This window comes from Metopolophium dirhodum, chromosome 1 (genome assembly GCF_019925205.1).
Source record: "Metopolophium dirhodum isolate CAU chromosome 1, ASM1992520v1, whole genome shotgun sequence".
NCBI lineage: Eukaryota > Metazoa > Arthropoda > Insecta > Hemiptera > Aphididae > Metopolophium > Metopolophium dirhodum.
Genome location: NC_083560.1, coordinates 92,973,275 through 93,045,363, shown reverse-complemented (window position 1 = coordinate 93,045,363; position 72,089 = coordinate 92,973,275). Strand labels below are relative to the sequence as shown.

At 29.5% G+C, this 72,089-nt stretch overlaps 6 protein-coding genes and 1 pseudogene across 6 annotated transcripts; 5 read left to right on the top strand and 2 right to left on the bottom strand.

Moving 5' to 3' along the window:
• Positions 1 to 6,138: 6,138 nt before the first annotated feature.
• LOC132934223 (uncharacterized) lies at positions 6,139 to 7,796 on the bottom strand. The gene has a single exon (XM_061000501.1). It carries the CDS (start codon positions 7,794 to 7,796, stop codon positions 6,213 to 6,215), a length of 1,584 nt encoding a protein of 527 aa, XP_060856484.1. The 3' UTR covers positions 6,139 to 6,212.
• A 13,067-nt stretch (positions 7,797 to 20,863) lies between these two features.
• Positions 20,864 to 28,810, top strand: LOC132936984 (uncharacterized). Its single transcript, XM_061003810.1, has 12 exons — positions 20,864 to 21,738; positions 22,485 to 22,652; positions 22,725 to 22,873; positions 25,504 to 25,708; positions 25,784 to 25,924; positions 26,019 to 26,108; positions 26,203 to 26,289; positions 26,388 to 26,477; positions 26,546 to 26,629; positions 26,690 to 26,958; positions 27,827 to 27,986; positions 28,612 to 28,810. Exons 4-12 carry the CDS (start codon positions 25,513 to 25,515, stop codon positions 28,731 to 28,733), a joined length of 1,239 nt encoding a protein of 412 aa, XP_060859793.1. The 5' UTR covers positions 20,864 to 21,738; positions 22,485 to 22,652; positions 22,725 to 22,873; positions 25,504 to 25,512; the 3' UTR covers positions 28,734 to 28,810.
• Positions 28,811 to 33,029: 4,219 nt separating this feature from the next.
• Positions 33,030 to 33,558, top strand: LOC132946027 (uncharacterized). The gene is made up of 2 exons (XM_061015856.1): positions 33,030 to 33,075; positions 33,128 to 33,558. The coding sequence occupies exons 1-2, from the start codon at positions 33,030 to 33,032 to the stop codon at positions 33,556 to 33,558; spliced, it is 477 nt and encodes a 158-aa protein (XP_060871839.1).
• A 12,936-nt stretch (positions 33,559 to 46,494) lies between these two features.
• On the bottom strand, positions 46,495 to 48,340 carry LOC132946011 (52 kDa repressor of the inhibitor of the protein kinase-like; annotated as a pseudogene).
• A 508-nt stretch (positions 48,341 to 48,848) lies between these two features.
• Positions 48,849 to 51,045, top strand: LOC132945995 (piggyBac transposable element-derived protein 4-like). The gene is made up of 3 exons (XM_061015854.1): positions 48,849 to 49,055; positions 49,201 to 49,278; positions 49,390 to 51,045. Exons 1-3 carry the CDS (start codon positions 48,849 to 48,851, stop codon positions 51,043 to 51,045), a joined length of 1,941 nt encoding a protein of 646 aa, XP_060871837.1.
• An 11,743-nt stretch (positions 51,046 to 62,788) lies between these two features.
• LOC132933866 (52 kDa repressor of the inhibitor of the protein kinase-like) lies at positions 62,789 to 63,179 on the top strand. The gene is made up of 2 exons (XM_061000139.1): positions 62,789 to 62,986; positions 63,066 to 63,179. Exons 1-2 carry the CDS (start codon positions 62,813 to 62,815, stop codon positions 63,177 to 63,179), a joined length of 288 nt encoding a protein of 95 aa, XP_060856122.1. The 5' UTR covers positions 62,789 to 62,812.
• Positions 63,180 to 67,641: 4,462 nt separating this feature from the next.
• LOC132945984 (KRAB-A domain-containing protein 2-like) lies at positions 67,642 to 68,813 on the top strand. Its single transcript, XM_061015850.1, has 3 exons — positions 67,642 to 68,394; positions 68,460 to 68,546; positions 68,613 to 68,813. Exons 1-3 carry the CDS (start codon positions 67,642 to 67,644, stop codon positions 68,811 to 68,813), a joined length of 1,041 nt encoding a protein of 346 aa, XP_060871833.1.
• The last annotated feature ends 3,276 nt before the right edge of the window (positions 68,814 to 72,089 follow it).

Genomic DNA, 72,089 nt, shown 5'->3' with positions numbered 1-72,089 from the left:
ATTTAGACACCAGAGTTCTAGTCTTAGTTACCGACATAAAGGGAAAATCTTTGTTAGACCACGTACTTAATAGTTTCTGTGTTTATTTTGTGTAAAAATATTTTTCTTTTAAAACATAATGCTTTATATAACTTATACTTACTCTACAACTCCTACATAACTTAAGTATCTATTGTTATTGTACCAAAATTTCTTTATTTATTTATTATCTTTTTACTGTTTACTAGTATCTTTGTGAAATTTGCCGTCAGGCGTTGATGTTATAAAATAAAAAAAAAAATTTTTAAAAAAATACCTGTTAATTTGTAGGTAATTTATAGTTCCTATTAAAGCAACTATACTATGTATATTTAAATTACCGTTAATAGTATAATATTAATATAGGTACCTATAACTTCAAATATTTAAATTAATTAAATATTTCTAACAATATTTGAATTTATATGGTCATTAACATTTTTTATTGAATGATAGTAATATTTTATAATTTTTCAAAAATATCATGTGTTATGTATTATCATTGCTAAATATTAAATTTATCATGGACAAACATTTTTATTTATATTTTCTTCCACTAAAACACTTTGAATAAAATGTAAGGAAATGCAGTCTCGAAAAGATCAAGCATTAAATGAAATAATAACTATCACGTGAAGACTGAAGAGTAAATATTTTGTTTCAAAATTCATTATGGTTACGGTTTTAGTGTATAGTGCATAATATATATAGTACCTACCTACAGTAGATTCTCATAATGTCGAATAGTGATATGTCGAATTTTTCTAGTTCAATTGAAATCCCTATTAAGTAATATTAACATTCCTCAATATATCGAACTTTTTTCTGTTTCCTTTGAGTGTCGACGCTCTAGACATAATGAGAGTTTACTGTACCTATTATAAAATATATTGTGCCAATAATATACTGTATTATCGTATATAGTGGGTATGTAACATGATGTAGCATACAGGTGTAATGTATATACTATAGGCACGATTTTTAAACTATAATTGGTATACCAAAATTATAATTATAAAAAAAAATTGGATTTAGATTTCTATTTATAATACCTTCCGGATACTTATATTTTGCAAATAAAATTAATACCTATTAATACCCTCATCGACAATTTTAAATACGTATATTTCAGAAAAAATATTGTTATTATAAGTGTAACAAATATTATATTTAATTAATAATATTTAGTTTTTAAGTATTGCAAAAAAATAATGAATTCAAAGTTACACGCAAGCTTAAGGATTTTTTTTATGTAAACTAGTTTGAATCAAATGTATTATATATAAAGTAATAATTAAATAATATGTATTATACCATGCGTACAGGGCCGTCCTGACAATTGGCGGGGCTCAGAGCAGAGTAAAATTGTAGGGCCTAAAATAGTAAAATGTCATTAAGTATGGTCTCTTGGCAGTTGCATATATTATGATATATAGGTATAAAGAAGCAAAGACACAAATAGACTTAAAAATATAGTACCTTGTATCACAACAATATGAATAAGTTAATAAGTGAATAAATTAATAACACAACACGTCAAAATGTCATATATACTTAAACTTAATATTAAAATAATATTGATAAATTAATAAATCAAAAATGTATATAGTAAGTATTAATACAATATAAAAAAGTATATTATAAATTAACCTTCCAACGTTTTAAAACAGCAAGTGTGTCAAAAATATCATTATATTTTAGTTGGGCAGCAATTTCTTTTTCTATAGATATTAAAGCTACGTCAGTGACTTTTTTTGGGACAGAGTGCTTCGATGATAGTTTTTTTTTATACTTTTCAGCTTTGAAAATTGAATATTAACCATTAACTCGTTTAAAATTCAATACATTTATTTTACGTCAACTAATATTGGTAGGAACTAGGAAGGTAGATAGGTAGTAAAAATTACTACAGTTGAATGTATAAGATATAAATGATACATTTTTTTTTGCTCATCAACTTGACCTTTTTATTGTATCTATAAAAGCGGGACCTGTCTTAGGGACGGCCCTGACCATGTATACATACCACAGAAAGCCAAAAGTGGAAGAATAACGATCGGTGTTCTCTATTTGTCGAAATAAAATATTAAACTTCAATCCTAGAACAATCTGTAAAAGAGCGCCTGTCTCCTATACAACTTAAGGGGGCGGCACTGCTGCACACGATGAAAAAAAGTGACTTTTAGCCCAATAAGCTAGACAAAACTTGAAGAATTTGGTTTGACAGATTTTAATTTTGAAAACGGATTATGACTGATCAACAAGTTTACTAGGGAATAATCGAGGAAATTTTGAATATTTTTTTTTTCAGCTGTGATATCTAAGAATAAAAATATTTAAAAAATATTATTTATATTATTCATTATTATGACACTAACAATAAATGGAATATTCAAAATCGATCATTCCCTAGTAAACTTGTTGATCAATCATAATCCGTCATAATATGTCATAGTCAACGGCCCAAATAAGCTGAGACAATAACCTAGGGATAAAATAAGTTAGTATTAAAAATAGCAAATAAGAAATTAAATGTAAAAAATAGCATAAAAAAATGAGGTAATTTACTATTGTATACTACCTCAGATAACCATACAAAATTATTATTATTGTAAATTATAATATAGCTAGTATTAATGTAGAATTAATATATTTTAGGGAATAAGTAAATAATAATTACTCAATCCAATGAAGCTAAAATGTGCTTTGGCGATTGCAACACTAACATTTGTGTATATACCTACCGGTACATGCGCAGGCATGAGGCAGACCCTCTGTCGCCATGGGTCAATAAAACGATGAAAAATTAAAAAAGTCTAGTTGATGAGCAAAAAAAATTCATCATTTATATTTTATACATTCAATTGTTGTGTTTTTTACAATAATTTTACTACATATCTACCTACCTACCAATGTTAGTTGACGTAAAATGAATGTATCGAACTCAACGAATGCGTAGTTGCGACGGTTATACAAGGGTAAGCGACGAGTGTAGCACGGGCTATGTATTTTATTTTGTTATATGTTTTATACTTGTATTATTTAAAGTGTTTCTGACCGAAAATTACGTTTTTATTTTATTTATTAATAAATATAACAAACTCGAGCAAGCTTGTGAAGAAATATTGCCCATTGCAGGTAGAAATCTGAAACAAAAACAAGTGTTAATAATTATTTAATATACTAGGTAGGACGTAGGTATATTATATATTATATTATATAGGTATAGGCACAAACTAAAATACTTGTTCCGGAAAATAATTATGTTTACAAAGTATTTAAAATATACATCAAGCACATCGGCGTAACTAAGCCTTAAAGTAAGGGGGACCTGCGTGTGACATGTATAAAAACAAATAATAAAAACAGTGGTATTGACTGTAAGGCAGTGCGATAGTATCGATTAATCGTTTTTAGTAATCGATACTATAGATTAATCGATATTTTTTATTAAACAGAATCATCCGATGAATCGAATACAATCGATAAATTAGGCAGGCAGCTTAACGTGTGCACTCCTCGTGAGTAGACGTACAGTGCCGTAACGACCTGCCTTATCTTTGTAATTAAGCTAATCAATTTCGTCGTTATCCAAGTAATACGAATATTTTAATTTACTTAATCTACCCACCAATTTAATTTAATCACCAGCAAATCGTTTTACAATGAATCCACCAGTTAAACATTCACTATCTCACAGTCATAATAAAAATACCAAAAATAACACAAACTCACCAATACACCCAATTAAAATTGTTAAAAGCAATGACAACTCAAATAATTGGCAAACGGTACCGCTTAGATCACCTACTTCGCCAACTTCTCCCAATCCAAAAATACAAAAAACCAACTCCTTTTCAAGCAAAAATCGGTTATCAGTCCTCGCCGATAATGAAAAATCATATGAAAATTCAAATGAAGTTGAAATGCGATCCCAAGAAATCTAAGCGTTCAACCCAAAATACCACCTATATACATAAAAGGCGACATCGATTTCTTCGATTTCTGCAAAAAAATTAAACCTTTCACTGACCCTGAAGGGTTAACACTAAGAGCTCATCATCTGGTTTAAAACTAACGACGTACTCAATAAACGCATATAGACAAATAATCAAATTTCTCGAAAACAAAAATATGAACTTCCACACCTTCCAAACAAACGAAGAAAAAGCTTTCCGACTAGTAATTCGCCACCTTCATCATACCACACCAACAGAATTTATATATCATATATATATATCGGCTAATCATCATGCTGCAACCAAGTACCAACTACAGTGATTACTGGTAACTGGTAAGTGGTTGACATTTAAAACTATAAAGTTACTATTACACCGTCACCGTAATCCGTGTAACCGTGTGGTCCGAGTTCAGAATTTTCTTATAATTCACCAAATTAAACAATATTGTTTGGGTAAAACGATTTCACTCGATAAACTTCTCGGAACAATTTTATTCTCGGAATCATTATTCTTATCTACACGACGACGATGACGAACAAAAAGGATAGGTTGCAGGTAGCTAGAAACCCGTAGGCCGCCGTGCCGCACAATACGTATTGGCAGTGAATAATTATAATCGTTAACTACTCCTCTAAAACGCAACATTTTTGAAAATCCTTTCTTATTGCATTGTAGTTTTTGAGATACAGCGATCAGTGAGTCAGTGGTCTTTGGATTTTATATGTATAGATAAGTAATTATTGACTAACATTATCGGACTTTATTTATGCCTATTACCTTTTTTTTTTTTTTATTTAATAAGAAAGTATACAACTATACAATTAAGCACAACAAGTAATAATGATGAAGATGATTACATAACATGAAAAATGGCACGATGTAGGAGGGCTCCCAATGGAGCTACCTACTTGGGTATTTTATTAATTAATGGAGGAGGTTTCTAACCCATTTTCGTTTGAGTCTTCGTGGGGGGTTGTCAGGGATGTGTTGAGAAGCAAGATAACTAATGTTAGGGTTACTATAGGAGCTAAATTTTTTTGGAGTTTTTGGTAAGCAGTTTTAGTGACTTGGTTTACGTAATTTATTCTCAGGTCAGAGTGAAGGGTTTTGTTACTTACATACCAGGGGGATTTTGTAATAGTGTGAAGGCAGATGGATTGGAATGATTGTATTTTTTGGATGTTACTTTGGCTGCCCCAAATTTGAATACCATAATACCATAGAGGAAAAATCAACATTTTGTAGATAAGGATTTTGAGTTTAAGGTTTAAATTTGATCGTAAGAGAGGACGTAGTAGATGTAATCTGGAGTTTAGTTTCTTTCTTTTGTCGAATATGTGGTCTTTCCAAGTTAACCTTTTGTCGAAAATGAGTCCTAAGTATTTAACTTGGTTGGTTTGGGGTAATAATTGGTTACAAAGTTTGACTGGTGGACAATTGTTTGGGCGAAGGGAGAAAGTAATGTGGCTGGATTTGTTTGTATTTATTTTTATTTTCCATAGTGTGAACCAGTTTTCGAGTAAGTTGAGGTGGTGTTGGAGTTTGAAGCTTGTTATTGAGGGATCAGAATCGGTGGCTAGGATACAAGTGTCGTCGGCAAAAGTATTGAGGGTGGTGCAAGAGGTTGTAGGTATATCTGCAGTATTAATTAGGTATAAAAGAGGAGAAAGGTCACTGCCTTGAGGTACCCGGCGTTAATCGTAATGTTATGGATTTTACGCACAACACAAAATAAACGTACGCACCAATTTAAGATTAAAATAATTAATGTATTTTTTATTAAAATTGGTAGTAAAAATCTTAAGTATAGCTACAAACTGTTAATCGAACACTCGTAATTCTACGACTGACTGACTCCCTGTGTGTTGTCGTGACGGTGCCCCGTCTCACATAAAAAACCCTTATTCAGCGGTTCCCACGGTAGCAGCGTCTTACGACACACACTCTGCATTATGATTGTCTATATATGTTGTTAACATATATAGATATATAAAAAATAAAATATGTACTAATCAGGGGTTCTTAACACCCCCCAGACTAAATGAGACACGGGGGTCCAATGACCACAGTGTTTCACTTAAATGTTTAAGTTTCTGCAAAGTTTCGAATTTTCTGTTATTTGGGGGTCAGTTCAGTTTGACAAAAAAATAATAAAATATTAAAAGGAAAAAAAATAATAAAAGTAAGAAAAATAAATTACACTGTGTGTCTTCCTGAATACCATTAGGTTTTTCATGCTTCTGGTATTTCAGGGTTGTATATTTTTGTGACATTTTTTCTTAAACTAAAACTTAATATACTAGTTGTTAATATTGTTAGTATTACAATAATATAAATGACAATAACGTGAATGTTAATGTTGAAAATTAATGAAGGTTCAGCTTGGGTATGTGAAAGTTCATTTAACTCAACTGCTTTATTAGTCAGTTGGTTCAAATTTTGAATTAGGATTTTATTAGTGAGGTTTTGAGGAATAATTGTTTTGACTATATCTGCCAATGTGTGTAACGGTTCATTCTTAGAATTTTCTGGTATAATATCTGAATGACTATCCCTACTAGCTTTGTTATTAGAAAATAATATAGAGTTTCTGAGATTAATTTTACAAAATGGGGGTATAGTTATTCTACCTACGCCCTCAATTTCTATCTTGGAATTTTCTGTTGGATTTGTGCAAGTGATGGTACCTACTTCCCGTTGGGTATAATAGATCCATGAATTAGTTTGCACTAACTGATGCCATATAGGGGCTTTTAATGAAACGAATTTGAATTTGCAATAGTCTGGATTAAATTGATTATTCACTAGTAATGAAACTACACATACATCTGATTCTGCACAATGCTGTACATGTTGATTACCTCTACAAACTTTATAGGGCTTTAATGTTGTACATTCTTCCCACTTTGCGTTATCTAAAGCAATAAAATTTTCGTTGTCTCTGCTTACACCTAAATAATCTATTTCAGGGTCGACTAAGAAAATGGTTTGTTCACTGTGGGGTATGGGTAAAGGTATAGGGTGGTATATACTATATTCCTCACTGGTAATTAGTGGGATTTCTATGACGTAGATAAGATAGTTGTCTTTTAAGAATATGTTTTTTTCAGAGATTCGGAGGATTTCATTAAGAGATTCTATATTAACTTCCAATGGAAAAGTATTTCCAATCGGCAAGTCTACCTTAATTTCGAGAAGTTCTTTAATAATGTGCTGTGGAGTAAAGACACTAGTGTGAATTTTTCCATCTAATGCTGTATTTATTATGGAGATAAGGTTCTGGGTTTCATAAGCGTACTTGTTTAAAACTAGTTCAAATAGTAATGATTGTTCTAATACTTTGGTTCGGAATGCCAATTTATTAAGGTTTTGGATAGTAAGATTTGTTTGTACTTGTAGGTACTGGAGGTTTTGTTCTACTTTTTGTTGTTGAAGTTCTAATTGTTGTGTAGAGTTATTTACTTCTGCTTGTAAGAATCTGATCTTTTCCGGAATATTGCTTTTGCTAGGTACTTTGCTTCGATTTAGTTCTGTTATTTGATTTATAATGAATTCAACATCAATCTTTGAGCATACACCATACAGAACGTTGGCCTTACGCCTGAATGTCTGCCCCAATCTCCGTCGAACTCTATTATCATCATTATTAATGGCTAACATAAGACTTCTGTGATTAGCTTTGATCTCGTTTAAATAGGGCAAAGTTGCTCTAGAAAATTGTTGTATAAACAGAGAGCAAATCTCCTCAATTTCCACATTACCAAGTCTATTCTTCATATTTTCACAAATGGTCGTGGTTGCTTGATAGTGAGCCATGATGACATGGTATTTTGAAATTAGTAATTGTACATCCAAGGAGATTAACAATTCCCAACTTACATGTGACAATCTGGCTACTCCATGTGACTCATAATAGATCCCTTGTTGGCTCTTGAATGACGTTAGATTAAATACTTGGTGGTGATTTCTTTGGTCCGAATCATTGATGGAAGGTTCCGTGACGCTTATTGAAATTATGCTGAGTCTGAAACATAGTTATGTTCTTTCATGAAATTGTTTTAGAAGGTTCCGGTGTACCTTTACAGGTTTGGTTTTCTTAAGTATCGTGACATTTGGTGAATCTGGTTGGATTTCTACGATGGGGTAAGGACCTAACCATTTTGGAGCTAGTTTTCCCTTACGGGCTTTGTCTTGTACTAGGACCCTATCTCCTTCTGCAAGGTTTAGAGGTGCTATTGATTTGTCATAACGCTCTTTAGATTTGTGTATGCTTTCTAATAGCTCTGCTCTCGCTAATTTATGAGCTTCCTGCATTTGTTTCTTCATCTCAAAGTAATAGTCCTCATAGTTGTATTGAGGTTCAGGATCTCGTGTGAATGAATGAGGAATTGTTATCTCATTACCATAAACTAATTGGTATGGCTGAAATTTGGTTGCAGTATGTACTGTTGAATTATGACAAAACATCGCGAATGGAACATAAGTGTCCCAGTTTTGAGGATCTTTGTCAACGAAACTGCGTAAGTAGTCTCCTAATGTTCTGTGGCTACGCTCTAAAGACCCATTACTCTGTGGATGGTATGGAGTGGTCGAAGTTTGTTTGATCTTAAGAAGTTGACATACTTCTTTGAATACATGACTCAGGAATTCCGTGCCACAGTCTGTGACAAGACTTTTCGGAAGTCCATGTAAGCACACAAATTGGGTTACAAAATGGTATGCTACAGTGTTTGCTTCATGGTTTATCATAGGTACTGCCCATGCGAATTTAGAAAGGTCATCTTGAAGAGTTAAGATGAATATATTCCCTTTATGAGATTTAGGAAATGGTCCTACAATATCCATAAAGATTTTCTCAAAGGGTCTGGAAGAGGTTGTGGTTATAACCATCGGTTCCTTTACTGATCGATTTGGTATTTTCTGACGTTGGCAAGTTTCACAGGAAAGGATATATGCTTTGATCATCTGTCTCATTCCCTTCCAATGATGCTGCTGCAATATTCTTTGGTATGTCCGATTTATTCCTTGATGTCCCCCCAAAGGAGTCTCGTGGAATTTTCTAATGATTCGTAACTGGTCTTCTTTCGATAACTGTTCTTGTGTTACGATTTTTATTTCTATTTCCGAATTTCGGAACGTGTAGTAGAACATGCTCCGGACGGTTTCCCATTTGATACCGTCTCGATCTATCACTAAACGCGGACAAGCGAGTCGAGTTACTTTCCGCTCGTGGCAAATTTTCTTGAGATTCTGTAGACTCTGAAAAATATCTTCGCAGGTCGGTTTTTGCCAGAACTTTTCTTTAGTAATGAGGTAGAATATGTTTCTGTCTGTTATCTCTAGGGATGCTACCTCGGTAACCTTTTTCTGTAGTCTACGTAGCTGTGCCAGGTTGCCAAATTTTCTTCTTATTTGTACAGCTATTCCGTGTGTCATCTCGAAATCCACCGAAACGCAACATGCCAGGGAAATGCTAGGATCCATTTCAAATATATTTCCTGATACTTCGCTAATTTTTTTAGTTGGTTTCTTAAGACTTGAATCTGCTTGCAGAAATTCCTGATAATTTTCGGTGATTTGTATTTCTATAGAAGAACTAGCTTGATGAGAGCTGTGATCGTTCTGAGGTTCTGAAGTTTTTAATGGTTCTGTATTGTCTGGATGTTTTGAGTTCTTTGCGGCCTTTGATGATCTGGTGACGATTTGATTTATCCGACTTAAAGCATCTGCATTTGTGTTATTAGTGCCAGGTTTGTAATGAATGGTGTATTGGTGTTCTTCCAATTTTAAACGCCACCGCGTTAGCCGTGAACCGGGGTCCTTTAGGTTAAACAGCCACATCAATGATCGATGGTCCGTTATAATATTAAACTGTTGACCAAATAGGTACGGGCGAAAAGTTTTAACTCCCCATACTATGCTGGCTAATTCCTTTTCAGTGGTATTATAGTTTATCTCAGCTTTATTTAATATTCTGGATGCATAAGCAGTGGCGCCGAACCATATTTTAAGAAGGTGGGCTGTTGGATTTTAAAAAGTTATATGGACTTACCAAACCTAACCTAACCTAACCTAACCCCCGTACACAAACCAAACTCGTGGGGGGCTTTGCCACCCACACCCCCCACACAACACTCTTAAATATGCCATACCGCGTTTGAGATTAATATTTTATTTTGAACTCTTATTACTCCTCTTATTTTTCACTTAATAAACTTTCACACCCCGTATTCCATACCATACCGCAAACTACGTGTTGGTACAGCCATCCAATCCAATGTATAAAGCGTTTGGAAAATATCAAGTACTCTTAGTTATAAGTTAACTAGCCAACTAGGTACACGAAATACATTTTTGTTGATTTTAGACCATGTCCTGTTTTATAGTAATATAAAGAAACAAATAAATCACTGAATAATAGTATGCAAACAAAATAAATAGTAATCAAATGCTATATATTTTAGGTTTTAATTAATTAAAGAATAACAAATAATATTAATAATTATAATGATAGTCGATAGATAACAAATTATATGTTATTGCCTATTATTAAATCATAAAATTAAATTAACAGTTTTGTTAAGACTGAACTGTATGATGCCATCTCATTTATAATGTTGTCTGGATCAACAGGAACATCCTTTTCACAAGACATTATCATCAGTCCTTCAAGCCTATCTTCGCACATAGTACTTCGAAGACGTGTTTTGATCAGCTTTAATTTTGAAAACGCTCTCTCTGGCGAAGCACTTGATATTGGTAGTGTTAGAGCTATGCTAAGAGCTATGTATAGTGCAGGAAATACATCATTTAATCCTGTCTTACAGCATACATTGTATAATGTGTGTATAGTTCCTACATTTTCACCGTGAAAATTATCATCGTCACTATCTTGTTCATTTTCTGTATCAGAATAGAGTACATCTGTAATGTCTTGATTTTGTTTGTGTAATTTGTTTGGTAGGGTTACAGATTTTTCTAATTCCATATAAACACTTGCAAATTGGATATAATCTCTTCTTAAATCTGCTGCAGTTATAAATTTCCCATATACTTGTTCGATACCATTAAATGCATCAGCAGGAATTTTTCCTGATTTTGTTATTTCTACCAATCGTTTCTTTTGAAAAAGAGCTAAATCTTTGATCAAAGGTATTGAACTTTCATTAAACCTCTCTGATAGTTGAGTATTAATAATGTCTATAATAGTGATGTAAGTGTTGATTTTAAAATTTTGAATTGGATTTTGACTTGGCTGTTCATCTAATGCCATATCTCCGGCCATAACTTAAATTGTATAGACAACTAAAGAAAAAAACATAAAACAATTGGAAACAGAAAATGTCCGTAAACAGCTCAAAATATATCAAAATATGTATTTTGAAAATCTTATGGTGTACTTACATAAAATACTAATATAAATATTCAGACAAAATTTCATATATCTACGGTCATTTCTTTTAGTTATACCAAAACCAAAATAATCCTATCAGAAAAAGTACTATTGAATAAAATAAAAGCATTTTTACTATCCTGAAATGTGATGACAGACTCAAAAAAAAAAATAATAAAAAAAACACATCATTGTAAAATCAATACATTTTTTCGTTACGCTCAGAATCTAAAATATTAATAATAACAACACTTAGGTACTTACCTAACTCAAAAGTTTCATCGATTTTTCTTTTCTTAGAAAAATAGTTTTGAAGAGAAGAAGAAGACGAAAAAGGCGTAATAATTTGAGTTTTTTTAATTTTTTTATTGCATGACTCGACGTGTCTCTGCCAATTTGTTTTATTTAAACTTCCTCTACTTCTCTTACAAATACCGCAAAACGCAGGCATTTTAAAATAAAACAAAAAATAATAAAAGCTCGAGTGTTAGGTTAGGTAGCAAAAGTTATTACACATCGAAAAACGTACGCTGCGTCGCAGGCGCTGCGGGACTGTCGACTCGAGACGCTACAAGCCTACAAATTACAATCGTCACAAATCGCAAAAATAAATATTATCCAAAGCGGCGAGGCTTCGAGTTAGATAAAAAAAAAAAATAGATTGTTTTTGTCAGTAATATTACTCGTGGTTTTTACACATAGACCTTATACTAGTATAAGGTCTATGTTTTTACATATTATTTCTACTGAATACTGATATTAAAACTGATTACACACGGAAGACGGAACAACAATTGTCCAAAGACCAAAATAGATCACATGAAACACGTATTGACGTATTCATAATACTATTAATACTCTTGAGGGACATACATACAGGCGATACAGCTGCTATTATAACAAGTAACAACACTGATACTGGTTTTGGGGGAATAATAGTCATTCGTATATATTGAGTATTGATTATGTTGTACGTTCATAGTTTTATACAATCATTATTTGTTATTCCTATTGGCTATCACCTTATATTAATATAAACATTATAAACCTAATGAGTAATCAACCTCATCCTTCAGAGGCTTAGACACCCACCATGGGACCCCCAACACCCACCCATTAAAAGAAGGGTGGCGGCTGCCACCCTTGACTTATGGTTTCGGCGCCACTGTGCATAAGCAATGGGTAGGTCCTTCCCAATTGGACCTTGAGAAAGTACACAACCAATTGCGTAGTTGCTAGCATCACAAGTGAGATTGAAGGGTCTGGTGAAGTCTGGATACTGAAGGATTGGATAATTTATTAGAAGGTTTTTCAGTTTTTCGAATGACTGTTGACATAGATCACTCCACTTGAATGGCACATCCCTCTTAAGTAACGAAGTTAGTGGTTTAGCGATCTGTTCATAATTTTGTATGAAACGCCTGTAATACCCAGAGAGTCCCAAGAACGATTTGATACCTTTTACGTTTTGGGGTACTGGAAAATTTTGAACACATTCAACTAATTTCGGGTCAGACTTAACGCCTTTGTCAGTAATTTGGTGTCCTAAATAAGTGACCTCTTTCCTCAAAAATTCACATTTCAAGGGCTGTAGTTTTAGATTGAATTGTCTGAACCTTTCCAAAATTTCTGTAAGTTTTTGTGAATGATCTGGGAGGTCCTTAGCATAAATAATGATGTCATCAAGGTATACGAACGCTTTTAACCCATTCAGGCCGGAAAGTACCTTGTTCATCATCCTTTGAAATGTTCCGGGAGCACCCTTTAGACCAAACGGCATCCGCAAAAATTCGAAATGGCCTTTATCCGTAGAGAAAGCTGTCTTCTCGCGATCGGCCGGGTTCATTGGCACCTGATGATATCCTTGGGCCAAATCGAGTGTACTGTAGTATTTGGACTTGCCTAACTGATCCAAGATGTCCGTGATATTGGGAAGTGGAAAAGCATCTCCCACTGTAACTTGATTTAGTCGTCGAAAGTCAACGCATACTCGATATTTCACTACTCCGTTAACATCCGGTTTCTTCGGAACCACCAAAAGAGGAGCATTCCATGGAGAGTCACTAGGGGCAATTACACCTTCTCGCTCTAAAGTCTCCATTTGTTCTGTTATTTCTTGTCGATGTCGCTGGGGTAGTCGGTATGGTTTTTCATGAATTGGGTGAACGGCTTCAGAAGTCTTGATTTCGTGAGTAATGGCGGTTGTTGCGGTAATTTTATCCCCTTCCAATTGAAACACATCAGAGTATTCCTCACAAACAGTAAGCAATGAGGATTTTTCTTCTGAGTTTAAATGGCAGGTTCGCAGGGCTGAATGTAAGCGAGATATTCTGGTCCCATCAACACAAGGTTCCGTATTTTCCGAAATTTGTGATAAGTGCACATTAGCTTCGTTGAAATCTTCGTGCTCGAGTTGCCCTAGTTGAGGGATTTGTAATTGAACTTCATTGTCTGTTGGATTAATAAAGGGAACGTATATAAGATGATTTCTCACTGTGGTAACACAATTTCCACAGGTGAGGGCATTGGTAATGCTTTGGCTTGAAATTAAAATGTTTGAACCCTCTGTTTTATTGGGAGCTGGAATGGCAACGAGAATTTCTGTTCTTGGTAGTATGGTTAAATTCACAAGAGGAGGGAGGATTAATTCCTTTGACTGGTAGTTGATTATAGTTCCATGTCCGATAATAAATGGTTTGCCTAAGATTCCTTCATTTGGTACTGGGAAATCAGATTTAACAACTTGGAATTCAACGCTTCTTTTTTCACTTCCAATTTGGAGTTCGATAGTGACGGATCCTAGAGTCGTCACAAAATTATCTGTTATTCCTTCGAGTTCGTACATGGTATGGTCGTATACTATTACTTCATCGCGCAATGATGAGAGTTTGATTAAATTTAAGTCACTGCCAGAGTCGATTAAAAATTTGCTGTTTGCTGGAATGGTCTGAGGGCTTTGAAACTGTACATGATCCTGTTCAATTTTCTGGCGAGCCGTATTATTTAAGATATATCTGCGAATGAGATTGCGGCTGTTTTCAGGCTTCCTGCCGGGCGCCCGCCGTCGGCACTCGACTGTGTAGAGTTTTTTGAATTGTGTGAGGTAGTAGCTGGAGATTCTGCGGATCGCTTTGAATTTACGTATTTTAGTTTCCTGCATTCCTCCTTGGTGTGACCTGGTTTCTTGCAGTAACGACAAGTAATTGTATTAACGATCGCCTTTTGGGCGTTTTGAGGTGTCTGACCATTATTTGGCTTCACTTGGAGAGACCTGCAGTCTCTGGCCCAATGTCCCATTTTTCCGCAATGGAAACAAGGGGTACTAGGTTTCTTTGTAAGTGTTTTCCCATTGTTTTGTTTAGCAGACGGTTCATAGAAACGCTTGGACTCGTCGTGCGATTTTCTCACCCTTTCTTCTTCTCTTGCAGCTTGAATCGCTTTGTCAAGAGTTGGCGGATTCCGAGCCTTTATGAAGTCTTTCAGTTTTCCCAATCCTTCTATAAAGACTTGAATGGTCTGTGCTTTCAAACTGTCCTCCAATGCTGTGGCGACTTCTACTGATTTTCCGTTTGTTTCCTGTTCTAATATGAGAGTCTGTAAGGCCTCAATACGCGATGAATATGTCATTACGTCCTCATCTCCTTTCTGTTTGATAGAATACAGTTCTAAATATAAATGTGGCGTAGTTCGCTGAGGTTCTAGTGACGTTTTTAGGGTATCCTTGAGCTCAGTCCAGGATTGAATCGAACGAAATTTTACTGCGGCCCGGGCCTTTCCCGTAAGCCGAATAATAATGCCTTGGAGCAGTCGCTGCTTAGCTTTCTCATTGGCACACATAATCGCGAACTCACATGTTTCTAGGAACAGCTCGAGATCTTCTTGATTTTCCCCACTGAATGTCGATGGTAATAACTTCAAGGCTGCTTCTAGTCCGATGGTGTCCACGGATTTCCCAGATTGTGATAGGAGTTCTTGTGGGTTGTTCTGTGTTGAAGTGTTTGTCAGTGGATTTTCGGTCTGTCGGGAATTTCCTGTTTCGAGGTTGTTTGGTTGTAGAAGGGATCCGTCATCGGTCATCGTAATGGTCTGATCTAAAATATTTGTATGCAAGGTATGGTTCGTATGAACAAGCACGCTATCTACGGCAGCTAAGGTTTGGTTAACGTTTTGCAACAACGTCTCGTTAAATTCTATGATTTCATTGGTCTGGTTGATAAAAAGATTATCCCCCGAAATTTCCGCAACAGGTCGTTCGGATTCTGGAATTTGTGGATTTGCAAACCTAACAGGGAGACTGAGACGTGGAGCAGGGAGAGGGTCCTCCGAAAGTTTCCTCTCTATCTTCCAATTCAGGGGTAGGGGTCCTACTATTAGTATCTCCCGGATCACTCATCAACTAAGTGTTACACAATAACGATTTATGCAAACTACTACTACTGTTGTTAACAGTTAAAATAAATTATTAAATTGTATCACTACTAGGTTTGATGACAATAATAATAATAATAAAAAAAAATAAAAAAAAAAATTTTTCAATAACTAATTTAAATTGTTAGTATGTTAGTAAATGTTCTGTTACTCACAACACCGCAAACTGTATTGATGCCGCCATGAGTGTTGTCATTGGAAATGTGTGTTGTTGAAAGAGTCTGGATAAGTCGGGTTGGCTCTGAGTGTTGCCAGTGAAAAGAATTATAAACGACGTAAATCCTCTTCGACAGCTCTTGTTGAATGGACGTTCGCTTGCCCCGAAACTGCTGGCGCGAGGACCACTACAGGTAGTGGGTTTCAATTATTGCTCCGTTATTGTTATTGTTGTTGTAAACAATGTTATCAATAGTCTTATCAATTTTGATAACTCTTATCAATATTGATAACAATATCGATTGTGCCTATCGATTTCGATTTTGACTATCGATTTCGATTTTGACTATCGATTTCGATTTTGACTATCGATTTCGATTTTGATGTCTTACCGTTGCTCGAACTGGTTCGACTGATGTCGGCTTCGGGCGGCGCACCAATGCCACGCCCAAGAATTTGCTTACGCCGATGGTAATAATAATAATAATAATATTATTTACGTAATTTTCAGGAATGTTCTGTAGAATGTCTGAATGTTAAAGGTCTGAATGTCTGAGTTGATCTGGAGTGTTTGAATTTTCTGCAGCTCGTATTTGAGTACATAGACGCAGTGCGCGATTTACTTAGCTATTTAAACACTTAAAACAAATTTTACTTTAAGCGTAACTCCGGAATCTACGGATCCCACCGCTGCCACCAAAAATGTTATGGATTTTACGCACAACACAAAATAAACGTACGCACCAATTTAAGATTAAAATAATTAATGTATTTTTTATTAAAATTGTTAGTAAAAATCTTAAGTATAGCTACAAACTGTTAATCGAACACTCGTAATTCTACGACTGACTGACTCCCTGTGTGTTGTCGTGACGGTGCCCCGTCTCACATAAAAAACCCTTATTCAGCGGTTCCCACGGTAGCAGCGTCTTACGACACACACTCTGCATTATGATTGTCTATATAATATGTTGTTAACATATATAGATATATAAAAAATAAAATATGTACTAATCAGGGGTTCTTAACAGTAAATTGGTTTGAAATTGAGTTGTTTAGATTAACTTGGAAAGAACGATGAGTGAGGTAGGATTTGAGTATTAAATAATATGGGGCTGGAAAGTTTGTTTTTAGTTTATGGAGGAGTCCGTTGTGCCATACTTTGTCGAACGCTTGAGCGGCGTCGAGGAAGACACCCGAGCAGTATTTTTTTTGTTCGAGAGAAGATGAGATGGCATTGGTGAGACGATGTAGAGGGTGAATAGTAAAATGGTGAGCTCGGAAGCCGTACTGTGAGTTAGGAATGATTTTATTTGTTTCGGAGATATTTTGGAGGCGTTTTAATAGAAGTTTTTCAAATAATTTACCCAGGATGGGAGGAGGCTGATTGGATGGTAAGAAGATGTTGTATTTTTGGGTTTGCCAGGTTTGTGTACTAGTATGATTGTTGAAATTTTCCAGAGTGGTGGGAAATAAGAAAGTCTGAGCATTGCATTGAAGATGTGGGTTATGTTGAGAATTGCTTTATTTGTAAGTTGTTTGAGTATATTGTATATTGTTTGTATATTGTTTGTAATAAGATCGTGTCCAGGGGCTTTTCCGTTTTTTAGTTTGCTGATTGTATATTTAATTTCATTTGGAGTAAAGTGTTTGGGAGGTGTAGAAGTGGGTAGAGCGCTGTTTAATGATTGGTTGATTTTATTTAAATGGTTAATAGGCGGGTTAATATTGTTAGGTTTAAATACTTCATAAAAATATTCGGCAAATGTGTTCGATTTTTCCAAGTCAGATATGGCTAGCTTGTTATTGGGTAGTTTTATTGGTGGGATAAGTTCTTTGAGTTTTAATATGTTTTTTGTTTTACGCCAGAGGGAGCCGTTAGTTGATTGAAGTTTGGTGATATTATTTTCGTAACGTTCAGTATTAATTTTGTAAAATTCTTTTTTTAATTTGTTAGAAATAGAGTTGAGTGCGTGTTTATCCAGAGGGTATCTAGTTGATTGCCATCTGGCTCTTGCTCTTCTTTTTTGGACTAACATTTCTTTAAGGATTTTCGGGATGTTATTAGATTTAGTAGATTTATTAAGGTTGGACGAAGAATCTGAGACAGCGCTTTGGATGTTATTTGTTAGTGTGAGAGCTGCTACTTCAATATCATGTGTGGTTTTTAGTGGTAATTTTAGAATTGTTTTATTATCTAAGATATCTTTGAATTTTGTCCAGGATATTGGACCTATAAATGACAAATTATTCTCCATGTTAGTCTAGTATCAAGACCATTTTAAGAGACTACTTTTTCATTTAATGTTAAGTTTTTAATGACTCCTATTAAAATTTAGTGACATGCATGATGCACATCTACCACAGCCAACTTTATCCAACGAGTGAGCTACATATAAATTTTAAGTACCTATCTAGTGATCGATCATCATTAATTTAGGTATCTATATTATTCATGGTAATGGACATTCCCCCCCCCGACTGTTTTTAGTCTAGTAGGACATTTAGTATGAAGTGAAATATAATTAATAATTAATACAAACGGTTAAAAATTCCGTCATAAAAATGATATATTTTGTAAAAAACATTTGAATTCTGGTTCTTTTTTATTTTTTGTTAAAACTGTACCAGTTTGAATATTTACCAATTTCATAATTGCTTGTCAATTTGATTCAAGTAGTTCAGTTGATTAAAAATATACATCTATAATTTATTATAGGTATTTATGAAAATATTTGAAAATATTTGACAATAATATTATAATATTATTATTATTATATATAATAATATTTTATTATTAAATAGTAAACTTTACAAAAAAAATAAGAGAAAAATATCCGCATCAAAAATACATCGGGGGGGAAATGTCCTACTACACCAAAAACAGTCGGAGGAAAAATGTCCGTGATTCATTATTTATATTATTGCATGCAGGAATGTAGCATAATAATAAATTGTACAATAATATTCTAATTGTATTTCTCCATTGGAAAATTATACTGTTTTTCTTCGCTAATACTTATGTAACTTTGTATACTATTTTATTTTATTTTTTGTATATTATACAACCTATACTATATTTCAAAATAAACAAAATTTAAAGTATTTGTTTGATATATTTTTTAAGAAAACTTCGAAATTCTACGTTGTTTATTTTATTTAATGGTATATTTGATAACAATACTTGAAAAAGTTATTCATTGAACGATCATTTTTTTTTGTCCGAGATAAATATTTGTGTTGTCACCTTCCCACACAGCAATTGTTAATCAATACGATTGTATAAATATTTTTATTTGATTTAAATTCAAATATTTAAAATTTATAGTTGAAACAATATTGAATATATATTAATTTTTATTGATTGTAACCAAAATATTTATCAATCATTATTAAATATTTAAATAATCATATTTTATTTTCAATTAATATATGAGGTTTAATAAGTTTTAAAATTTAATAATTATTAAATATACTGTGTTTCAATAACTATTTAAAATTAAAATTAGACGTTTATCCAATATTTATATTTAAAATTAATTGTTGGTTTTGTGTTGTTTGGAATAAATATTTTTATTTTCAACTACTATTTAATGTTTAAATATCGTTACAAATTAATTTAAATTAAATATTAACATATTATATTGATATTAAGTTAAAAATGCTTCAATTTCTATGTTATATAATCAGGGCTGTATTTAGAATTTAGGCGCCCGGGGCACTTATAAAAATCCACCCCACCCCATTTTGTGGCAGAATGAGGAGGGGGGACAAGGCCACCCGCAGCGCGGGGGGGGGGGGGGGCTGAATAAAAAAGTCCATTAAAATTTATCGCCCCCAAAAAATTTCACGAGAGGGGCAATTGCAGCCCACCCTGGCCCCCCCCTAAATACGGGCCTGTATATAATTATAAATTGTAGTCGCCTATATATAGGTATATATATATATATATTTTAATTATATTACCTTTTATCTATGATAATAAAAGGGAATGTTTGCACTTTGCAGGCGTATGTTTAGCCGTATAGGTACAATCGACTCTTACTATTAATTTCTATTTTATATATTATTATAATTACCTACTCAAAGTATAGTAGCTGGTACCTATATAATAACTGTATAAATATATATTTATATTATACAGAAAAATCTATCTTTTTCTTTTTATTATGTTTTATAATTTTTAAAATTATGTAAAATTTTTATTATATTATATTTTGAACAAATGAAAATATATAAATATATTGATATAATTATAATATTATAATAAAATCATAGATGGCAGCGATAGAGATTAATACAAAATATAATGTTTTGTCGCAATAATTTAATTGATAGACATTATTTTTATTATTAATTTTTAATAACCCTATCGATTTTTGATTGTATTTATACAATTTAAATATATAAATCTGATAACCTGCTGCAAGGATTGGGACTTTATGAATTTGCATATTTGTTCATTAGGTGAATATAGAAAAAATCTGGTTCGGTATAAAAATTTGTTTTGTGTTGTCTGGGTTTGAAATTTAAAGTTTAAACATTATTACAGTGAATATTATTGATTTTTTCTATTAATATCCATATTTTAATATAGATTTATTGATTTAATTATTACTATACTAACTGCGTCATAAAGAGTTAAGATACTTTATCTAACTTAACAACTTTGAGTTGGTAGTTTCAAGTTTGGTACATTTAATATCTTGATACAGACTTGATCTAGACGTTCTAGTACCTAAGACCTAAGTATTTTATATAGTTGTAAAATATGTAAGAGTAAGACCTACCTCAGGTTCCTTGTGATTTTATTTAATTGGTTTTAAAACAGTATACCTATAGGTATTTTACTTATTTTATGATCTCTGTATCAGTAGTTGCAGACTACGTGTATCAAAGGTAAGGAATTATTATACTCGCTATTATTAAGAAATGCAATTAACTAAATGCAGGTTAAAAGCGTATAGAATATTAGAATCTATACTATAGATGCGGATTGTTCTACATTTGTTTTATTTAAATGTAGGTATCAGAATATTCATTGTTATTTTTGTAAGTATTAGCCATTAAGACGTACAAATTATAATATTACAATACAATATTCAAAATTCAGTTTGTAGGAGATGATACTGTTTAAAATAGTTGTAAAATATAGTAAATTATTAAGCTGCGTACACTGCATTAGCGAGCCGAACCTCTTGCGAAGTGCGAACTATTTGCGAACCGTTCGCACGAATCCATTTACCGTCGGTTTTTTTTGACCAACTTCTAGCAAACTTGGTACAAATTTGGACGTCACAAACGGTTTGCAAAAGGTTCGGCGGCTTAACAATATTGTCTATTTTAAGTTATAAATATAGAAATCTGTTGTTGTTGAATTATAATTTATAAGTAATTTGCGGGGAAAACCATAAACGACCGTTGCGTCCACCGTACTCCGCACTGCCCATGTTTATCGTTCGGGCACGGCGTTCGTTGGCCGTCGGCCGTCTGTCACGCACTCACACGACAATCGACAATACGACATCGGACATACATATTACATACACTGATACAAATGTCAAATAATTACAATTACATTGCAGATTTAACCAAGTATTCTTGTCTAAATGCATTTTACATTTTAACATAAAACATTCAACATACGTATTCGTCACTTGTAATAATTAATAATTATTATACTGTACGTTTTATTGTGTCGTTCGTTTTTTACGATGGAAGTCATAATATAAAAAATATCTGCAGTTTACAGTTCACGAACACATGTTTGTCTACATTTTGGTAAGTATACTTAAGTTTTTATTATCGTGCTCATTATTGTTAATTGTTATTAATATTAGGTATAAATTATTGTAATCACCTACTAAAACGATGTAGACAGAATCAGAATGAATAGTTAAGCATAAAAATAATAAGTTATTTAATATAAACAAATAGGTATTACATTTTGTATTACGTATATTGTTATTTCTATGTAATATGTTATAAATATATAGTGACGGGCCAGTTTCATTATACTGCAGGTGATATTATTAAGTAATTCATTTGTTTTACTAAGTATATTAATATGTAACAATGTAAAATTATATAAATTAATTATTGTGGTTGGACTCCCTACTTTCACTATAAGCTTATTGTTTGTGTATTAACTTTGTTGGTTACCTACACATTTTGACCGTTGCTACAATCTGTAAAATATGTAAATACAAAATGTATATAATATAGTGTTCTTAAATTGAATTAATTTAAATATAAAATATATTAATACCTATTGGCTATTACTTAAGCAAGTTGTTTGATAACTTATAAATATATAATATACCTAAAATGTTTAAGTACTAGCCATGGTGGTGTAAGTAGCTGATAGTGTAATAAGATTATAATATAATATATAAATCATATTATGTTCAGAATTAATATTAATGATAGGAGTTGGAATAGTCTGCTATTGGTAACAATACTCTGGACGTACAAATTTTTAATTACAATTTACAGTTAACTATAAATTTGTTTTTCCTTTTAAAAAGGTTATTGGATGAAGTAAAAATTGAGATATTCGCAAGTTGACGATTGTAATGTACCTATAAACATAGTACATTTATGTCAATAATTTATATTTTTAACAACTTAAAAATTATAAATTTACAGCTTCAGACGCCACGATAAATTATTAATTTATATCAATTGGGATTTTGGTAAGAATAAACAAATTAAATTTACAATTAAATATTAAGTAGATAATTTTTTTTTTTTTTTTAATAAATTAGTTACCCTAAAGAAAATTGCAGTATACTGTTGCTGATGAATTCAATGCTTGGTATTGAAGTATAATTATTATAGAAATTGTATATTAGCATATTATGCTTTTATCATTTATTATATTTATATAAGTTTCCAGACGCCAACAAAAATATAGGTACACAGTATTATTTTTATATTATTTTCAATGTAAATTTTATTTAAGTTAGTAATAAGTTTAATTTATTTGTTTTACAATAAATTATTAATAGTTTGAAGTTAGCTGGTAGGTAGTAAAGTGTTTTCATATCTACTATTATTTACACTAGTAGGACTTTTCTATAATATATTATACATATAATAATAGTCATTCTTTTATTTTATTTTAATGACAAATATGTCTAGTAAATCTGAAAGTAAATCTACTAAGCGTAGAAGATATTTGAACGATATGGAAACTATTGATTTTATTGTTGAAAATCAAGAACAATTAAACTTTTTCCCACAATCAAGTACATCCCAAGATAATGGTAATAATTTGGTTGTAGAAAGCCATGCTAGACCATCTCCCAGCGTAATTGGTAATGATGATCACCTTTCTAACAGTCTTAGTATTGATACATCTACCTTTCCTTTTTCAAGTATTAATTTTGATAACAATAATGTAGACATATCTGATTATGGTGATCTACAAAATGAATCATGTAGCTCCGATTCAAATGATGAATGTTTAACAAATGCTAATAATATTTTATATGATGATCAATGTTCTATTCTTAAACTTATTGCTAATTGGACAATTGAACATAATATTACATTATCTGCACTATCTTCTTTATTAAAGGTTTTAAAAAATCATAAATGTTTTAGTTATTTTCCTGTTGATGCTAGAACGGTGTTGAAGACACCTAATAAACCTAACAAAATTCAAACTGTTCAATCAGGATATTATTACCATTTTGGTATTGCAAATGGTTTAAAATCTCATTGTAATTTTTCAATTATTAAAAAAAATATAATTAAATTGGTTGTTGGCATTGATGGTTTGCCTTTGACAAAAAGTTCCTCAAGCGCCTTTTGGCCAATTCTCGCATATGCTCGGTACAGTTCTTTTAAATCTAATGTGTTCATAATTGGTCTTTATTGGGGGAAAGAAAAACCACAAAACAGTAATTTATTTTTAAAAAATTTTGTTGATGAACTTAAACTTTTAGCAGAAAATGGTTTGGATACTGGTTATGGTAAAAAGTATGTGAAGGTAGATACATTTTGTTGTGATACTCCAGCCAAGAGTTTTATTTTATGCACCAAAGGTCATGTTGGATATTATTCCTGTCCAAGATGCACCGTTGAAGGTGAACGTATAAATAATACCATGTGTTTTCTAGGTACAAATTTTCGCAATAGAACTCATTTAGATTTTATAAACCGTATTGATGATGAACATCATATAGGCAATACAATATCAATTTTAACTGAAATACCTTATATAAATATGGTGGACGATTTCAGTATTGATTATATGCATTTAGTATGCTTAGGTGTTGTTAAGAAATTGATTTTATTATGGTTGGGTATATTTAAAAAATCTCCTGTACATGTTCGCATACAAAGCCGATATGCAAATATAGTTACCAATCGTCTCTTATTTAATAAAAAATATGTAACTGTTGATTTTTCAAGAAAACCTCGGGGATTAAATGATGTAGTGAGATGGAAAGCAACCGAGTTTAGACAGTTCTTACTTTATACTGGACCTATAGTGCTAAAAGGAATTTTATTGGATGAATGTTATATTCATTTTATATGTTTACATGTAGCCTTTAGAATTCTATTATCTTCTAATAGTACTGAAAAGTTGGTAAATTTTAGTAAAAAAATGTTGATACATTTTGTTGAAAAGTTTGAAGAAATTTATGGATCTCAATTTTCATCTCAAAATATCCATGGATTAATCCATATTGTAGATGATTATAGGAAATTTGGCTCCTTAGAGGAATGCTCTTGTTTTCCATTTGAGAACTACATGAAGTTTTTGAAAAAAATGGTAAGAAAACATGAGAGACCACTAGAGCAAGTAATAAAACGCTATCAAGAATTTTTAACCTTTAGTGAATGTAAATTAAACAATCCATGCAATGAAATAATATACAAAAAAAAGCATGTTAATGGACCTTTACTTGAACACTTTACTACCTCTCAGTTCCAAATAATTGTTAAAAATAGAATTAAAATAGATATAAATTCTGTTTCTGATTGTTATATAGGGTTTGATTATGATGAAAAATTATGTATTTTTAAAGTTATAAATATTTGTAAAGATTCTATTAATGGTAGAAATGTATTTTTGGTTAAACAATTTAATAAAATTTGTTGTTACTTTAAAAAACCTATTAATAGCTTAAAGTTAGGTATAGCATTAGTTGATGAATTATCTGAAGATTACACAACAATTGATGTAGAGTTAACAGAATTTTCTAAGTATATGATATTAATTGATAATGATAATAATAATGTAGCATACCCCATTTTACATACTCTTGATGTTATTTGATTATTATTTGTAATACAATTATTAATTTTATGTGTATGTTATAACATATAACCATAAATAAATTGATCTTATTATATATTTTATTTACTTTTTATTATTACAAATTCTGAGTTGATAAAATACTTAATATAATATTTATATATATTGAATAATTGATAATATCTAAATAATATGTATAGGTATCCTTATAAATTGTAATTTATGCTATGATATTTATTGTTTAACAAACATTATTTATTGTTGTATTATTATAGTATTAGAATATGGCAACCTATTCAGTAGTTCACTTTTATGGTGATGACTCTGTAGAACCTGTACCCAGTTTTTGGTTCACAAAGAATGGAACTTGTGCGTGGCCAAAAAACAGAGCTTTGATTAAGAAATTTGTACAACTTAAAACTATTCCTAATGAAATTGAATTTGATTACCATGAAGCAAGAATTCTTAAAAAAAATATCAGTAAAAAATATTATTTGATAACAAAATTCCTAACTATTAAATACTTTTAAAATTTGATACCTTTTTATACTATAGAATCATTTGGAGAAGCTAATAATTTGGCAGAAAAAGGGTGTAATCAAAGTGACCTGTCAGATATTGGTGAATTAAAGTCTAAGAGAAAATTAAAAGTAAAAACCAATAACCAGTCATATTCAGATTGTCCCGAGTATTCAGGTTATTAATTTTATTTGTTCTCCTAATTAAATAATAATATATCTGTATATTTTAATTTATAACACTTATGTATCACAATTATTATTTTATTTAGATTCTGATGATGAAAAATTCAATAAAAGTAATAAGTCTGATCGTACATTAAAATATGCAGGTTGGTCTCCTTCTCCAAAAAAGTTGAAAAGTAAGTTTTTACTTGTAATGTATTATAATAAATAAATAAATATCTATTGTATGTTATTTTGTACGTATAATATATATGAATATTTTTTTTAAAGTGCTGAAAAATCAACAAAGACCATCGATAGTTAAACAGCTGTCTTATGACATACCATCAAATTTGACTGATAAGTATAAGAATGATGGTAAGTCATAATGTATTTGTTATTCACTAATAATTGCTACAAATGATTTATATCAATAGGATAGATGTATTATATATAATCATGTTTTGTTTTTACAGTACCAACATTTAATTTAAACTATTATGATAAAATTAATAGTAATGAAGAAATCATTGAAATTCAATTAGAATCTTCTGATGTTCATCTTGGTAAATATTATTTTTTTTAACAATAAAGTTATTATTTATTTATTTAAATTTCAATTATATTTTAACAGATGAAAGAAGTTCAGAAGTATGTATCAGAACACCTAAACTATTAGACATATCTACAGAAGCTGTTAAAAATAGTACACCACTAGGTAATTCTTCAGTTTGATTTAAAAATATACTTTATATTTATATTTACAAATTTCATACAGGCACAGATTATCAAAAAGAAACTTTACATATGTTGACATTTATCAAACATGAATTAAGACGTATCATAAACAATCAAAGGGATATGGCTCAAAGACTTGATTTTATTGAAATACGTTTAAATAGCATGCCAACAAAAGATTCTTCTATGAATGGGATATCCTCATCATTATTAAATGATATGACTTGTCCGTTACCCATCGATAATATGGCAGATCTTGATACATTGGAAAATAATATTTTGGGAGAAGGTACATTCCGCATAAACTTGGTAAGAAACTAAACTATCTTTGATTTACTTATAAAATGGTTGAAATATTGAGTTTTAATTAATTATAATTTAATTTTTGTAACTAAATAAGTATAGTAATTTTAGAGTAATCGAAGAAACAAGTAAAAGTTCTGTGCTAAATAATATTATAATACGCTAGGTATTCATAATAATATTATATAATACTATTAAAAATACTAGCTATTATTTTATACCTATAAATATTTCTAAAAAAAGCAACTAAGTAAAATGATTATCATGGATATATTTGTCGTATAATTTTAGAGGATGCTACCCATGCATTTGTTGTCTCTGTCTTACACACGTACGACATATCAAAATTGTGTTCACTAGTTTCTATAGTTTTGATATTAGAGTGAATTGACCTTTTATACAATTTTTAGATAATAACATTATTTGTGCTTAAGCGTTGGCTTTTACTAAATATGTATTTTAATTTTCAAGAGAGATATGATCATTTTTAATTTTTGATATTTCACATACCCATATTTTGCTTTAAAATGAAAAAATTTAAAAATCGCCAACGCTTAAGTACAGAGAATGTTCTTACCTAAAAGTTTAATAATAGGTCAACTCACTCTAATATCAAAACTATTGAAACTAGTGAACAAAATTTTGGTATTTCGTATGTGTGTAAGACGGAGACAACAAATGCATGGGTAGCATCCTCTTAAGGACTTGGAAGATCATGGCCAAGTTTCTTATATGTATACCTACTGTCTAATATTTGTTTACTCAGTTATTAAAGTATAAAGGATAAGTTGTTTTTATTTTCATTTATTTCCTTAGTTTTGAAATTTGAGAGTTTTGCCTTTACAATTATTTTAATATATTTACATATTTTTAGGTGAATGAACTATCTTATATTGGTGGAAAAAATGTTAAATCGATGGTAAAAAGGCTTATGGCTAAGTTATTTAAAGATGAGTTACTGAAAGACTTCTCTTATACAGGGAAAAAAGGAAAACAGAAATTTTCAAATTTAGCAACTTGTTCAGTAATATTTGGTAAGATGCATAATAATTATATAATATAACTATTGATTTTATTGTGTAGTAGGCAGTGGTGTAGGGAAAAGATGATTATTTTTAAGCAATGGTTTTTAAAAATGTATGGGTGGGTGTACCCATGATGCTTAATTTAGTAAAATTTGTAAGTCAATAGTGCAGATAATACATGCTCAGGCTACATAACTACTATAATCATTTATTAATATGATATTTTATTATCAGGTACAATATAATAATAACAATGTTCATTTATTATATAAATATAATTCATTTTATAACTAAAATAAAATGTGTAAAATATATCTTATTAAATCAAAATTTAAGATAACTAATAGTTTACATGCAATAAAATAAATAACTATAATAATGTACACACATAAATTTTAGTAAAACTATTTGCAGATTTGTAAACATATAAATGCATATGTTTTAACATGTTATATAAATGGCCATCAGGAAGAATATATTATATATCCTCATTCAACATAAATATAATCTTTTCTCTTAACCAAAAATAAGTTAAACACACTAATGTGTAATTTCTGTTTAGTTATAATGTATAATGAATACTACTTATATGCTATATTTACCTATTATTAAAACTTTCTTATTTAATTTTTAGATGCCATCAAAACTCAAGAAAAGTTTAAACACAGTACTCAAAATGAAATGGAAGATATTATTAAGTATGTACTTGCTCAAGCTCCATTTAATTTGAAGAGGCAAATTGAAAAAAAAAACTAACCTTTATATTTTTTATCATCCATACTAATTCTTTTATTTAAAGCTGTATCAATTTTTTTTTAATCCAAGTTGGAATATTTTTTTTTTAAGCGATTTAAATATATTAAAACTTAAAAGTTTAAAATAAATAATATATTTTATACAATGATATATTGAATAATATTTTTTTTTTTTTTTAGATTGGAATTTCTTTTATTTTTAACTGTTTATTTTCTTTTTGAGCACATATACAGTGCAGGTTTATTTAAAAAAGTATTTATATATTATAATTTACAATACCTAGACATTAATTCCTCATTTAATTTTTATATTATGTGTACTTAATTTTTGATTGTATAATATTAATTAATGAAAATAAAATGTTAATTATTATTAATTGCAGTTGTTTATTTTATATTTATTTAACATTTGTTTTCCTCGTATTCAATGTAAGTTAACGTTGATGGTACATTAATTAACCATTACAAAATCATAAATAAATATAAATTTATAAATATTAATTATTTAATATTGATTAAATATTTTTTTTTTACTTTGATTAATAATTATACAAAGGGTTCAACCAATATTTATTAGGAATTATATAATATATAAAAATCTTTTATCTATGAAAATTTAACATTTGTTTAATATTGAATACTTTTTTGAAATATTTATTTAACTTTGTATAAATATATCATTGCTGTGTGGGTTATCTTGAGTCTCCTTGCGTTGTAGCGCCCTTCCATGTTTTCTGCTTGCGATGTATTGATTTAAAGTAAATTTTTTTCTGATGCAATTTTGACTCCACATATTTTACAAAATAAAACTAACCCATCTGTTGAAAACACATCCTCACCAAACTCCAAAACAAATTTGTGTAGTCGATCAGTATTGGGACATTTAACTTTTGACATTTTTAGTGAAAATAAAATGCGTAAACTAAAATAATTCGATAACACTGCAGTTCACACGGTACCCGTGGCACTCCATACACTAAACTTAAGATTTTATATAATGTAAGTCATTATGTGCTATTGATATTGATTAGTAAACGTAGAGTTTAAAATCTTCATCGCCATGGAAAGTGATTACGAACAATTGTCCATAAAGACTATCACCGTTTTATTGCCATTTGCAACTTCCTACTTGTGTGAACAAGGTACGCTCGGGGACTGTTTTCAATAAAATAATACGCCAAAAAATGCTGTGACGTTACACACTTAAATGGTATAAGTAGTTTAATGAAGATGACATATGTCAAGATTAACACCAATACTACTAATAAAATCAACGAAGAAAATAATTATTAATCGGAAGTAGTGGAAAATGAGTTCATGGAAAATGAGTTCATGGAAAATGAAAAATTACTTCCATTAAACAATAATAATGTATTAGTAGATAATGTATCCATTAAATACAACAATGAAGGGGAAAAACATTTAAGACAACCTAAGTATAATAATGAATTGGAAAAAAATGTAATAAATTCAAAAATAAAACGTTCATTGTTTGATTGTAACTCTTCAACATCGTCAAATGAAAATTTCAAATCTATTGAAAATGATAATATGTCAGATGAGAGTATCATCGAAGAAGAAAATCGGTGTGGACAAGGCAAAACATCAAAAGTAGTAAAACAATCAATAAATAAAAATATGAAAATGAGACCAACTAAATACTTAGAAAAATGTACGGATATTAAAAGAGTATTAAACAACTCAAGACTAAGATCAGCTAAAAATACATATTTATTAAATTAAAATAAGTCAACACCGATAAAGTATAAGAAAAAAACATATTTAATATCAAATACTTGCGCCTTTGACTCTATTGCAGCAAGTATCTGCAATGCATATCATGATTATCCAAATTACAATGTATTTATAAGCTCTTCAGCTGAACCATATTTCAAAATTTGTAAACTGTTGGCTTTTGGTCCAAATAAGAAAATATACAAGTTTAGAATCACTCTTCTCAAAGAAATATTTAATTTTAAAAATTTGTCAACGGTGGCAAACCTAGTTAGCTATGACGCAAAGTGCAGCATATCTGATTTATTAAAAAAGCTTGAAATGTTATCAATTACAATTAACATAAAATGTAATACCTGTTCTGAAATGTCGGAAATAAAAAAAAAATTCATAACGCCGAATATGAAAATAATTGCAGAGAATGGCTTCCAACAGCTGAAATAATGTGTTATAAGTAGTTAAACAAATTGAACAAATACATGTGTGAAAGAGAACTGTTTGGGGTCAAAAAGTACATATATCAAATGAATGATCATATCAAATATTATATTTATAGAAATCGACTTCTTTAGTTACTAAATCGGTCAACAATGAAAACAAGTGTTCATTTTTATCATGTTTTTCATAATATTCACAGAGGGGCACCTAACTAAATTTGGAACAACAAAAGGGCACCGCCGACTAAAAAGGTTGGGAACCGCTGCTTTAAATATTTTAATTAACTTTTTAATAAATTTGTATGATTGCATGGTGTATTTCGGGTTTTTCCGTGGCCGACCGCGATAATATCTATCTGTAACCTGACCTTTTTTCTATTGTATGTGTATTATCGTCGGTGGCGTGTAGGTATGAATTGTTCCGAGAATTATCGCCATAATACGTGTAGATATGAATTGTTAATACAACCAACAACCAAAAATATTGTGCACCATTTGACATACTCAATAGTTTACTATGCTCTATGATTTCCAAAACCACTAATCAACTACAAATAAAAAAAAAATATATTTTCTCATAGGTACGTAATAACCTATTAATAAAACGAGAAATAGCCACAGTAGGAGCACATGAACAATAATTTCAATTTATACATGTAAGTAATATCACAAACTTTTGTTAATTAATATATCAATGAGAAAATGGCACAAAGCTTCCCACACTTTTTCAATAATTGTACAAAAATTTTTATATTATTTTTATTTAACCTCCATTGAAAATTATTTTTGACTTTTCACTTATTATTTCAATGTGCTATGATAACATGTACCCTTGATATCATACCCTTCAAAAGGCTACAGTTTCCAATTCGTTTAGCTTTCGCCATGTCTATAAATAAATCTCAAGGTCAAACAATGTCCATTTGTGGTTTAAATTTGGAAAATCCATGTTTTTCTCATGGGCAACTATATGTTGCGTGTTCACGTGTTGGGAAACCGTCGAATCTATTTGTGTTAGCTAAAGACAGGTTAACCAAAAACATTGTGCACCGATTGGTGTTAAATTAAATTGAAATTGAAAGTATTTATAATTCAAAAAAATAGATATTACTGTTTAAAAGTTTAAGACTGTCTGCCTTGCCTATCTCATTCATGAGTGTAAGCGTCACATGTTATTTACTGTATTATACTGTAATATACTTATATTTGTTATAAAATTAAATGGAAATAATAAATCTGATAAATTTTTATTTTGTACCTATTGATTTCTGCTTAATATCAAGTGTAAGAACATTTTAATTAATTGTGTTCAACGTACTTTCCCTTCAAATCTCAATCCAGTGAATTTGTATACCAACATCAACATTTTCGTCTTTGTTAGTAAATAATTTCATTGTACTAAAGGGTTATAGTAGTAGAAAGTCAAATAAGGAGATCACCATATTTTTTTACAAATACCATCTGTGTGAAAAAGCATAGTGGACTCCGTGACTGATGTTCTCTTATTGTTCCTCTTAAATTGTTTACTATAATGTAATATAACAAAAACTTTAGCCACAGCAACGCGTGGCCGGGTCAGCTAGTATATATAATATGAAATAATCAACTACAATTATGAAAAAAATGACTTTAAAAAACAAACAAACAAGTTCAAATTCCTAAAATTAGTATATTTTGAATCAAGAGGGCATGAAACCATTTGTTAGTTAAGGTATTTTATAGAATCAATTAAAAAAAAATGCAGTCATCAAAATCCTATCTTTAGTAATGATAAAAACACACAAATCGTTGTAAAATCAATACATTCATCGTTTCTCTCAGAATCTAAAATGATAAAATTAACATTATTGTATAAGACTAATACATTCCCTCCCATCCCCAGATTCTAATAAGATAATGAAAAAATTATTCAAGGTTTAAGCTTTTACAGTTAAATAAGTCGTAGATAAATACACTAAAAGTACCTATATGCCATAAAATACCTAGGCATATTTTTATAGTATAACTTAATAATTTCATACAAATACATTATTATTTTATAATAAATACCGACTACACAAGAAGAATGGATTAAAATTTCCGAAGAATTTGAATCCCGTTGGAACTTTCCACACTGTATAGGAGCCATGGATGGGAAACACGTGGTGTTACAAGCTCCTTTCAATAGTGGTAGTGAGTTTTTTTAACTATAAATCTACTTTCAGCATTGTGTTATTTGCACTAGTAGACGCAAACTACAATTTTATTTTTGTGGACTGTGGCTGCCAAGGAAGGATTTCTGATGGAGGTGTTTTTAAAAACTCGGAGCTCTTCAAAAATATGGAAAACCAATCGGTTTCTCTACCATCTCCAACACCTCTACCTGGCAGAACTAAATCCATACCATATTATATGATTGGCGACGAAGCATTTCCATTAAACAACAATTTAATGAAGGTTTATTCGGGCATGCACCCGAAAGGTAGCACAAAAAGAAATTTCAATTATCGACTATGTAGAGCAAGACGTGTTGTCAAAAATGTATTCGGAATTTCGTCATCGGGATTTCGAGTACTGCGAAAGCTAATCTTATTGGAGCCCGAGAAAGCTGAAATAATAATTATGGCTGTAGCGCTTTTGCGCAATTTTTTTGAGAAAAAGTATGCATTCGGTTAACATGTACACACCACCTGGAACTTTTGATACTGAAACTAATGGCGAATTGACACAGGGAAGCTGGCGAATGGAAAATCAAAATAATTCGGATTTTTCTGATCCCACAACACAGGTTTATTGTGATGCATTTCAATAAACTCTAATGTTTTTTCATTGTTCCACTTAAAATTATCTTTACTGCTTGTCATTATAAAATAATTGATGATAAACTGTGTGTAGTAAAAAACTTTTAATATGTGCCACAGTTCGAGTCGGCCATACGAGACTGTAAACTGTTTATGTCTACACCCGTGCCGAGATGACTATTGACTAGTCATTCAACAGGGATCACTAAAGTACCTACCTACAACAAGGTGTTTGACCACATTTACGGATAACCAATTATGTGTCGCGAAACGGAATTTGCCCACCGCCTAGGCTCTAGTCATATATTTTTAAAACTATACGAGTATAGGTAAATCCATGTGTGCAGCAGCCAGCAGTCGTAGTCGACCAAAGGACAAAATATCCAGCTGCTGCATGGCTAGACAGTAGACAGTATTGTTCGAAGTTTTATCAGCAAAAATGGTCGTGAGCTCAGGAATTCTATACCTTGTTGTTTTGGTCAACGCTTTATTACAGTCATGTGGTAGTTTTTTTTCTTTTATTGTTATATATACAAGCAATACTTTATAGGTAAAATAACAGAGTAATAGCTAAAATGGAAAAACTAAATACATGAATAATCTTGTTAATAGTGGCCACCTAGTGATGACGCTTTTAAGTTAATTTTTTAAAGAAATAAATACATTTTTTTCTATTTTTTTTAGATTAGATTAAAAGATCACTACACCAATTGCGTTATAAGCGTCCTGAAGGATTAGGTACCAGGAATAACATATTTTGTTGAAAGAGTTTTAATTAGGGGAGTATGGTAAATAAAAATAAAAATGATAAAATATATTTTCTAAAACAACATATACATTTGAATCCTTGTAATATAGGTACTATATAATATATAATAAACTAATTCAAACGGTATTCAAACCACCGAGATACTTATTATCAATATTATCATATAGTAGAATATAAATATTTATAATTTATAACATGAAATATTAAGTAATACAAATCTATATAATTTTTAAAATAATATTTAGTTAATTAGCATATCTAGGTACAGCTGTTGTGTACTTATTCGGGACGATCACCTAGTTGACGGACACACTAGCGCAACAATCGAACCAAACATTCGTTGATGTTCGACGAAAAATCCACTAAGTTCGGAACGACCACGTAACACAACAAATGTTACAGTAACAACGTACACACTTGTGCATTACAGTTACGCTGTAACGTTACATTACTCCAAAATGCGCGTATGTGTCGCCGCCTTAATAGAGACACCTTCAAACGTGGATGGTGCTCGAACAGACATGATGGTACCAAACATGCAGGGAAATTACAGGAATTTACAAACTTGTATCGTTAATGAAAAATTGACAAAACTCTCTTCCCATGTTTGTCAAAACGTTATGTTACAACGGAAAACACGCAGAAGCATTAGATTTAAATTTCTGATTTAAAACTCCAGTTTTTTTATTCAAGGTTCTTAGATTTCAAAGCTAATGAAAAGTTTTTAATTTGTTTTCAATTTCATTTTCACTATCGCAGTTGAAGATATCCCAGAAAATATGCAAATGGAGATTTCTGATTTACAGAACAATAAAATATTATATGAAAAGTACAATAAGGTTGAACTTCCAATTTTTTTTCAAAAAATATTGACATGGAGACACCTTTTCTTCGAAACAGCGCATTATGATGTCTGTTTTTGGCAAAATTTACACTTGTGAGCATATTTTTTCATGAATGAGCTAGAGCTCGATTAACAGTGACTGATCCTAGGGAGTGGTAAAGTGGGAATTCCCCCCCCCCTCCAATCACTATAGTTTCCTATCTTTCACACTGTGTTTAGCAATTTTATAGCCAATTTTCGCACTTTTTGTAATTTTGCCCCTCCATGTTCCCCAAAATTAAGCCCTGTCACTGTCGGTTAACTGCCATTCACTTAGAAAACTCACTCAAGATTCCATTGTCTCTGATCCAACCAAATAAAATAGGAAAATTAGTATTGAAAAACAATGTCAGTTATCACACTAAAAATAAAATAAATAATTTATTATTTAAAATTTCATCATAAAAATTGTAACAATAAAACTGAATTTTTGTATAAATACATGTTTTTACTACGAATGAGGCCCGCAAGCCTTTTAGAAAATAATATGTGGCCCTCTGCATAAAAAGGTTGAAGGCCTCTTTTTTAAAAGAAATAAACGTGTACAGTCCATCTAAATAAAATGAGTTAAGTGGACGCTACACAGATACCTACCTATTTGTTGTATCCGTCTTAAAAGTGCATAATATAGCAAATTTACTCTCAGCAGATCATGTTTAACTAAGTTAATTTAAAAATTAGAGTGAATCGACCTATTATGAAACTTGATGGTAAGTACCTATATACATTATCAATGTATGAGGGTTTTTTACGATAGTTCAATTTCGTAGTAAATTATGCGTATATAATGTAGTGTAAATTAAAAATGCTAATTTTTATACTGCGTATAATGCGTAATAATTATATTTTATAATCGTTAAAGAGTAAAATGCTGTGACCTTAAACAATAAAAATAATAATTTTATAACTTATATAACTTATAGGTAATAACGTAATATATTCTCTCTTTTAATATTTAAGCTAGCTTTACGTATATTAAATAAAAGTGTATATCCAGCAATTTTTTTCAATCGTTTTTCACATAGCAACTGGTTTTTAATTATTTCAATTTCAGCTAACTCATCTTTTAGCCTTATATTGTCTTCACAGCAGTTCCCGCCACTGACTTCCGTCTAGGAATTTTTATCGACTTATGAAATGTTAATAAAAGTTTATAATCATCAAATGATTTTCTTACCTCGCATGTTGGTCGGGTTTCATATTTATACACTGACAAATCTACTCTCGAATTGTAATCTGCAGTTCGTGACTAAAAAATAATTTAGAAATATATACAACTCACAGTTTATATAAATATAATTATATCATACTTATATACATATTAGGTTAATATTTAAAAAAATATATATAATATATAATTATAGCCTATATGAAATAATCTATTTATAACTAGTTTGTTATAGTAAATTTTTTCAAAATGTATGTAGTATGCATTTTAAAACAATGATTTATTTATATTATATACATTTTGCTTTAGGTCAATTATTGATGTGCGAAAAAATGTATATTTTAATTTACATTTATAATCAATATACGCTCTTGAATTGTAATTAGTTTGTGCCTAAAATACAATTTAAAAAAAATTAATAAATGTTTTGAAATATTTAATTAGTACAATAAATATGTTAATAATTAATATATATTATGTAATGATATATACATCATTGCGCCTACACACCTTAATGATTCAATATCATCATAATAATATTAAATATGTCATTACCAGAAAACCACAATAAATATCTGTACCCATGTACCCATTATATTACCCAAAATTATACACAACAACAACAGTCATACTCATTATAAAATCAAATTACAAAACAATATATTCTAATAAACACTATCAAAACATAATAAATATCTATATCCATATACGCTGATATTAATCAAAATGTACAAAAATCTATACATGTACAAATGTCACTAATTTTACAAAAACATATTTTGATTATTCCCATGTACCTATGTAAAATAAACAACAACAATTTAATATGGAACAACAAGGTATCAAAGGTCAATACTATAAGTAGAACCCCCATTTCGATATTCAGATCAGTCTGTTCACATTAGCCAATATTGTCCCATACAGTTGCATACGCACTGTTTTATTTCGCTACCAAAATTATAAAGCGATTATTAACTTAACATAATCATTTCAAATCTAATGATATCTTGTTGTGAATTATTAAAATAACTTTTATTTCAAACCAAAAATTGTACTTACATTATTTCAAAAGAACTAACATCGTCAATACTCTCTTTTCAAACTCTATCATTGTTCAAGTCAAGCAACATCAACCAGGTAAGGAGTTATAATAATATATACTCACATAATTTCAATAATGAAATCATCGTCAACAATAAGTTAATAAAGACACGCAGACTCAGGTGTATCATAAATCATTATAGCCTTCGTTTATAAATCTATACTCACGATCCCAATCAATCGTAATAATTATATGCTTTAATTTATAATAAAGGATAGGATAAAAAAAGTCGACATTCAAAATCCCTTCAAGGGGGCTGCAGCACTACATTTTTTCCATACATTTAGACCAATAAGCGAAAGAAAATTAAACATACTTCCAGTAGCTAGATTTCAATTTTGAAAACGGAATTCGATTTGCATTCCTCTTTTCTAAGTTTACTCGGAAGTGGATTTTTATATATTTAATTTCGTCCCTATCTACAACTAATTTAAGTATAAGTTTATTTTGAGAAAAATGTAAACTTATTATGCATTATATCATATTAACTAAAAATAAAATCGTAAATCTACTTCCGAGCAAACCTAGAAAATAGACTAACGAATATAATCATCTTTTCAAAATTAATATAAGTCAATCAAAACAAGCTGAATTTTCATTTCTCTTTTGGTACTGTTTGCATAAAATTGCTGTCCTAGAGCAGGAGCAAAAGTATTTACTCAGTGTTTTTTGATTTGTGCATGCGCGTATGGGCGTTAGAACATTTCTAAGAATCTTAGTAGCCATAACAATAGTACCCTCATTCCGAACGATTATAAATCAATTAGAGCTAATGACTACGGAAATGAAATAATAATATATTATATAATAATTGTAAAGTATAAAATATATGGTAATAAGTAAATTTATGTTACTACAAAACAAAATATAATTAGTTGTGTTCAACTATTCAGCCGGTTAAGTTCAATTTGTTTTTCTTGTCCGTGATTACTTTTTTAAATTTTAAAATGAATGAAGACTGGCGTTTTGGTAAAAAAGCGCGTCTCAAGCTATGTGCACCACGGAAAAAACCAAATTTGGCTAACTTGAAACGGAAAAAACTCGAAGATCATAAAAACAATGATGAGGTAGGTATTTATAATATATTGAATAGATTGAATTTTTTTTTTTTTATCTGTTTACACGAATAACGTTATAAGGTACATTAAAAACTTCAGTGTATTTACGCGCAAATACAATAAAAAAAAAGATTCTGATTCCGATATGAAATATTTATAAATAAACTTTAGTTAAATTTTCTAGCACACAAAAGCACACATTTTATATAATTTGAACTTCAAATGCTTGTAAAAAATTAAAGTTCTGGTAAATATTTTTTTAGATTCTGAGCGGAGCGATTAATGTATTGATTTTACAATGCTGTTTCCCAATAATTTTCAAAAACGTGATGAAAAATAAATGAAAAATTAAAAAAAAAAACGGGAAATTTTATGCAAAACTGATTTTTGACAAAATCGATTTTGGCTTTTGGTGTAACTCTAAAAGAAATTACAGTAGATACATGAAATTTTGATTGAATGTTTATATAAGCATTGTCTACACACCATAACATTTTTAAAATATTTTTTTTTTATAAATAACAATAAAATTTTGCTTGTTGGATATAAAATCTTGAAAATTTAATAGAAGGCTCCTAATATTATGTTTCAAAGGCAGAAAAAAAATGCATTGTCACAATTTTTTATAAGCATTTAAAGTTTAAATTTTGACAAATTACGTAAAAATGACGAAAATTTGCAAATTATTTTGAGTTAGAAATTCATAAAAAAATTTCTTTTTAAATATAAGTTTTGAGAATGTAATACAAGATTCCTCATATGTTATTTGTCTACTTTAATAAAAAAAATTTGCACGCGTTTTTAAATATTATTTATATTGTTTTAAACATTTAATTTAAAAATATATATATATATAGCATACACTTCTTTTTAAACTATAGACAAATGAAATAATTGTGGGACCATCTACTTCGACTATATTTTGTTCCAAAACCCCAGAAAATACATTGATTACTACAAATATTCTAGCCACAACAAAAAAAAAAAAACCCGATGAATGTCTCAAGAAATTTAGAAAACTCTTTTTCATACCTTTCACAAAATGAAATCAGCGTAAAAGTTAATCCGTGGGAAACACTTGAAGGTAGACGAATTGTAGATATCAAACATCTATTTCGTTCACTGCAATCAATTCACCATCAAGGTTTTAATTGTACTTTCCGTGATTTGGAGTTTTTAAACGAAATACGTAAGGGATATCTCAGCACTTTTCAATTTAAATGCAAAGTATGTGGCATTACAGAAAATATAAATAATGAGGATGAGATCTGTAACAGTAAAAATGTTAATATTAATATGGCTATAGTAAGTGCTACAGTTAATACCGGACAAGGCTATAGTCAATTAGAAGAATTTGCTGCGACATTAAATATGCCCAATATGTGTAATAGAACGTATCAAGATTTTCATAATACTATGCATATGCATATGAACACCATAGCATTGAATGAAATGCAGTTAGTGGGACAAGAAGAAAAACGATTAGCGATAGAAAATGGTCAAGTTGACCATTTAGGACGACCTAAAATTGCAGTAGTCGCTGATGGCGCTTGGAGCAAGCGATCTTACAAAACTAAATACAACGCACTGTCCGGAGTTGTAAGTAAAAAATAAACTGCATATTATAAAAAACATAGTTCCTAAGCATATAAAATTAAATATATTCTAATAATATAAAACATGTATCTATAATAATAATTATATTATATTATTATATTTTAAATACAATAGTAGTATAATATAATATAATATATAGGTATATGAATAATTATTTATGTTACGTGATATATTACAAAATATATTTATAGGCTTGTATTTTTGGTGCAAAAACAAAAAAAGTTATATTTTGTGGAGTCAGAAACAAATATTGTTATATATGTCAATTAGCTGAAAACCGTGACGAAATAGCACAGGATCATGTATGTTTCAAAAATTGGAATTCGGCCTCAACCGCGATGTAAGCCGATATTATTGTTGAAGGGTTCAAGTAAAGTCTGCATATGCATAATGTTATATATTCTCAGTTAATAGGTAAGTGACTTTATTTTTATTTTTTGCATAAATATTTTCATTTATACGTTGTATTATTGAATATATTATAAAAAAAGGAGATGGTGACAGTAGTATTATGAAACGTTTAAGATTGGAAAAGCCATATGGTACAAATGTTGTTATAAAAAAAGTAGAATGTACTAATCATTTACTACGTAACTACATAAATCGTCTTAGAGATATAAGTGGGAAAAGAAAAAATGATAAAGGAGATGTCATACCTGGTTGTTATCGGAAAGTGGTTCATGATCGCTTACTTAGGCTTCGGTATGCTGTCACTGAAGCGATAAAATATAGAAGACTTGAACAAATAGATCGCACATATGAAGCAACACTGACTTTACTCAAAGCAGATATAACAAACGGACCTAATCATGTTTTCGGAGACCACACTAAATACCAATCGTATTTTTGTGAGGGTCAAAAGAAAGGTATGTAATTTTTATTTGTGTACTGTATGTTTGTATGACATTTATGATTTATAGAATAAAAACTTAAAAATAACTATAAATAACTCATAATATATAAATTTCAAGTTAATAGTTTTTGAATAACGACAAAATAAGAAAATCGTTGTATGAGAATTAGTTAATTTACGAGTGAATATATAATATGTAACTTCAAACGCACGTAAAAATTAACTTGACTTTCCAGTCAACCTATTTGTATTATTTGTTAAATGTAGGAAAATTTAAGGGGAATTTTTTAATATATTTTTAAAACTTAGATATAAATAGAAAAATTGTTATATATTCTAACTCGAAAAAATGCCAATTTTCGTGATTTTGATAAATTTTATCAACATTTTAACTTTAGGTGCTCATAAAAAAATACTGTAAACGTATGCTCGGCTTTTTTTTAATGTTCACTAACAACAACTTATGAGGATGGTTATAATACATTTTCAAGATTTTTGACCTATAAATAGTTAAAAAATAATCGCAGTATTTTGAAAATATTATGGTGCATATAAATTGCTAATATAACCATTATGTGATGCATCATCTACGGTTATATTTCTAGAGTTACAATAAAAAATCAAATTCTCAGTTTTTTCTTAAATTATTGTTTGGTTTTCTTGACGCTTGTATTATATATGTTTTAGGAGAAGAAAACATCGTACCCGATTTAAAAATCTTTGGTGTTTGGGATGATATTTGTAGAGCCCGAAATCTTCTAACTTATCATACCGAAAGTTTAATGTATGGCTATAATAAAAATTCAGCTGAACTTTATTATTCAATTTTAACCAAATATGTCGGAGGGAAACGCGTACATTTTTCGTTGAAAGGGTCTTATCAACTAAGGTGTAGCGCAGCAGTCACTGCATATAATTCAGGACCAAACCGTCTTTCTTTGTTTAACAAACATGTAACAAATAAAAGCCCAGGGAGATTTACAAAAATGTATATTAAAAGGCATATAGTAAGAGCTGAAACTCGAAAACGACGGCGATGTCTTTTTAGTGGACCAAAAAATAGAAAAAAATGTACAACAATAGGAGGACCAGATGAAAACTATGGAAATGTGTCTCATGACCCATTTTTACTGATGTTGAAATCCGACAGTTAAAAAATAAGTTCATGGAAAATTTAAAATTAACTGAAAAACAAATTATAGACTTAGAAATGAATACTTAACGACAACATCAATGTGATGAATGGCATTTGGAGCGAAAAAAAGGTAGATATTTCATATTTTTTTAACAAAATAATAAGTTTATATGAATGTTTTAAAATGTTTTAAAATGTATAAATTTTTATTTTTTAGACTCACTGCTTCAGTGTTTGGTAAATTATGTAAAATGCGCCAAACCACGTCTCGCGAAAAGGTAATAAAAGAAATGTTGTATGGGACTTTTAGTGGTAATGCTGCTACGCAGATATGGAATTGCTCACAAAGATATGGTTAAAGAAGAGTTGGAGAAAATAATTGGAAAAAAAATTGAAAGTGCAGGTTTATTTGTAGATGCAAATTTACAATTTTTAGCGGCGTCTCCCGATGGACTAATGGACAATGATAGTCTCGTCGAAATTAAATGTCCAGCGTCTGCTAAGAGTTTTACTCCAGAAGAAGGAATTTTAATGAAAAAAATAAAAAGTTGCACTAATGAAAACGGTCAACTACATCTAAAAAGAAATGATAGTTACTTTTATCAAGTCCAGGGTCAACTGCACATAACACGCAAAATGTTTTGTTATTTTTGTATCTGGACACCTAAAGGTAATACTATTTTGTTTTGAACTAATAGGATTCTAATTGAAATGTATAGGTAATAAAAGGTAATAAAAGTATAGATATAATTTATAAGACGATATAATATAATAGACAATACCTATCATCTTTTTTTTTATTGTAATTGTCAATTGTTTCAACAAGTGCCTATGTACGTTGAATCAATGCTTTATTTATATACATATACTCATGTACATAATACATACAATTTTTAAGAAATTATTGTGATACAACTGAATATTTTAAAATAAAAAAATTGTGTGAATTTATGCATATTTTTCCACTTAGAAAATAATTATTAATGTTTTTAACTATTGTTAACTTACACAACAATCGATCGGTTTAACTTCAACCGTTGTCTTTTGCGAGCAGAACGAAATAGTTTCAACTATTTTTTTTATAATTGCATAAATGTATTTTCGGTAATTGCATGCATTGTCTTGATCCGGCGGTTTTACATCTAACAACTAAAGCACAACACGTAATAGGTACTATTATGTGATCTGTTTCAAAATTGATATGTATTTATTGTTAATAATGAATTATTGGGTAGGTATATTGGTGTGATTCGCCGTGTCCGTGTGCTCGTGTATAAATTCACTGGGCACCTATTACCTAGGTAGGTATGTAAAAAGGGACAATATACCTGTAGGCTGTAGCAGTGGAATATTAACATATTTAAAATTTTAAGAGGACCTAACTATTAACATTTGGATAAAAACTAAACGTGTTTAGGTTCTGCACGATTCAACATTAACACCCAATATATAGGTCAATACTTGACATTTTTCAAATATTCTACCTTGAACTGACAAATAAATGTATTGATTTTACAATGACACCTTTGTGTTTTTTTACTGTCGCTCATTACCTATAGGAACAGTGAACATGCTTCGATTTTTAACCTGAAGTTGGTTTCTGGTAGAAAATTGTAACTGAATGGTAATTGAGAGAATCAAAAGTAAAAATTCCAAGTACTCTTCTAAATAGCAGGATAAACCAAAAAAAAATAAGAAAAATAGGAAATTTTTATTCAAAAACAATATTCCACAAAATCGATTTGGTTTTTTTATGTACTTAACTCTTTAAAAAAATAGTCGTGAATACTTATAATTTTTACCAAATATTTATTTTATCATTTTCTATACATGGTAAAATTTTTAAAACATTTTAACTCTTTTTGAGCTATTTATGGAATTGAGACATTTATGATTTTTTTTTCAATTATTATCTGTACTTGGTCAAAATGTTGGAAAATTTAATTGAAGGTTATAAGTTTTATTTTTTACGTTAAAAAATTTGAAAAAGAATTGGAACGCTGACTAGGTAACTCCTCAATTATTACAGTCACCGACTCAATGACGAGGTTCACTCGACTCCTACTGTTTATCAAAGGGATACACCTACTTAGTGTTTCCCCCTTTTTGATTTAAAATTTATAATCAACACATGATTTTCTTACCTTGCAAGTTGATGGGTCTTCGTGTTTATTTACCGTCAAATTTCCTCCTGAATTGCAATCTAAAACTTGTGACTAAAATACAATTTAGAAATAATTAAAACACACACTTTAAGTCAATATTTTGAAACATAAAAGTTACAGATTCATAAGATAAAAACTAAATCATTTATATTATAATATAAGTTTAGATATAATTTAGAAAATTAGAAATATTTAAAACCCACTGTTTATATTAATATAATATTTTAATAGGTATACATAATAATATATAGGTACCTATGTTATTTTAAAAACATAATGCCTATATTTGCCTATTTTACACGTGACGAGTAATCGGGCCAGGGAGTGAACTCGGCCGAGCACTGTCCCTTGTGAACTCAAGTAATCGCACGATTTAAAACGAGTGAAGGAGTGAATAGAAACCGTTTCTAACAGTTATAGATTAATAAGTTAATAGTTTATAGAGGTAGTACCTAAATGCTTAGATATAATTTATAAGGCGATAGAGTCATAGGTATATAATATATATATACACCTATATTTGTAAATTGTTTCAGCGTGTATTTTGAATTTGAAACATAGGTTTTTGCTTTATTTATATATAAATGCCACTTAAGGGCAATTATGGAGATGCTAAAAAATGTATATTTTAATTTAAATGTATAATCAACACATGATTTTTTACCTTGCAAATCGGTCGGTTTTGGCATTTAATTTCTGTCAAATCCCCTCCTAAATTGCATTCTGCCGCTTGTGACTAAAATACAATTTAAAAATAATTAATACCCACAGTTTATATTAAAATAATCGTTGTAGATATTATGTATCTATATTAATATTTTGAAACATAAAAGTTATAGATTCATAAGATAAATACTTTATATTAGAATAAAAGCTTAGATATAACTTATAAGGCGATAGAATCATAAATGTAAGTGTGTAACTGTATTTATATATATATGCATGTTACCGGCAAATTAAGGAATTAACGTTAATAACTATAAAAAAAAATAGTCAATAACGATATTTCCGATCAAATTGAAAGTATACGATATTGACTAAGAAATAACGCTTATGTCCTTTATTTCCAGGCAACGATGTATTTAGAAATATTTCTTAGGTAATGACGATAACTCTTGGCTTTTTTAGACATAATTGGTAAAAATGTTAAATCAATTAAAATTAAAAATCTAATGTAAAATGGTTGTTAGGTAAACTCTAATTTTAGGTACTAATTTTATTATAAGTTGTAAACAGTTACGTACGCATGTAAAAGTTTAAATAATGTATTTGTAAATTTTAATTAGAAACGACTTTGCGTTGTAAAGTCGATTTATTGATTTATCTATAATTGGTAGTAAAAATAACGTACTTTTCGGTTCTAAGATGTCGGTGGTCTTTGGTCGTACATAAGGTACACATTTTAAGTAAAATAAAGCCGCCTACCGGATACATGTATCATTAAAGTAATTTCCTAGTGATAGTTGTAAATGTTAACAAAATATTCGAATTATTGTCAGTAATGCCTAGGCATTGACGATATTAGTATGGTTGCCCATCGAGCCATGATTCCAATACTTGAAAAGTGTCTACCGAAATGAATCTCTATAATTAGTATTAAAGTTAAATTAAACAGCTGGAGACTTAAGCACTAGCGCTTATATGTCATGGTGGCGATCACAGAACTAAAATTTACTTTTGAAAGGTAATTGCATTTATAGTCACTACAACAAATAAACGCTAGTGCGTAAGTCTCCAGCTGTTTAATACTCATAATGGAGATTCATTTCGGTAGACACTTTTCTAGATTCGTTGGGCAACCATACTATCTTTAATCGTGGGTATTACCTAATTTACATCATTAACTGTAAAATATATATATTTATATCTTATTTATTATTGTAAATTGTTTCAATCAGTGCCGCGGCCGTACCAAGGATTTATTTTTTTTCTTTTCTTTGTGGTGGTGGGGGGGGGGGGGGCTTAAACATTCATACTTGACTCTATAGAAAAATAGGAAATAATTTAAAACATACACATACTATTTAATGTATTATGAATTTAATATCTTAATGTAAATTGTCACAATTTCAAATCTAAGCACCTTTCTTTTTTTGATGAAAACATATTTAAAATATTATCTCTATTAATTTGTATATCTCTGTGTATATTCATAAATGCTAACCCATTTAACCTTGCCTCACCGGCAGAGTTTCTTAGATAGGTCTTGATTCTTTTTAAAGAAGAAAAACTTCTTTCAACCGATGCCGATGATACAGGCAAAAAAGCAAAAAGTTTTAGTAAAATATTTATATGTGGGAATAAGTCTTCGGGATATTTTGATAATGGGTCTAATGCATTTTTTGGTAAGTTATATTCTTCATTAGACCATTTTTGCTTCCAAAATTCAAATTAATTTTTTAATAAGTCCATGTGAATGTTGTGATTATTAAATCTTATATCTTCTTTATAAAAATCAATAGCTGGCTGTATATCGCTAAATGATAAATTACCAATTTTGCTTGGTAGGTAATAAAGAAGATAAATAAAAAAAAATATTAGAGTTAATTTTAAAACGTTCAATAAATTATGCTAGAATATCATCTAGATATGGATAATATAATTGTCTATAGTTAGAAACATGGTCATAATTGTGTATTGCATAATTTTTTCGATGTTTTTGAGTCCCGACTACTCTTGGTATTGTTGGTAATGTACCAATTTCTTTTGCAATTTCACAAGCACGATGAAATATAGAAACAAAAGTTTCTTCCGTCCATAAATCTTGTAATTTTTTAATTGTTCATTCTATAGATTCTATTGCAATGGCTAAATCTATTTTTTCTGTTTGCAGATATTTGAAAATAAAACAAGTTATTTCAAGAATTTTTTTCCAAAATACAGATAGTTATAATAAAATTAAAATTACACATAGATTTATGTAATGGAAAAACTGCTTCGTCAATTGTAATGTTAACCTTCCAATGCACTTATTATTAAGCTATTGCATAGCTTTTATCGCTGGCGTGGTGACTGAAAAAATTTTTTCGTAGGTAACGAAAAAGCGTGACCGTAAGGTGTTATTATTATTTTTGTTATTTACAGTCTAACCAGTTGTCTAAGCAAAAAGTCTCAAATAAAATATTTCCGTACGGTCTTTATCTACCATTATCAAAAAAAACTCATTTTGTCATTTTCTTTTCGGTCGTCGCGCTCAAAAAGTGTAACTTGAATTTATTGATATCATACAAAAATAAATAGTTATAATTACATGATACATAGCTTCTAAATATTGCTATGCAATAGCTTTAACGCGGCAGTCCCCGAGTGCCTCAGACATTTTTTTCAATAAAATCTTCAACCAAAATTAAAATATACTTATATCGTTCCATCCATCTAGTCTCCCAAAATTGTTCAACCAAGAAAAGGATTTTTCTAATTTTTTCCGTAATATAGTTGACTGTTTTTCTGATGCACGAAAAAATGTCTCTCTCAGTCGTATATTATTTATCTCTTTAAACAAGATCGATTATTAGTAGGTATGTCAATGAATCATTGCCGTCGTAGCATCGTAACCGTTGCTTAGCCAGAGGATTCCGTTTTCCTCCAAAATGACCCTTGCCCGTTACCACCATGGCCGTTTTCCGCCAAAGGTTATATTCCGACTACTGCTAAAAAATATTAATAAATTATTTAAGATATTTTTTGAGAACCCCTGAACTAAATCCATCAAATAGTACTGATTACAATATTTTTATTATTATTAGTTCATCTCAGCTCTATCCGCTATCGACCGTTCGCTGTTAGTCTGCACCTGTCGGTTGAAACCACGATGTCAAAAATAATATTTATACTTATACTGTTTATACGTATAATTTGTTTTAACTCTTTGAGGGGCGGTGGTTAGCTAACTAACCACATACTTCATGACACTTAAAGGGCGGTGGTTAGTAGAACTAACCACTTATATAAGTATTTTTATCATTTTTTTGGCGGTGGTTAGCAGCTATGACCACATAAATACTTATGTTGTATGAATAAAACTCTAGATGGCGCTGTTGTTTGATTTTTTTTTTGTTTGTTGGTGAACAGTATTATTATTCTGAACGTAGTGATAAACGTATTTATTTTTACACTTTTATAAATTATTGTAAATATGGTTTTTCTATTATTTTTTTTTTTGTTTCTTCCATTATCATAGTTTATTTATATTAATTATTATATATTATTATTGTCATCATAATCAATTTTAGTATCAATTCATATAATATGATTAAATATTATCGTTTTGTAAGTGGTCAACAACAGTAACCACCGCGCACCTCAAAACGATTTTATTTTATTTTATACCTATCAAGTATTTATTGATTATTCCTATTATATGGTCTCTTGTACTCTTAACTTTAAGTCTAACTTAACTCTAAGTCTTACTTATCATGTCTAAGTTAACTGATGATGACATACAGTTAGTTTTATTACAAGATATACCAAGTGGTAGTGAAAGTGAGGATGGACTATTTAGTGATGATGATGATTCTGACCATGACAAAACATACCGTCCAAATGGCATTTGCGACGTGTCAGCAACTAGTTCAAGTGAATCAGAAGATGAAAAAAGTCAAATTACTACAGAAATGCTCCTAGTAAGTTTACAAATTATTTAGTACTTTATAATTATAATACTACTAAATACTAAATATATTTATACTTATGTACTAATATTATTAATATATAATATTACTGATTACTATTGCTAGCTTTAAATTATGATAACATATTTTTGTTTAGTCAACTTCGAAGACTAATTTACAGACTTCATCTCACAGACAGTCTGCTCTCAATAAAGTTGGATTAAAACAGAATGAGGTACATACATATAAACATATTTTGTTGTTATAATTTATTTATATTATAATAACTAAACAATATTTTTTCTTACCTACATATTATGTGTAATTGAATAAACTTTTTTTTTAGAAAAATCAAGTGGGTTCAAATAGTCAACAAAAAAAACAAGTCAACTTAAAAAAAAAATCTCAAAGAAGTCCAAATGATCATCTTGTATGTATTCAAGATCCTTTGCAATGTCAAGTTCCTAATGATCCATATAATCCTCCAGTATGGAGTAAAAATTATTCAATGCCTGCTATTGAACCATTTACTGAAAATAGTTGTGGTCCTGATGATATTTTTGAAAATTTAGATGATATTTCTCCATATGCTATTTTTTGCCAAATATTTGATGATCATATTATTGACCATATAGTTTTTCAAACTAATTTTTATGCTACTCAAGTAGGAAAACAATTCACTCCCACTACTGAAGATGAAATAAGAACTTTTCTTGGTATAAATTTGTACATGGGTATTAATCGCCTTCCCAGTTATCGTGACTATTGGTCAAGTGCTTCTGATTTGCATAATGTTTATATTTCAAATTTGATGTCTGTTAAGCGCTTCAGTTGGTTACTCAATTACATTCATTTTAATAACAATCAAGTACAGCCAAAAAGAGGGCATTCAAATTATGACAAACTTTATAAAATTCGACCAATTCTAAACTATATTGGAGAAAACTTTAATAAATTATATAAGCCCCATAGGGAAGTAGCTATCGACGAGGCAATGGTGAAATTTAAAGGCAGAAGTTCACTAAAGCAGTTCATGAAAGACAAACCAATTAAAAGGGGCTATAAAATATGGATGCTATGTGACAAATCTGGATATAACCTAAAATTTCAAGTGTATACAGGGAAATGTGAAAATTCTGTTGAATTGGGTCTTGGTGCTAGAGTTGTCCTTGATTTGTGTAAAGGTCTTGAACATAAAAATCATGTCGTTTATATGGATAATTTCTTTTTGAGTAACATCCTTTATGAACAACTTCTAGAAAAAAATATTTATGCCTGTGGAACGGTCAGATTCAACCGAAAATATCTTCCAACTTTAGCAAATGATAATAAGTTACAGCGAGGAGATTTTGACTGGGCAACTAGTAATAGAGGGTTGACCATGTTCAAATGGAAGGATCGTAAATCAGTACATCTCCTTTCATCTCTCCATTCACCTAGTGATACAATAAGTGTAAACAGAAAAGAAAAAAGTGGAAGTTTAACTAAAGTTCCATGTCCAACAGTGCTAAAAGATTATAATGCAAACATGAATTTTGTGGATAATTTTGATAGGTTGAAGAAAGATTATCAGTGTGATCGGAAAAGCCGGAAATGGTATATGAGAATTTTTTTTCACATGCTTGATTGTTGTGTCACAAATGCTTTTATTATACACAAAGAACTACCAAAAATTGATGGAGAAAAAAAATTAAATAATAAAAACTTTCGTCGAGAAGTTTATGGTGGTCTATTAGCAGCTAAAATTATTGGAGTGCGTTCGCAAATACCTAATAAAACAAGATCTCTCAATAATGAAATAAGTAACCATAAACCTTTTGTACCAAAACGTATAAGACTCCAAGAAGCCAAACATCAACCAGTTAGGGGAACTAGTCGTCGATGCGCAGTGTGTTCCACTAAAAAGAAACCAGTAAGGACTATTTGGATGTGTAATACCTGTCAAGTACCACTGTGCTTAAAAAAAGAAACACAGTGTTTTCAAATTCATCATACAAAGTAGAAATAATAAAGTTACCTATTTGTTATGTATGTTCCTATAAAATTTGTTATGTAAACCAGACAGTTTAAATATTTTATTTTAAAATAAGAAAATGTAAGTAAAACATTGTAAGAGAAATTATTAGTTTTAAAATGATGTTTGTTTTAAAAATTATTATATAAATCAGAAAGTTTAAAACATATTGCATTATCTAGTAAGCAAATATAGGTAAAATTCTTATAACCAGTTATGATAAAAGAAATGTTTTGTTATACTTGATTAATATTATGATATATAAATCTGTGATATAAAATGTGTTATTAATAATACTTAAAATTATCTAAAATGAAATAATTTATTAGTTTTTAGAGTATAATATTATGATGTATGTTATACAAATTCGTTGGAACATTTTTGGCGGTGGTTAGTACAGATAACCACCTTTTCCTAGACTTTTCCTGGAAAATTCGTAAACTTAAAATTATTTTTTTAATAGTTTTGACTGTAGGTAGTTAATAAGAAACAGTTTTTACAAAAAAAAGCTTAAAAATGTTATGGTATCATTTACTGCCCCTGAAGGGTTTTATTTCACGGGTAGTGCCTGCCCCTCAAAGAGTTAATTTTAATTTTTATAATAACGTATTATTTGAACGACAAACTTATGATAAATATTTTATACAGTTTTTACGCACAATTCGTTTAATTTTATTGTATATAAAAACGTATACGTTGGGAAATACACTGAGTATACCTATAAAGGTGAATAATAATAGTAAGATAAGATATAGTCATATAGATTAATATAATAGTTTATGATCAATATCTGTGATACAAGGCTAGCCCGTACATTAAATTTAGTTCAGGGATTCTCAAAAAATATCCTAAATAATTTATTAATATTTTTTGGCGGAAAACGGTTACGCCCGCTAGTCCATAGCTCACGCGTCAACATTAATACTCTATGATACCTATATCCATTACGCATTACTAAAAAAAATATCTTACATGATATTTCGGTAGGGAGGGCTTAAGCCCAAAAGCCCCCTCCTGGATACAACACTGATTTTAACATGCATGGATTTTAAAACAATGCTTTATGGTTTATCTATTACATTATTTATATATACAATGTACATGCTAATTTATTACAACTAATGAGATGCAAAATAATTAATATTTTGATTTAAAATTATAATCAATACGATTTTCTTACCTTGTAAATCGATCGGCTCTCACATTTATTTACCGTCAAATCCCCTCGTGAATTGCAATCTGCAGTTTGTGACTAAAATCCAATTTAGATATAATTTAGTATTTAAAACTCACTGTTTATATTAATATAACAATTAATAGGTCCATATTATAGATTTATATAATAAGTTAATATTTTGAAACTTAAAAGTTATAGGTTCATATAATATAGTTCATATAATTTAAATACCTAGTAAAAACAAGGTCGTAACTAAAAATCAATTTCGTCGGTGGAGGCGGGTCCAATATTTTTTTTGTAGGTATAGACCAGTGGCGGCTCGTGGTATGGTGCACAGGAGCACATGAACCACCCAAAAAATGAAAAATATTATAAAAAAAAATTAGATTCATATGGTAACATATAATTTAAAAAAAGTTTTCGGAGTTTTTCATGTTAAGAAGTGTGTCTATTAACGAATAATAATAATTCGCGGAGCACAAATTTTTTGTGCTCCGGGCGGCCGTGTAAATATTAGCTACATGCCTCGACACGTCGGTTAGTAATATATGGTCATTGGTCATAGTCCATTGATATATGGATAGACGTATATATTATATAGACGTCATGCATAGTAATATATGGTCTATGTATATGGTAGTTTGGAGCACAAATAATGTGTGCACCTTGAACTAAGATAATATATTTTTGATATTATCCCCCCAAATTACAGAAAACGTCATATTAAAAAAGAGTATTTAAACATTTTTGTATTTCAATTTTCGGAGAAGCTAAAATCAATAAATCAAAATTGTGGGAAAGTCGATTTCAAGTAGGCTTGACGACGAATTCAAATCTGTTTTCAGAATTCTCATCACTTCATTAGATCAATTATTGATATGTTTGGCAAAGAATCCGTCAAAAATTCTATATCACGCGCGTGTGTTAGACAAAAACAGAAAATCACGGTATGGAATCCCCTTAATAACGTTATTGTTTTACATTATTTTGGTATGCACCTATAACAAAATTAATATTTTTACCATCTTACATAGGTATCTTATACATTTCTTGTGCACCACCTTAGGTGAACCTCACGAGTCGCCACTGGTATAGACTATAGATAGGCACTGGATACTTGTCATTTTTATATTAAAAATATAAAAACTTTTTATTTAAATATAAAACTGTATAAAACTCGTTATCAAGGTCGGTGCCGGTCATTTATTAAGGAGTAAAATTTAGGCAATTCAATCCACATGTTGATCGGCCTCGCGCGGAACCTGCATGTGTGTGAGTATGTAATTCGATATTAGTGTGAGTGAGCTATAATCACACGAGCAGATAAAGATATTTACCCACGCGCATGCAGAAGTCAGTGATTGACTTCGATGACTATTATCAAAGCACTATTTTGATGAAGAAAAATGCTTTTACAGGAAAAATTCTCACGCCTCGTTGATATGTCGGATTTTGGTCATATTTTCTCTGAAAGATGAGAAGTTTTTGCAGGTCGGATCAAAGCTGGCATTTTTATTTTAGTATAGTATTAATACAAAAATACGTTTGAAAAAGAAAAAATATTGTGCATTATTCAAATGGATATTCCAGCTTCTATAATTACAATTATCAAAATCGGGCTTTGATCCGACCTACAAAATGTTCTCTACTTTTAAATAAAAAAAAAATTAACGAAACCCGACTATTCTACAGAGTGTGAGAGTTTTTCCTGTAAAACATGTTTTTATATTAAAAAAACGCACCGGCTCCAACTCCCTTAACAAAAAATATAAAATTATTCTGAATACAATAGTCGTTAAGAAACAATATTCACTCTCCTGGACCACCCCAGCAGTTACGGCCGTAAGTAAAAGTATAGAAATAAGGTATAAATCGATTAAATTATAGTTAAATATTATATGTTTATAACTTATTTATTATTGTAAATTGTACGCATTTTAAAATAATGCGTTATAGTTTATAGACTAGGATTGTTCTTAACATGAAAATGCCTCTATTGACTTAGGAAGTTTTGTTTTTGTCTGTGGTTTTTGTCATCAAACATTTGATTGACAGACCCCATTTTTTCGCATCTCAATAATTGTGCTAAAACAGCATGTATATCATGGTTGAAATATATAAGGTTATTGCATATATAGGTACCCCTTCTCAATCAAATGTCTGATGACCAAAACAAAACTGCCAAAATAAAGAGAGGCATTTTCATGTTAAGAACAATCCTAGTCTTTGTACAATGTATACCAATTTGAATTTAAATTTATAACCAACATGCGATTTTATTACCTTGCAAATCGTTCGGTTTTTGAGTTTATTTATTGTCAAATCTCTTGCTGATTTGTAATTAGCTTCTGCCTAAAATACAATTTTAAAATATTCAATACTTATAATTAATAATACATGTAAATATTTCAAAACGTTATAGATTAATTAAAAGTTATAGATTCATCGGGTAAATGTTATATAATAAATGTATAGATATAATTTATGAGACTATAGAAATTAGAATATCTTATTTTAAATAATTATTTAAACATTTACCTACAGACGTTGAAACAATAAGTACTATTATAAATAGGTAATAATTTTAAGGACATTTTGAGTCAATTGAATATTATATTAGATTTAAATATTTGTGCGCAAACGTGCAGTGATGCCTATTTGTTCAATAACTATTCACTTAACGAATAATTATTAAAAAATTACCAAACTAATTTAACTTACACAACAATCAATCGGTTTATCTTCAACTGTTTCCTCACATGACCTGAACGCAATAGATGCAACTATTTTTTTTGTAGTTATATACATGTATTTTAGGTAATTGCTTCGGTTGTCTTGATCCGACGATTTTACATCCAACAACTAAAGCATAACTCAAAATACTATTAAACTGTTTCAAAATTGATATTTATTCATCATTTTTTTTAACTATCTATAGGTAGTTAGTATTAAAATTAATTCACTTTTATGAAAAAAGGACAATATACATCAGTGGCATATTACAAATGGGTTTAAGGGATGGTTACCTAATACCTAGGTCAAGGTACAATATACTGGCCACTGGGAATGGTAAACTCCTACAAATGTAGTTAATCTCCTACATAGACATAGTGTTAAATCCTACAAAATATAGTGTAGACTCCTACAAAACATAGTGTTAACGCCTACGAACCGTGGTAAACTAATAGGTGGTAAGTTTTTAAAAAAAAGTCAAATTAATTTTTAAAAAGGTGGACAAGTTAATAACGCTTGCACCGCTGTTGTTTCCTCCAGTTCAAATCGTTTAATTACCATTTATTACCATATACTATACACTATTAAATATTAAAAAACTAAATGACTTATGTGTATAGGTAAAAAATTTTAATTATGTTAAAAAGAAATCAGTAGAAAAAAATATGTCTTCGTATTATCGACATTAAAAATAAAATATCTCTCTTACAATACATTACATTTTAATACAAAAATCAATTCAGCTACCTATACCTACAAAAACCAAGGCTTTGCACCCGTTTATTCCGTATAGCCAAAACCCATAAAAAAACCCCAAAAAATTATCAAAACCGTAAACCCATTTAACCCGATTGATTTTGATGACATATAACCCGATGGCTACAACACGAATGCGCAATTTTTCTTTTTTTGACCCGACTAATTATACCACGATTGCGCAAAAATTTTGTAACACGATTGCGCCCCGATCCTTTTTACCTGTTAAAATCACAACACCATTGCGCACCAAATGATATGTGTATATATTAAATAATATAGTACCATATAATACTATATACTATAGTATATGCTATGTATAATAATTTATGTAAAACATAAAATAATTAATCAATTAAATTGAAAATAAATAATTAATTCCCAATTCTCCTTAAATATTATAAATTATATTAAAGTCAACACCCAATATTTGTTTTTCGATATTATATTATATATTATATATATAATTATTATATTATATTATATTATATTATATTATTATATATATATATTGCCTAAAATTCCAAAAAGTGTTGAAGAATCAAAAGTTCAAATATTTGATAGACGCGAAACTATAATAAGTAATACTGGTGAGTTGTTTTGTCATATGGAAACAATTTCAAGTCCGGTAATGTTTACTTGTGCTACTAATCTTAAAATATTAATTCGAAGTTCTCACATATTCGGCGATGGGACGTTTTCACATTCCCCCAAACATTATGAACAACTTTATACTGTTCATATATTGTAAAATGGATTTTATATACCTATAGTATATTGTTTTTCGACTTCAAAATCAACTCAAACATATATAGATATGTGGCTTACAATTGTAGAATTGTGTTTGAAATTGACCGGTATAAATGTACAACTATCATTAGCTCAATCAACTTTTCATTTCGATTTTGAAAAAAGTACACATAACGCTGTTAAAGAAATTTTCCCGAACTGCAGAATTCTGGCATGCAGGTTTCATTTAAATCAACCTTGGTTTAGACATATTCAAAAAGATAGTCAGCTACTAAATGAATATAAATCAAATTCGGAATTGGGTGTTTGGCTAAAAAAATTTTTTGCTTTAGGATTTTTACCAGCCAATTTAGTAGAGAATGCTTTTTTATATTTAATTGAAAATGCTCCTATGTCTAATTTTGGATTTACCGATTATTTACTCAAAAACTATATAGAAACCGATACACAATTTCCACCAACTTTATGGGCAGATAAACCATCCGAAGAAGCTAGAACAACTAATGGTCCAGAATCTTTTCATATGCACTATAATTCGCAGTTTTATACCTCGCATCCATCTACTTTCCAAGTAATAAACATATTATTAGGTATTCAAACTGAAATTTAAAAATAAATGGTATTAAACGTAATGAAAAAAATAAATTACGAAAAGAGCAAGAAAACAATATTAAATTTATGATGGATACTTGGGAAACATTTAAGAACAACAAAATATCATTGAATGACTATTTGCAATCAATGGGACCACGTTTTTGTGCTAGTCATCAAATGTAATTTTTAAAATCTTATTATTATTAAATTAATAACTGATTATTTTTATATGAAAAAAAATATATCGACTATTGACTATGTCTGTATATACATTTAGCATACGTCACGTAATTTAGGAACAAACATTTTTTAACCAAGCCAACGATGATAATTTGTTGACAGTCCTAAGCTTGCAATAATTGGGAAGGAAAATTTTGAATTAATTATTTATTCATTAATTATACATAGCATATACTATGGTATATAGTATTATATGGTACTTTATTATTTAATATATACACATATCATTTGGTGCGCAATGGTGTTGTGATTTTAACAGGTAAAAAAGGATCGGGGCGCAATCGTGTTCCAAAATTTTTGCGCAATCGTGGTATAATTAGTCGGGTCAAAAAAAGAAAAATTGCGCAACCGTGTTGCACCGTAACCCAATACACCCAAAACCGGAATTAAATTCGGGTTTTAACCCATAACCCGCAATAAAAAATTTTCAAGTGGCATATGAATTTATATGTATATTTCATGGAGAATTCAGTTTTTCATAATTAGGAACACTGGTTCACGTGACAAATGTGATACAACTGATAAATTGTGTTTTGATTGTTTTGAATTGTGTTATTTTTAAATTTTTAATATAATATTATTATGTCCGTAGTGAAAATTGTTTTGTGAATGTATTTTTCTATTATATTTATAATTAAATAACTTAAAATGCCTAGAAAAAAATTAGTGGTGCTTATAAATTTTTAAAACTAAATGTGAACACTGGTAATGTGTGTCAATTTGATTCTTGCGACAGTGAAATTTCCACATGCAAAAAATTGTGAATGAAACTTAGAGAGCAAACTCTATGAAGTTTACAAACAGCATTTTCAAAAGGAAAAACCTCGAAAAAGATGTATTGAACTTGAACCAAATTCCCATGACAACATTGTGGATATTCATACGAAGGTAAACTATACATTTTAATTTTAAAATATAAAATATAAATATACAAAATGTACAATTTAAAATAATATTCAATATACAGGGTGTATCTTATGTCATTGTACCCCGCGTTTTTTAACGATTATGGATCGATGACATGGAATTTCGTTAAAACGAAAAAAGACGTGTTTCTTTATTTTGAACAGACAATTTTTTTATAACAATTTCAAAACTTTTAAACACGCAGATGTTCCAATAACAAAATCAACTTTATTTTTTCAAATGGCAACTACTATATTTTTAATGGATTCTGGTAAAGCTTATTTTTCTGAACATTTTGATAGTCAAAATCAATTTTGGTTCGCTAGTTTATTAACTATGGTCCTCTAAAGTTTGGTAAGATCTGCATTAATACTTTAAATTGAAATAATTGGTATACGTTTAATTTATAAGAGCTAAATACATTTTTCTTATACCTAACTTTTATAACTTGAAATTAGAACCATAAGTTCCCTATATTGGTAGGTATCGCATGCAAAGTATGAATTTAGCAGTTGAAATTCTTTAAGAATTATTTAACAATCGTGATTTAAAATAAACTATTTGCAAGATATTTAGATAAATAGTCAATCTCAATATAGGTTTGTAACCTAACTTAGGCATACTTTTAATCTAAGTTAATTACAGATTTTTAATATTATTATAACAAGAATCAAATACCATTAGGTACCTATTACCTAGTCCTTATCCGCCTAATAAAGAATCCAAATTAATGCTATTGTAAGAAAAGTATGATAGGAAAAGTACGAAATAAAATACAATTTTTAAATGTCCAAAACGGAAAAAAATAAGAAGGGTTATGAATTTCAACTCCTAAATTCATACTTTGCATGCGATACCTACCAATATAGGCCTACCAATAAGTATAACCTATATGTTTGGTTCAAATTTCAAGTTTATCCCACTACGAGAAGAGTACCAGAAGACATTGCACTTTTTTCATTTCACAATTTTTTAACCCCCATACATACCTAAGACATTAATGTCGACAATCGAATACCATTTACCAATTTACCATTATTACTTTAGCCACTTAATGAAGAATCCAAATGTATGATATTATAAAAAAAGTAATTAATTACGATTACCTATAATAACAAATTAAAATAATAATATTGATTTTGATGATTGTATGTTAAAATAAAAATAATGAACTATGTTTGCCAACAATTTTGTTTATGTTTATTTTTTTTTGAGTGTCATTAGATTACCGATTAAACTACTCAAGTGTATAAAAATAGTAGTTATAAGAAAAAATGATTTAGATCTTGTAAATTAAACCTATACCAATTATTTCAATTAAAAGTATTATTAAAATTTTGAAATTGTTATAAAAAAATTGACTGTTAAAAATAAAGAAACACGTCTTTTTTCGTTTTAACGAATTTCCATGTCATCGATCCATAATCGTTAAAAACCCCGCGCACAATGACATAAGATACACCCTGTATAATTAACATATTTATTATTTATGCTACAAAAAATTATATTTGGGTATATTTGGGTAACAAAGTCACAATAAATAAAAGAAACATAAGATGTGAAGTTAATGAAAGAGCAATTCAAATAATTGATGAAATAAAAAAATTGATCGAAAATCGTTTAATAATAAATTATAATATTACTACATAAAAATTAAAATTTGTATTTCTATGCTATAATGTTATATAAATAAAGTAGTTTTCTTAAAATTATTTTTATAGGTTGTAAAGAAGCTGAGGACACCAACAGTACTGTTTACATATTATTTACTATTCCTTTTCACAATACTTTATCCTAAGATATTCATATTTAAATATCCTAATTTTACTATATACCTAGTGGATAGTTTATAATAAGTAAACCACTCGTATTTGGCTCGTAAAATAGATTGATCAAAAATATTTATTATTAAGATCATTTTCAAAAATAAAATGTTTATTTAGAAACTATACATACTTACGGTATTTTTACAATGTTTTTTCAACAAAACAATATTTGAAAAGTTTTACCGTACCTTGAAAATGTCATCATCATCATGGTATGTTTTAAGACAGTTTACTAATACATATATAATGTTGCATTGATCGTTTAATAATGATTCGCTAAATTCTTCAAATGTATTGCTCTAATAATACCACAATAAATTAGTTAAATATTAAAAGGATTAACTTTTACTTAACAGAAGTACCTACATTTTATGAATTGTACCTATAACATATTAAGACAGGCATGTCAATCACGCGACCCGTAGGTCCCATGAGGCCCATGGTCGTTTTTTATGACCCGTGTATAACAACAATATTAATGAATATTAATTAATTGAAAAAAAAAAATTATACATATTTTCCTTCCGTGTCACAACTATGTTAGTGAGAGGTATACTTTTCTGCAGTCTTATCTTCTAATAAGCTGTAATTGAATAAGTATTGTATAGTATTGTAAGTAATTTTTTTTTTTGTTAAATTTGTGTCTACGAAATTAACTATTAAATATATTTGGCCCAGTTTATACTTTGAGTTTGACATGCCTGTATTGAAAGGACGTAGCACGGACATTTGTTGTCTCCGTCTTACAAGTGCGTAACATGGAAATTTACGCTCAGCAGATCACGTTTAGCGAATCGACTATTTTAAAACTTGATGATAAAAACATTATGTGTGTTGGTAGGTACGTAGGTTTTGCGTATATAATATTGCGTTAATCAAACATGCTTATAACTCACTTAAAAACTGAAGTATCGTAAAAAACCCACATACAAACATAGATAATGTTCTTACCATCAATTTTCATAATAGGTAAATTCACTCTCAAGGTTTTAACTAACAAAGCTACACTTGATCCGCTGAGCGTAAATTTACTATGGTAGGTACGGTACGCACTTATAAGACGAAGACAACATTAATTATTATTTATTCGTGACTCGTACCTCGTACCTCGTGGTATTTATTAGGATTTAGGATTAAAAAAAATCTAATGTAAACGTTAAATATATAAATTCACATAATTGTTACATATGATGTACTATGGATAAGTCGTTATTATTTATCGATTATAAATTTATCTTCTACTAACAAAAAGAGAAAACTTGTGTGACTATTAAATTAGTGTACCTTGTTCTTCTAAGACGTGGATTTACAAATCTGAAATGGAGGGGGCTACATTTTTCTCAGAAAATAAAGAATTATAATTTTAGTACCTACATAATAGATTATAGATTCAATATTATAAAATTATTCACAATTTTCATTTTTTTCATCCGAATACTTTTAAAATACTTTACCCAAAAGTATTCTGAACAACTATTTTGAAAATTTTTAAAAAGTATAAATAATACTATTAAAATACTTTTAATTTACAATAATAATTATTTTTCTTGTTTTTCTGGTGGTTTTTACAATATTACACACATTTTAAAATTTTAAATCAGGTATCAACAACTTAAATTATATTATATTTAAAACTATTAAATTATACATGTTAGCGCTAATTTCAAATTTTCTCGAAGAAAAGTATTGTTAGTTTAATATGTAAAACAAAAACTAAAAATTATTTTAAATAATAATTTTATGAAGTATTCAAATAAATATTCTGAATACTATTTTTCATAATTAGTATTCGAGTATTTATTCTAAATACCCAGATCTGAATCAATTTTGTTTATATTTTAAATTATGAACTTTAAGACGAATCAATTATTTTGATTTTTCTATTACATAAGTTTAAAAATATTGACTAGGTAATGACATTTGAGAACACAACCTGTGGCTTACATTCGGTGTTCAACCTCTCATCTTGGTATTTTTTTACTACACTATTCTAAATAGCTAAATTCTACTAAACATTACATTTATTATAAACTAATAACTATATATTGTATTAGATATGTTATCCTAACCACGTAAATATATAATAAATAACAATAATCCACTTAACAAATAATACTAATAGTAGTATACTAGCTGTAATAAACTTACACATTCGTAATCTTCTTTGTTATTTTTATAACATGATAGTCTACACAAATTTGATTTTAAAAGCTGAAAAATAAGAGAAAAATTGTTTTTATAATTTCAGAACAATGTAATGTGAAATAAATAACAATTGCCGGCAATGCCAAAGTGTGATGGTACCTACATAAATTCTATATTTTTTTTTAGAATATTAATAGGTTTGGATGTTCTGGGTTATTTCATTTGTCAAGAAGGCAGGGCCGTAACTACGGGAGGGGGGGGGGGGTTAAGGGGTTCAACCCCCCCCCCCCTTTAGAAAAATAGAAAATTTAAAAATTTCTAGTTTATTCTAAAATTTAAAAAAAAATGTTTAAACTATTTTTTTTTTAACTGAATAAATAATAAATACTTTATATATCTATATTATGATCGATTTATGTATGTATATATTTATAATATAGTACTCAATGTGGCAAGGTGTATGATAGCGTAAACGTATCTTCTCGTCGAATTACGGAGCCTTATAATATAATTATAATATATATTATACTGACATATTGTGAATTACTGCAGTATGTTTGTCACAGCTAACTGTGAGCTTCAAATTTGGAAACAAAAACTTAAAGGGCTAGTGACAAATAGAAATGAAATGCTACCTTCTAATGCATTGGATGCCATCAGGTGTTGTGACCCAATCATATTCCCTAATATATTTATGTTATTAAAAATTTTGTGCTGTCTACCTGTTTCTACTTCAACACCAGAAAGGTCTTTTTCTGGCTTAAAAAGAATAAAAACCTACCTCAGAAACCGTATGAAAGAGGTATGTATTATGTATAAACAATAAATTCTAATTAACCTGATTATTTTGATTTCATTTTATTGAATTGTTTGTCAAACAGGATCGTCTCAATGGTTTAGTGTTACTGAGTTATTATAGGAATGTTGTTATCACGCCAGATGAAGTATTAAATGAAATGGCAAAGAAGCCGAGAAAAATTGACTTAGTGTTATAATGAAAATATAATGTTTTATTCTCACTATTTTGATGTTTTACTCAATGTAATTTCCTATAGTAATATCCTCTATAAAATTTCTATCTATGGAACTGAACCCTCCCCATAGAAAATTCTTAGCTACGGCCCTACAAGAAGGGGTTTTGGAGTGCTAGGAGAGCGCTAAATGAGTAGCTTACAATTAAAATATTGTTATTTGAAGTGGTCAGATTGGTTAATTTGATTACTTCTAAGATGGCGTAGTTTTCTGCAGTGAAAATGCTGCTTTTCGGAGGAAGTTTGGATAGAATTTTGGTTTCATCTTTAATGATTGCAAAGCCAGTTCCATGCTGAGATTTAGATGCGCCGGTATAAAATTGCAAAAAAATTGATTATTTATTTTGGATGATTTCTTTGAAGTGGGACGTGATAATTGTCGAATTTGTTTCATACCCATTATACTTGGTTAATTTGGTATTAAGATGGGTTTTCTAAAGCCAAAGTGGACATTTTTGGAATGTTATTTTATTTTTAATAGATATGTGGATTTTAAATTTGGTGCACAAATGGAAGAAGGTATCGTGTATGAGTGGTATTTGCTTCCTGATTATGTTAGTTAGATTTATATTTTGGTTTTTGAAAATATTGTTGTATCCTATATGGTTAGGTGTGCTTTTTTTTTTTATGCCGTAGATGAGTATGTCTTTTTCTCTATAGAGTTTGAAGTAAATTTCTTAGGTCAATTACATTCAAAAATAATATCACCAGCCCTTGTTATGAATGTACCTACTTTAATAAATATCTCTTTATCAAACCTCTCACCAATTAGGTCTTCCTCTACTCTCATTGATTAATTTCCACCTACCAGTTTGCAACTCACGTTCTCATAACCCTATCTTAATTCCATTTTCTATTTATAATATTATGATTTAAATTCTCCTATGTTTCGTATCTTGTGGGTCGTCAATTCGAGAAACCCCTTCCTATATTTAAAAAAAAAAAAAATCACAGGAAAAAATTGTGCTTAAGCAACTTATAAACTAATCATTTTCGCAATTTCAATTTTGCCCATATTGTTTTTAAAACAACAAAATAATCAGGATTTCGAAACAACAATGAAACATTTTGATATAGTTCTTAACTAAGATTATACTAAAAAGTAAAATTGTTAATACTAAATTATACTTTCTAAAATATGAATAACTTTAATTAATCTTACTTGGTTCAATTGTATATCGCAAATATAATTTTTCAGACATTTTTTTAATCTTTCGATAGTTTTTTCCAAATCGGCATATAATGACTTATGCAAATGTTTTTTGAACAGTGCGAGTACTTTATTCGATAATTTTACCTAATTATAATAATAAATCTCAATTATTTCTTAACTTTAAATTAACTTTATTTGACACGTATCAGGCAAATATAAATACAAAAATAATTGTATTTATTTCTGATACATTAAGAGTGTAATTGCTTGCAATATTATTCAGTTATAAGCGATATTTTGTGTCTACTGTACAACAACAATAGTATGGAAATAAAGCAAGACGAAAAAGTGAATATTTAGGTAATTGCTCTGCTTACAATAGGTGCCAATAGTAGGTATAGAAGTAGACGGTATTTCTATCGTGAGTAAGTCACTGTAATAGATTTGTTAAATTTGAATTGAATCATTGCATACGAAAAATTATTCTGAGCTGTCTATCAGCCTTAGTATAGATACATTTATGCTACTATGAGGTATAGTATTTTAATATATAATAGGTAGATATAGTAATACTTAAGTAATAAGATATAAGTAATCTGGAGTCGGTAAATTGGGTCCTCAAAAAATGTCACAGCTATACAGTACTACGTGAATATCGGTATAATTACAATTTTTCAAAATGTACAGGCAAGTGTGACCGTAGGATAAAATCCCATCCGGGACAAGATATAAGAATTACTTAAAATGTAATGATAGTTAAAGTGATATTGATACGTACATGCAGTTAAAAATTCCTGGGGAGAAATTACCCCTTTCCCCCACCTCCGGGCACCCTTGTATGAATATGACCATACAAATATATATATTTATCTACTAGCTCAATAACCCGGCGTTGCCCGTAAAAAAATCTGATTGTTCAACGCCTTTTAGTTGTAGCACGCTGTGAAAGCAATGTCTTTTTAAGTGTAAATTGTATTATATTTTAATGTATAGCCATCTCGACAGGCTGTGAGATTCGCAGCACTACCTATATTATCAGTAAGGCTGGGATTTTGATGCAAAAGCAATTTTTTTTCTTATGTTTCAAAACGTTGGTCCGTAAGTATAAAATGTGTTTTTGGTAATACTGTTTATTTTAAAGTAATTATTTTTTGAATTTTTTGACAAAATTAACCTTAAATTTTTTGATGATTTTAGTGCATTTTCTTAATTTTTAGGGCATTTTTCATTAATGAACGACAATTGTTACGATTAACAAGATACTTTCGACAAACTGCCCTGACAGTACAAATAATAAATTATATAGCACAAGTTATTGTTAATAACAATTTTATTATAGCTAGGCCATTCCGCTCAAATTATCGCCGTTAAATACCTAATATATATTATTATTTTTATTACACCATACATATATAAAAGTTATCGTCAACAACAATTTTATCATAGCTAGACCTCGATAAGTATTACGTCTATAAAAAAATAAAAAATTACACTACTGTAGTATTATCATAAATAATTTTATTATGGAATCGTTATCTAGATGATAGTAACATTGAAACAACAAATGCCATCAACATATTGAATAAATGCAATTCAGATTTATTTCCAAATGTTTTTAAGCTCTTGCAGATACCGGTCACACTTCCTGTCACATCTTGCAAAGCCGAAAGATCATTTTCTACTCTCAAACGCATTAAAACTTACTTAAGTTACTATATGTATCTACGTCTGAATCGAGATTGAATGGACTAGCTGCTCTCAATATCCACTATGATATTAACGTCAAGTCTGAATAACTAATACAGCGTTTATCGAATTCTAAGCGTTGTTTAGACTTTATTTTATAATTTTATTACATATTTCATATATTACATTTTATTATTAATATGATAACACAAATAAAAAATACATTTATATTAACATGATTATTAATATTTATATTTGTTGTAATATAATTTTGGACCCCCCCCCCCCCCCCCAGGGATATTTATGGTTGCGCTACTGCATAACATTAATATAATATAATATTACATAACATTAATAAAATATATTATTACATAACATAATATTCGGGTTATTACTCAGGGCAGTATGGCGCTAATAATATTTAAATGTTTATGTGAAAAGGCAACTGCCATGATAGTGTTATACTGATAATAATAATAGTGCTGATAAGAGGCGCTCGTCTCCATCACCACTCCACCGCACAACCAGTTGGAGCAATGCTTACATCACAGACATGCGTATCACGAGTTGCTGACATACCTATACAATTTGTTCATGGACTATACCTACGTTTGATCGCGAACCACGTGTGGTTTGAATCTAAGCGTATAATTTATTTCTTAAGTATCAAAGTTATACCAAGTTTATCGTTTTTACTTAATTCAACCTACAACGGATTAATAAAATAAATTAATTCAAACCTAACCAAACCGTACTAAAATCCGATGAATAAAAAAACAAACATTCATATGTATAGATAAAGAAAAAAATAAGAAAAAAAAAATGCAAAAAATTGGTTCAATGAAACCATGGTTTGAACTTGAGACATTCTGTAATAAAAAAGACGTTAAAATGCCACTGCGCCAACATTAGTCATGAGTCATAAGTTTAAATAGTATACATCATTATATGTATCATAATAGTTGTAATAGCTTGTATCTGTTACGGGTAAAGTACAAAATATGGTTAGTGTTCACATTATCCGGGTAATGTGTACACTACCTGTACCTATTGGATAAAGTAAAAATACTATTTATAAAACGTTTATTTCGTACTTTACTCGGGTATTTTACACATTATCTACGACTGAGTGGGTAAGGTACTTTGATAAAATGTATATGAGAAAATAACGATTGTAGATAAATGTTTATGAAGAAACACACGCAATAATATTTAGTACAGTGCTAGTTCGTCTTAATACACGCGTCGTACATATAATAGGTTTTTAAAATGACTTCACGCAAAAAATTTTATGAATGTTTTTATAAAATAGTTAATGAAAAAAATAATAATTCAGTTTATTTATCGGCAGTTAAGTATAACGAAATAGTTTCGGAAATTAAAAATGTGAGATCAAGTGGAATAAAAAGTAACAAGGCATATCGAATTTTGAAAAGATACGACCTCATTACTATTGGAGAAGAAGATAAATTAATATTGCCGTTGTTGGAAGGTAATACAAACATTTTGTACTATATTACTAATGAAAATATCTATGATGTGCTACACGATGTACATTTGAGTATTGGGCATGGTGGAAAACACCGCATGAATGCTGAAGTTAAAAAAAAGTATATAAATATAACACAAGAAGTAGTGTCTATTTACTTAAAGTTTTGCGAATCGTGTCAATCTAAACAAAAATCTAAAAACAAGGGTCTAGTGATTAAATCAATGGTGTTTTCGGAAATGAATAGTAGGTGCCAAGTGGACCTGATTGATATGCAGTCGCAGGGGGATGGAGAGTTCCGGTTTATTATGGTATATCAGGATCACCTTACTAAATTCGTTCAACTAAGACCCTTAAAAACAAAGAGAGCAGAAGAAGTTGCAAAACACCTTATCGACATATTTTGTATTTTCGGAGCTCCGATGATATTACAATCTGACAATGGCCGCGAGTTTGTAAATAAAATAATAGAAGACTTAAAAGAAATGTGGGACACACTGAAAATCGTTCACGGAAAGCCACGCCACAGTCAGTTACAAGGAAGTGTCGAGAGAGCAAACCAAGACATACAAAACATGTTGATAACATGGATGAAAACAAATAACTGTAAATCATGGTCAGAGGGACTTCGATTTGTACAGCTAATGAAAAATAGGGCCTACCACGATGACATTAAAAGATCTCCATACATGGCCATGTTTGGTACTGATGTGAAAATTGGTTTGTCATCATCTTTTCTACCAGCTGAAACAGTGGAAAAATTAACCACTGAACAAGAATTGGAAGAAATATTGCAAAGTGTTGTGTCAAACTATGAACAAAGAGAAAATCATAGTGTTTCCGATAAAGAGGTAAATTGTTGGCAATATATAGTCGTTATACCAGATTTAATCACTTCTAATTTTTTTCTTAACAGGACAGTACTGTATCTAATTGCTGTGAATCGTGTGGCTGTATTCTTGGTAATGAACAAACATCTATTTGTGGTTTATGTGATAAAAAAGTAATTATTACAAAACAAGTTTTATTTAGGAAAAAATGTTATTTATTTTTATTAAAAATGTTTCAGAACACCATAGAAAATGAGAGAAGCAATTCAAAATTATCGCTTGAGGAACAAGCAAAAAAAATGAAGTTCAGATCCATCAACAAATTCCCACCATGCAATGTTGGCGACACAGTTAGAGTCAAACTACTAGAAGTAGACAGAAGTAAGGGTGATCCACAGAATATACTCTTTGCGGTTGTGTCTATAAGTGATAATCAATAATACGAACTCGGTAATAAAAATGGCACTCTTCATCAACTTTATTCCAGAAATCAATTCACTGTATGCTCTGAACCATTAATAGATATTTTAGAAGTTTTATCCACAAAAAAATCTTTGCGTGAAATAGCTAATGAACAATCATTTTCCGGTGGTCAAGGTTTTAAGAAGTGTTTATGTAAAACTAAATGCTTAACAAATAAATGTAAATGCAAATCCGGGGGAATACTTTGTAATTCTAAATGTCATCCAAACTCAAATTGTTCTAATAAATAATTGTATTTCGCTTTTAAATTTTAATTAGGTAAATAGTAAAATTGTTCAAATATATAATTTATAGTTTAATAGTAATAATAATAAATAATTTTTTTTTGAATTAGTATAATTTGGTTTTTGCTACTAGAAAGACTTTGTATAATCTGTACCATTTTAAGTGTTTGATGCGTTGGTCATGTTGTACCGAAGTTATAGGTTTACGATTATAGTTATACGAATACATTATCCACAGCACACCGGATAATGTATAAATTGATTGGATACTACATATTTAAGGTGGATAATGTATACATTACACTGTTCGTATGGATGAGGTTCACATTACCCGGGTAATATGTACACTAACCGTTTTTGTACTTCACCCGTAACATATCTATGTAAGTGTGGTATCAGGGACCAACATTTTTCTACCTACTATAAAAATGTATTTATAGACATGATTATAATAAAAGCACACTTTATAGTAAAATCAATACATTATACATTCATCGAAAATCAGAATCTAAAATTTCAAATTTTATTTTGCTTTATTTTCATGGAAATTTATCTATGCTTTTCACAAGGATAATAACTTACTAAACTATAGTAAAAATCTAATAATTCAAAGATTAAATACATTTTTAACAAAAAAAAGTTGTTGTTTACCTGTCCAACATATTCATAAAATGCTTCTCTTACGTAATTGATATCAGTTGACCAATGTCGATCATCTATATAATTATTTTCAAAGTTTTTTTTTTGACTACATACCTATAAACATAAAATATGAGTAAGTAGACAACATATATACAAATTACTTTGGAAATATAAGTAATGATATTAATATATTGTTTTATGATGTGCACGAAAATATTCAAGAAGCATTGAGCTGGAAAATGGCGAGAAGTCTAGAACTATAAATATTTGCCATTCCGTTAATGAATGAAAAATATATTTATACGTGTAGTATTATTTAGTTATAATGTTACTTGACGTGTTTGACAATCATAAAATGCTTTCATTGCTTTTAAAGGGTCTGCTGACCAGAGCTGATGCTCCTTACACTGAATTTTGATCATTATGACTTCAATAGTCCGTAAGTGGATTAACTTACATTAATTTAAGTATGAAATTGAATTATTAAATTGAGTACCTACAACATTTCGTCAGTACAATTTAGTACATAGTTCTATTATTTATTATATACTGTAACCTAGGGTGACTATAATAAAAATAAAAAAATAATCGGGACAAATGATTTCTTTACTTTTTACAAAGAAAAGTATGTCTATAAACTGTATAATAATATTATTATACTTTCAAGATATTTTGGAGATAGCATAAAGCGTGCTTTTTAAGCTAGGTAGGTCCTATGTAAGAAGATAATTTTTTAAAGGTAATATTTGTAATATTATTAATAAATTATTTTATGCCTTATTTTATCTACCAATATTGGATTTTGATTTTACAAGTGTGTAAAGTTTTTTTTTTTATTTTCAGACTGTTAAACTTATTATTGCGTTTATTATAAATCTAACGGACATAATTATTATGTCCTTATACAATATGTATATGTTAAGGTTTATGACCTCATGGCAGTGAATGTTGACAGTCACCGGTGTATGTTGACATTTACCAATTATTTTGGTGAATGTTATCAATTATTTCAAATATCTCACAATGCGGAAATTTACCAGTATTTGTTGACATGCGCGATAGTTATTTAGTGAATTTTGATATGTCTGACAACATATATAATCCAATAGATATCAAATTCATAAATAAATATAGTTTAACAAATCAAGTTTTTAATATATAGTTTTTATAGTAATTTTTTATATATATAGTTTTATTTATTACAACACGGTAAACTATCGTGGCATTTACTGTTACAAAGTATTCCCCCCATTCTTACAATTACATTTTTTAGTATTACAATTTTATTTTACAATTGCATCTAGGGTAGGGTGGCCAGATTTAATTTTTAGAAATCCGGGACACCAAAATTCATAAAAAATAGGTTAATATCTAGTAAGTATATACTATATAATTACATAGGTAGCTGTATATAACTTTTAGGTATAAATAATATTCAAATTAATCAATTAGATAGGCTATCTTTATTTTATGAACACTTAAAATTCAAATAAAAACAATAATACAATTTCCAGCCGTTAAGATAAGTATACTAATCTAGGTAGATTTTACTGATTTATTATTTTTCTTTATTTTTGTCGTCCAAAGAGACCTTATATTTTTCAGTGCTGTGTACTTTCTTCAGTAGTGTAGAATTTTTTATAATTTCATTGTAAAATTCAATGCAACTCAATCCATATGTTTTTGTTATCAGACAACATTCTATTGTTTTAGTATCCATTTGATTCCGAACGTCAGTCCAAGTAGTTGTCATTAAAGAAAATACTCGCTCTATTGACGCGTTTGACCCCGGTAAACAAAATGCAAACTCTACAACCATTGCCAGATTTGATACATTTACATTTTTTCTTTAAATATATTAAATATTTGTACCCATTTTTGTTCTACTAAAACAACATTTTTTGTCCAGTCATCAAATTTGTCTTGAAAAATGTTTATAAAAGCCATAAACTCATCAAAGTATTCATCTTCATTAACTTTAACATATTTTGATAACACCTTTATTGTATTTTTAGCATTATTCCATGTAACTGTATTTTTGTTTGTTAAGTGCAACCAATTTAATTCAACCATAGGTGCCTGGTTAGGTAATGTCCACTTTTGAATATACGATATACATAAATCGTAAGACTTTTGACAATTTATATCAAATTCTTTTTTAACTAAATAACCCTCTTCTTCAATAGAATCAATCATTATCTCCATTTCAGTATTAATAAAATGTTCATTCTTTCTGTTTTTTAAGTTATTTAATAAACTGTTTAATATATCAATTAATTCAAATGCCGAAATTTTTTCCCCTTCAATTTTTTGAATATAGTTATTGAACAGTTTAAGCATACTTTGTATAAATTTCATATATAATAG

What these genes read in the sequence shown, in the direction of transcription:
- LOC132933866 (XM_061000139.1), top strand. Translation starts at nt 62,813, where the DNA reads ATGCTACCTTCTAATGCATTGGATGCCATCAGGTGTTGTGACCCAATC. An exon ending in TCAGAAACCGTATGAAAGAG is followed by an intron (nt 62,987 to 63,065) that starts GTATGTATTATG and finishes TTTGTCAAACAG; the next exon opens with GATCGTCTCAATGGTTTAGT.
- LOC132945995 (XM_061015854.1), top strand. Translation starts at nt 48,849, where the DNA reads ATGTCTAAGTTAACTGATGATGACATACAGTTAGTTTTATTACAAGAT. An exon ending in TTACTACAGAAATGCTCCTA is followed by an intron (nt 49,056 to 49,200) that starts GTAAGTTTACAA and finishes ATTTTTGTTTAG; the next exon opens with TCAACTTCGAAGACTAATTT. An exon ending in TTGGATTAAAACAGAATGAG is followed by an intron (nt 49,279 to 49,389) that starts GTACATACATAT and finishes CTTTTTTTTTAG; the next exon opens with AAAAATCAAGTGGGTTCAAA.
- LOC132946027 (XM_061015856.1), top strand. Translation starts at nt 33,030, where the DNA reads ATGGATGGGAAACACGTGGTGTTACAAGCTCCTTTCAATAGTGGTA. An exon ending in AGCTCCTTTCAATAGTGGTA is followed by an intron (nt 33,076 to 33,127) that starts GTGAGTTTTTTT and finishes TATTTGCACTAG; the next exon opens with TAGACGCAAACTACAATTTT.
- LOC132936984 (XM_061003810.1), top strand. Translation starts at nt 25,513, where the DNA reads ATGGCAACCTATTCAGTAGTTCACTTTTATGGTGATGACTCTGTAGAA. An exon ending in TTCTCCAAAAAAGTTGAAAA is followed by an intron (nt 26,109 to 26,202) that starts GTAAGTTTTTAC and finishes TTTTTTTTAAAG; the next exon opens with TGCTGAAAAATCAACAAAGA. An exon ending in TGATAAGTATAAGAATGATG is followed by an intron (nt 26,290 to 26,387) that starts GTAAGTCATAAT and finishes TTGTTTTTACAG; the next exon opens with TACCAACATTTAATTTAAAC.
- LOC132934223 (XM_061000501.1), bottom strand. Translation starts at nt 7,796, where the DNA reads ATGGCTCACTATCAAGCAACCACGACCATTTGTGAAAATATGAAGAAT.
- LOC132945984 (XM_061015850.1), top strand. Translation starts at nt 67,642, where the DNA reads ATGAATGCTGAAGTTAAAAAAAAGTATATAAATATAACACAAGAAGTA. An exon ending in ATAGTGTTTCCGATAAAGAG is followed by an intron (nt 68,395 to 68,459) that starts GTAAATTGTTGG and finishes TTTTCTTAACAG; the next exon opens with GACAGTACTGTATCTAATTG. An exon ending in GTGGTTTATGTGATAAAAAA is followed by an intron (nt 68,547 to 68,612) that starts GTAATTATTACA and finishes AAAATGTTTCAG; the next exon opens with AACACCATAGAAAATGAGAG.